The sequence below is a fragment of the Lissotriton helveticus genome, chromosome 3_1, assembly GCF_964261635.1.
Source record: "Lissotriton helveticus chromosome 3_1, aLisHel1.1, whole genome shotgun sequence".
Classification (NCBI taxonomy): domain Eukaryota; kingdom Metazoa; phylum Chordata; class Amphibia; order Caudata; family Salamandridae; genus Lissotriton; species Lissotriton helveticus.
In genome coordinates, this window is record NC_136061.1 from 750,157,979 (window position 1) to 750,230,067 (window position 72,089).

Consider the following 72,089-nt stretch of genomic DNA (forward strand, 5'->3'; position numbering starts at 1 on the left):
TGTTAGCATTCTACTTGGTTATTATATCAAGCTTTACTCACAGTGTGATCTTAGGCAGATTACTAGGATTTTAGAAATATGTGTGACACATCTGAATGCCTTGATGCAATGTTTAACATAGGTGCAAGCAGAAAATGCATGCAGAATAATAAAATTGGCACCCAGACAAGAATATGAAATGCCGTGAGAGATGTTTAAAGGTTTCTTTTAATGGAATAAATTGAGATAGAATATACAAAAAAAAGACAAGCATATTTACAAGCTGCGTGCGCAATCTTTGACATAGCTGTGTGTTTATAAGGTAGTCTTCTTTATATATTGCTCCTCTTTGTCTTATATTCCATATCAATTGATACCATTACTGAAATAGTTTATGCATCTCCCACACCATTTCATATGGTTTTCTATCTGCTATTCCTATCCCTCTCCATACATTCACTGCTTCCACCCATGCTAAAGGTTGCAGAAGGCGCTTCAAAAAAAGATCATATTTGCAAGTCCAATGAAACCATAACACAATTTCTAAATCAGCATTGAATCCAAGCATAAAAACAATTTATAAAGAAGTCTACCTTTTAAACACACAGCTATGTCTAACATTGCGCACGCAGCTTGTAAATATGCTTGTTTTTTTTTTGTATATTCTATCTCAATTTATACCATTAAAAGAAACCTTTAAACATCTCTCATGGCATTTCATATTCTTGTCTGGGTGCCAATTTTATTATTCTGTATGCATTTTCTGCTTGCACCCATGTGCAACTTTGCGCAAAAGTCTTGTAAATGTGCTCCTCTTTATCTTATATTCCATCTCAATTGATACCATTCCGGAAATACTTTATGCATCTCCCACACCATTTCATATGGTTTTCTATCTGCTATTCCTATCCCTCGCCATACATTCACTGCTTCCACCCATGCTAAAGGTTGCAGAAGGTGCTTCAAAATAAGAGCATATTTAAAAAGTCCAATGAAACCATAACACAATTTCTAAACCAGCATTGAATCCAAGGATAAAATGCAATTTATAAAGAAGACTACCTTATAAACACACAGCTAACATTATGGAAAAAGGTAAAAATATAAGTCCTTAATTCACACAGACACTCACTATGATACTTGTCAAAAATCTTTAAGCTCTCTATCTTTTTTAAAACAATCATTACTCACCTTTAAAAATGCTTTGGAAGTTATAGAACAGTGTCAGTCACACTCAACAGATTCTTTCTAATTTCAGACCCATATTCTTGTACATAGCCAATAAAAAATGTTCCCACACAAATTCAAAACCAAACTGCACATTTTAATTGGTTGTACATTTCAAGCCTTTGAAACTCACATAACATTCACCCATCCCCCCAGTGCTCATTTACCCTGTAACCATGGTAACTCCCTCTTAAACCAGCACACAGTTCACAAGTTCATCATAATATGTTGCAAAACAATCCTTCAAGGCTGTTTGATCTCTCAATCTACTAGCTAATGAAATGCAATGTTTCTTTAAATGACTTTTTCTCAACCATTGAAAAAAAGCATGCACCCTAATTTACTGTGGAGATTTTTAACAAAGCTCCAATCATTTATGGTTATTCAACTGCACTGATTCACAACCACTTTTTTTCATAATCAAACTGCCATTTCATTTCCACAACTGATCTGACTTGAAGCACATCTACCTTCACAATGACAAAAGTCTGGTTTGTGGGTCATAGCTATGTCCACTGGAGTCAAAAATACACAGTTAACAGAGGTATTTACAATCTTGATTTACCAAATGTGGACATTGTATGGATTGGACAGAGAGGATTGAGGAGTCACCAATTGATACCATTGGTAAAATCCTTTATGCATTTACCACACCCTGACCTTTTAATAGTTCACTGCAGTGGAAATGACTTAGGCACTTTGACTGGTGTAGGTCTGGAAATGCTTTTAAAGAACATCTTTGGGCAATTTGTGTCACTTTTTCCAAAAACTGCCTTGGTATTTTCTAATATATGCCAAAAGCAAAAATGGAACTGGTCCAACCAATTTTGTCCACAGATTGAGAAAGCAAGGAAACATGTGAATAAATCTGTTTCTGCTTACCTCAGAGACTATGGTATGGGTTCCATTTACCACAACAACTTGCGTTACAACATGCAAGACATCTATAGGAGAGATGGTGTGCATTTTACAGATGAGGGGAATAGAGTTTTCCTCTTGAATATAAATCTCTGCATTGGTACCTACTTGTAGGTACAAAAAACACCCACTTAACACAACAGCTCTTTTCAGAGCTAACTTACCTCTAAACTCTCTACGTTATTTTTTTACTGTATTTTTTTACACTATTTTTCCCCGTGGTGCGCTCAGGGTGCGCGTACCGGAGCGCGCACCTGGGAGAGCACCAAGCACTCACCCCGCGAAAATAAAAATAAAAAAGACGTTTTTTTGCCCTTCAGGGTCCTTCTAGGCCCCCCTCAGAAAACCTAGGGGGTCAGGGAATGTCTACCCTGCCCCCTTTTAATTATTTCCCCCTTTCTTTTTCACCTCTTGTGTCTCGATTCTACCGAGACAAAAGATGGCGGACTCTCCAGACTGTTTAGAAGGTTGGCAGACACCCGACAGCCAATCAGCTTTCCGCTCGCGCACTCCTGTAGCGCGCCCGGTGCGCTCCCCGGTACGCGCACCTGTGAGCGCTCGGAGCGTGCCTATATATATATATATGTGTTTTTGAAGTTAATTTTCAAAAAAACCACTGGAGCAATTTTCAGCAAACATAGCAAAGGCACATCTGCATACCAGTCCCTACAATTTTGCCAAGTTTGGCGTAATTCCGTTCAGCGGTTTGGGCTGTAGACTCGTCAGACCGTCCTATGGAAATTAACATGGGGAAAACACGTTTTGGGACCCCCCTTTTTTCTCAGCCCCCACTCCACGAATCCCCCGGAAACTTCCAGGGAAGGAGCGGAGCGGAGCTGGCCAAACTTTTGGAAAATTAGACGCAAATTCCTCAACCGGCACCAAAGTTATTCCCAATAGAATGTTGCAGATTTCCTATGGTAGCCAATCCTAACCAATGTTCCCTCTATTTTTTTTCCTCTGTGTGCGGCAGTGAAGAGTCTCTCTGCGCTGCAGCCATGGCTATGTGCGCCAGGAACCAGACCGCACATGTGTGCAGCGTCAAATATCCCTCCAAACTATTGTTTGAAAAACTGAAAAGATAGTGCATTTCCACACAAACAGCACCACGTTGAGGGTCTTATGGCAGATTTGTAATTTCGGATACACATAAGCTTATGTTTGTTTAAATCTGCTGAGTGAAGGTAACCATGGTTATGGAATGAGGCTGTGCCATCTAGAATGCCTAGGGATTTGGATACTGGCATCTGGCCAGCAGCTGATGGGAACAGTCCCTGTACTTAAGATGCAAAGGTATACCTTGTTTCACCCTTCTAAATGTATATGTGGGTTGATCAATGCAAGATTGCTGATAAAACACACCCTGGAAAGCAATATGATGTTGGAAACTAATGATTGGGATGCACTATTTTCAGCAGAAACATGGGCCTCGCGAGACTCCGCAATAGATTTTGGTTGGGCTTGTCCTCCGGGATATAAAGTTCTACATAGATGACAGGAGGCCAGGAAAAGGGGGTGAGAAGCACTAATTTTCAAAGCAAGTTGGAATATTACCATGTTATACCTAGATGAACTGGTATGGCCACAATTAATTGCCTTTATGTTAAAAGAAGGATCAAGTTGTATATTGTCTTGAATCTTATGTTACCAATCACCAGGTTTAGTGGGCTCTTAACTACAATCATAGAGTTTGGTTCACACATGCCCTTCAAACTTCTTCATTCTGGGGGACTTTAATATGTGTGTGGAAGTGAATCGTCACCATTTTTTAGAGAATTGCAAGGATCTTGTGAGATATTCGGGCTGCAACAACTAGTTCAAGGACCAACACATCAGGGAGGACAAACATTAGATCTTATTTTCACACCAGAAGATCTAATTTTGGTGAATGCTATTACCCCCTTGTGTTTAACTAAGCATGCATTGGTAGCTTTTCATATAAAGGGGAAATAACTCCAAACCTAGAATGGGGACTTTGCCAAGGCGAGAAGACGCAAACCGTGGCAGAAAGTATACCAAAACAAGAGAATGTTTTCACCCTGGTAATATGTTTTGATACCTTGAAGACAGTAGATGAGAACTATGACTCCATATACAGTAAGATCTTAGAGACACTAGATAAGGAAATACCCATCAAAAATAGCAAAACGCATCAAATGCCTCCGGCACCTTTGAACTGTTAAAAGTTTTGTTTAAAAACATGCAAATGTTAGAAAGGAAATGGTGCAAATTCTACCTAGAAGAGGATAAACAAATATTAAAGAACGCCATAAATTAATACAAAAAATATGTACACAAGGCAAAAGCGAAGTACTATAGTACAGTAATTCTAGAAGCAACAAATGTTAAAAAAAGACATTTGAATTCCTGCACGGACAGACAAATACAGAGTGTATCAGGCAAATGTTTAAACCTTCTCAAGCACTTTGTAAGGATCTAGCTATGTTCTATGAGGACAAGATTACAAAGATACTAGGGGACATTAATAATTCTCTCCCAATAATAGATCATGGTTTTAAAGAAGGCCTACTGAAAACTAGAAATAGTATTCCAACTTCGGATTAGTCAGTGCTGAATGGTCTCAGTACGGCTGATATTTCAATTAGTCACCCCAACAAGCTAGAGTGTTTTGACAGAATGACAGAAGAAACTTTAGAGCAATAGCAATATCTACCTAATTAGGCTCTCAGGTAGATCCATTACCACCTAGAATATGGAAGAACGTGGCTTAGGAGCTAATGTATGTATAAGAATGGCAGGTGGGATTAAAATGCATGAAAAATGGTTAGAAAATGTTTCAAACCTTGATTACTGTTGTGTAGTCTGTCTTCAGTGTGCACGCCTGAATGACCTCAACTCGCTGCCTGATCTGAACAGCACAACAAGGTCTTAAAAATACATAAAGGAAATAGAGAAAAATGGACCGCACACCACAAATTGTTTTACACACACCGAAAACTCTAACGGAAACAAGCATATTCAGGGCTCCAGGAATTATTAGCTGTTTATGTAATTAACTAGCTCTGTGCCCCAAATGAATGGGGAATCTCATTTGCTCACACGTTGCAGAATCGTCAGAAAAGTGCATTGAGTGCTTTAGGGAGGAGTAAAAAGGAAATAAGCATTGGTAAATCTAATAGGTCTGGCTTTAATGCGCTAATGCACGTAAACCGCATTGCCTCATTTATCCATGTGTTTGAGTAGTTTAATATATTAAAGCCAGGTAGATTGGCTTTGCCAGTGATTGTTGGTTCTGCACATCATTAGAGTAACTGATAATGTGAGCTTTGTTGCTATCCCTCTTTTTAACATACATTAGATTCTTGGCTTCTTTCTGACAATTAAGTGTGCACATTTGACAAATTGCTTAGTATTTTGTATGGTCTTGTTGCTGTGTAAAAACAAGAAAAACTGCTCTATTGTGTCTGTTGCTTGTCTGCTAAACAAGTACTGCTGTTTCTAACTAGTTCTTTAAAATGCAGATAGAGAGGATTTGGCTTTGTGAGAAGAGCATTTCTGTCTCACCTCACGCCATTGGCTGTTTCGTGCACCATTCACCCTCCTAGGAAGCACTACCATTGGAATCCGTGAGGGATTATTTCAAATTTGAAAAGTGCACTCAGTCATCACGCTGTTTGTCACATTACATTTTGTATCGCCTATATCCATTCTATACAGAAAGCAATGCTTCCTTGTTACTCCCCCCCCCCCCACACACACTGCCAATAGGCCTGGCTCTAATGTAATAAACATAATTTTTGCATGCAACACGTGAATATTTGTTCTTACATGTGTTGGCACATTACAGCCTGTCTCTTTGGCTTTACCAATGCTTGCTTCCTCTGAGGCTTTGTGTTTCTAAATGCTGTACTTCATCGTACTGACACTTGGAACACGCATTGGCATAGCCAATAGGCCTCGCCTTTGGGGCCTTAAACTTATTAGTCATTGCAGCACATCATCCCCCACTGGGCAAATTTCTGTAATGGAATTAGCGCTCATGTAAAGTGCTTTGATATCTTCATTTGCGCTATATAAAAATGCAACAAATAAATAAAAAGGAATGAAAGGATACGTTCTTTCAGGTTCTGGAGGTGGGAGGAATGAAAAGATGCACTCTGTAGAGTGACTGAATAAAGCATGTGTGGATGCCAGGGAGATCTGGCTGCGGTTGATTGGGAGGGGAGAGACGCAGTTGCGTGTGAGGGAAGCCTGGAGAGTTTGCAAACACTGAACATTGAAAATCGAGATCTTCGAAAAACGGGCCCTGGGGGTGGGGTTGGAGGTGTTTAAAACCTCGCCCCTCACGAAGCAGCTGGCTCATAAACGCGAAGCAGGACTTCACTGGCGCGAGCCCGCTTGTTATATAACTCAAAGAGTTTATCTCAAGACCAAGTAACTTTTGGGTGGGGGAACAAAGACCCAGTGATGTGAAAAGGCTGCAAACAAATGGTATATTAGTATGTAAATATCTTGTACGTTCCTCCCCAGCAGAATTATATTGTTTATAAATAAAACTGATTTCTACTATCTTATGTGGTAGCTTATGTTATTACATATAATTTTTCTCTCACCCAAAAATCAAAAGAAATCTTCCTCATTAGTAGTGACATCTCCCTGCTCCATGACATTAAATTGCTAACGAAACTGCTGCATGGCAGTGCCCATGTGGCCAGCGGCATACTCGATGTGCCCTCTCTGGAGGGGTGGATGTAATCTCCTCAATGAAGCCTTGTACAACTACATGCTATAAAGCACTATGTTATCAGATGTTAATTAAACAACGATTTGAAGCAGCACTTCCCGTTCACTCGCACCTTAAGCCGGGATGTAACTAGTCTCTGGCGATATAAAATAGAAGCAGACAGTAATATTGTTGTAATCTCTTTTGTAATGTTATACCTTAATGGTATGTTCCATCACCCCTTCCCCTGTTCATTGTTCTTCTCGCCCATGGAATGTTGGTTGGGCGCTCGTCTTAGAACGTTGTGTTTGAGGCTGGCGGTGCAGGGACCAGGACGTAATAAAACCAGCTCCTTCTACTTCATGCGTGTGGCTGTGTTTATACTTAATAATTGGCGACGAGGCTGCTCGGGGGGCAGGTCTGGTCTTCCCCCGTTGATACAGCACTGCCGTGAGCCAGGACACCGATCCTTGAAGGAAACCGTGAGTGACACTGTTGGGAAGCGAAATGATTTCCTCGACTGGCGCATTGTGATAGACTGCTAGTGAAACAGTGTGCGGTTACTTTATTTTACCGCATTGTGATAAATGGTTTACCTGAGGATTCCACTCAAAGACTTTATTGAAGGCGTAATCATAAGTTAAGTCTGCGCTCTATTGAAGTGTTTGGACAGCGCCTCGCTTCATGTGTTGTCAGCTGTGAAATATTAACGAGCATCGTCCGCAAGGCGAGATTTGTGACAGTGAGGTCGGCGATTTAGCCGAAGTCATCACGAAGATTTTTTTTTTTGTTATCCAGAGGTAATACTGTGCCATGTTCAAGTAAAGTTTCCTCTACTTCTTCGTGCACAATTCAGTGAAGTAGACTTACTGGAAGTGTAATTGAATGATATATGGGCGAAGTCTGTCAGCTGCTGTCAGCCGTGTGAGGCGCCTGGTGTTCTGTCATCTCCGTAGCAAGGCTGAGGAGGGCGCCAACGCTTTCCGATCTATAGAAGGCGAAGTCTGTCAGCTGCTGTCAGCCGTGTGAGGCGCCCGGTGATCTTTCATCTGCGTAGCAAGGCTGTGGAGAGCGCGATCGCCTTTTGATCCTTACAAGGCGTTCTGTGTGGACGTTGCGGCGCATGGGAGCAGAGAAAGCACCTGTTCAGGCGGAGTTAGTACTCTTCAGATGGAAGCCGTTTTAGCGCTGAAGTTGGCTGCACGCTGATAGGCACAGCTGTAGCCTATTGGTTCTAAGTTGAGGAAGGAAATATGTTGTCATCCACGCTGACAGGCACAGCTTAAATCCAAGAAGCCTGTCAGGATTTTTTTTCTCGTAATATCTTGCTGATAGGCACAGCATTCTTAAACTTTTAAACATAGGAGTCAGTTGCAAGTGAATGTTATTGCTGGGAGCTTGTATTGTATTCAGATGTAAATTAATCCTGACCATTTTCTTTTATTCTGATGTATTATCCTGGAGAAGTCAAGTCCTGAAAAGGGGGAAAAAGGGATTCATGTGTTATACTTTTCTGTTTACACAAATGTTATACAAATTGAGTTAGGGTATTATATGTAAATCGTTGTGGTTGGTATTTTTACAGTCACTGTACCTGCTCATATACTTACATTTGGCACTTATTCCAGGCTCATTAAATGGCGACAGCAATGTCAATGTCACAACCACCTCCATTCCTAAATGATGATGGTGAACCTCTCACTCCGTGGAAAAATTGGGAAAGGATTTTTGAGTCCTATCTAATAGCTATTGGGGGCAACAGGTTCTCATCTGTAAGGAAACTTCATATTTTGCTACATAATTTGGGAAAGCACGCTAGAGAGATTTATGATAATTTACCCGAAATTGTTAGCGAAAGCAGTGGTGGTGGAGTGGATGGTGATGCCCCACCTGATGTACATCAGGTTGCTTTGAGAAAACTAGATGCACAGTTTGGAAAGAAAATTAACGTAGTCTTGGAACGTCACAAATTCTTTTCAAGGTCTCAAGGGAAGTATGAGAGAGTAGTGAATTATATTGCAGTCCTTAGGGGATTGTCTTCCACTTGTGATTTTGGAAACATAACTGATTCTCTTATCAGAGACCAATTGGTTAGGTGCACATCAAATAAAAAAATACAAGAAAAATTACTAGCAGATGCTCCAGATTTGAAACAAGCTGTAGATATAGCAAAAAGCATTGAGCACACGGCATTCTGCATGAATGAGATGAAGGATGCTGCTGAAGTGAAACAAGTTTGCGAGGAAGAAATTCTTAAAGTGTCTAATAGGCATGACAAAAGCAAATATGTACAAAAAGGCAGTTCCTTTTCAAGGGATGAAACCCAAAAATTGAAATGTTTCCGTTGTGGCAATCCCAATCACCTAGCTAATAGTGTGAAGTGTCCAGCAAGGGGAGCAATGTGTAAGAAGTGCAACAAAAGAGGACATTTTACCAAGGTATGTCATGACATGAAAAAAGAGGTGACCCATGTTATATTGGATGAGGAGGAACCCAGAGGGGACATTGTATTCCAGGTTAATGAACTTCTTGAGAGTTCTGATTGTAATTACCCTGAGTGTGAGATTATGCTTGACAATGTGCCCTATAATGTATTTGCAGATTCTTGCTCACCTTACACACTCATAGATGAAACTATGTTTAAAACAAGGTCGGTTGACAAAGAGTATGATGTGTTACCACCAGACATCAACCCAGGAGGATACAATCGTGACACCATACCCCTAGTAGGAATGGTCATAATGCACATCAGATGGGGGGCGTGGCCTGGAGCCGAAGATGGTGGACGTGTAGCTCTAGCGCTCCGTCCGTAGCCCTAAACACTAGCAAGTGATCCTGGCTCCCCCACCTGCAGCCCACCTGAAACCTGCACAGGAGACCCCCGGGGGTGTCCGGCTGAGAGCGGAGCGGTGTTTATCTGCTCTGCCTGTCCAGTGAACGCGCTGCCGTAGCGGCTCCGGCTGCGGCCTACTGACTGCGGTGCAGCCCCGGACTCGAGTGAGTTGTCCTCCCGGCCTCCCCATAGCCATTGGCGCGGTCCGGTCGAGACTCAGCACCGGGACGCAGCGACGGATATCGGCGGCGGGCGACATACTCTGCGAAGCACCCTGCCCCCCATTGTGATTCGGCGGCCTCCCTCCCTGCTGCGGAGCCCTGCCCGGCCGCCCGGCTGTGTGAACTGCGGCGGCTTTCCCTGGCCAGTCTGCCTGCCCCCCGCTGGCCTGCATGGTGCGTGACCCTCTGGGTGCCTGAAACGCTGGTCGAGTCTGCGGGGCAGACGGTGCTGGACGCCTGACACCAGCGCTGCGGACCGGGCTCTCCCCGGATCTTACAAGACGCTGCAGACCTGCTACGCAGTGCCATCGGCGCCATTTTGTCTACGAGTCCGGGACGACCAGTGTCCCCGACTCTATGCAGTGACATCTCTTTGGCCCCTACACTTGCTGACCGGCGGATCTGGGACGGGGAATAGTCTCGAGGTAACACTCGGCTGGGGTCTGTGTGCCCAGCGGCAAGAGGCGGACAGCGGTCAGCAGGCCCGGAATACCCAGGCAGCCAGCCCCGACCTGCGATAAGGGTGAGCACTACTTGCATTGCGGACCTTCCACCACGCACTAGCCCTGATTTCTTCTGCGCTCCTTCTGGAGGCCGGCTCCTTTGACATTCGCGGAGGCCCGTTTCTCTCCCTCCGTCTGTCCTCTGGAGGATCGAGGTCACATACATCCAAAGGGCCCTCAAGCAGACACTGTCTCTCCCACTGCAGGCGCTACGGTCACGGATCCCAAGCATTCCCTGCCGAGACTGGGTCTACACGGCCGCCGCCCTTGACCACCACACCCTGAACCTGCGGTGTCCGCGGCCCAGTGCCAGGAGTAAGTACTTGAGTGGGCGACGGCGATCCGCTGTGCCCCTTCCAGCACCACCCTGCTTACGAGATCAATGGGCAAACACAGGGACAAGACCCATGCTCGGGGCGCCGCGGCGGATCTACAATCCACGGGGTCCGAGGACCCACTGGCCTCCTCCAATATGGACATCATTCCGCCGACCGGAAAAGGATCCCAAGACGCAAAGTTGGACCTTATCCTCAATGAGATCCGCGCGACTCGAGAAGCCCTGGAATCACGTATAGACAATATGGCGACTGGCCTATCGCTGTTGAGGGCGGACCACAATAAATTGGCGGGACGGGTAGCGGAGCAGAAAATAGCGCTGAATGACCTGGTGCCGCAACAAACAGAACATTCCACGAAGTTGGAGAGCGTGGAGAAGCAGCTCAAACATCTCTGGGACAGGGTGGACGAGGCCGAAGGACGAGCGTGCCGCAACAACGTCCGCATTTTGGGCATTCCGGAGAGAAGCAAGGGGAGGAACCCCACCCAATTTGTGGAGGACTGGTTGCGAACTCTGGTGGGCCACGAAGACCTCACTGCCATGTACAGCGTGGAACGGGCACATAGAATGCCTCCTCGACCCCCCAAACCAGGGGCGCCACCTCGCCCCCTGATCGCGCGCCTCCTCCACTACAGAGACCGAGACACTGTCTTACGTGCGGCCAGGGAGAAAGCACCGATACGATTTGAGGATACAAACATTTCAGTCTACCCTGATTTCACGCCCACTGTCCAACGCGCCAGATCCACATTCATGGGTGTGAAACGCAAATTAAGAGACAGGAATATGAAATATGCCCTACTGTTCCCTGCCCGGCTTAAAATCCTGCACGGTAATAAATCTCACTTCTTTGACTCACCGGAGGAGGCAGAGGAATGGATGGAGGTCACTCTAACGCCACCGCCCTCGCGGGACCCATTTGAGGATCGTCATGGAGGCGGACGCAGTGACCACGGAGACCCTCCGAATTGACAGCGCAACGCTCCCAGCCCGGGGCCCCGCTCCTCCCATGGATCTTTAACGGAAACACGTCCTCCTGGTGTTCGGATGGCAGACCACCCGTCGTCGACACAGCGGCAACAGCTCACAGAGGCGGCACTTGCAGCTCATGACGCGGAAGCACGCAGAGAAAGGCATACTGCCACCACCGACACTCATACAGAGGTGTCTGGATCAGTGGACAGCTTGCCGCTGTTCCCGAAAATTACAGCGCAAATTGCAGCGGAGTTCTGACCTGTTGAGCGTATGATCCCCTCCGGGTGGTAACGTATGACTGCACCTTCCCCCCCCTTTCTTTCGTCTATGGTGGGTTGCGTGGGGAACCCACTTTGTTAAGGGCTAACTAGCCTATGCAGAACGTTCAGTGACAGCCGACAGAGGCCTGTCACCCCCCGTTATGCACATAGACTTCTTTGACTTGTGCCCACGTTGGGCACCGTGGTTTGGCTCCCGGGCACGTTGGCTTGGGGACCTTGTTGTTCAGGGGTTATATGTTCTCACGACACTCTCACCTCATTGCTATGCAGTCTTGACTTGGGTACCCGGGTGTTTCACGGGGTTGCATCACACAGATGGTTATGGGGCCACTTAATAATTACCACCTATGCACCTGGAACGTGCGCGGCATGGGTGCAGTGCAGAAACGACATCGGATATTGGCCCAGCTCAATCGCAGGGGGACTCAGATTGCATGCCTGCAAGAGACTCATTTGAACGCTGCGGAAGCTGTGAAGCTGCGCAAAAAATGGAGGGGTCAACTATTTGCTACATCCTATTCTGCGTTTTCGAGGGGAGCAGCGATTTGGTTTCGTGGCTCTGTCCCCTTCCAGATGTTAGAACAATGTATCAATGATGAGGGTCGTTTTGTGTTTGTGCGGGGGCTGTTGGACGGGGAGGCTATTGTATTTGGATGTGTGTACTCGCCAAACTCGAATCAGTCGGAGTTCCTGGCAACAGTGACTGGGGTGCTAGCGGGGTGGGCTGATTATCGCTGGTTCATTGGGGGTGATTTCAATGCTGTGCTTGATGTTGCGTTGGATAGGTCACATCCCCCTTTGCAAGCGACTGAGAGTAGGAAACAGGCAGATGCACTTACCAGGTGGGCTGAGGGCTGGGACCTGACAGATGTATGGCGCAGCACACATTCGCAAGAGAGGGAATACACTTTTTTCTCCCCACCGCATCAGCTTCATACCAGAATTGACCACATTTTCTGCTCCCGCTCCATAGCAGATGCTATTGTCCAGGCCCAACATATGGGGAAAACTCTATCCGATCACAGCTCTGTGGAACTTGCCTGGCATTGGGGCCGGCGGCTGGCCCCCATCCCCACCTGGAGACTGTCTCCGGATCTCCTTGAAGACTCGGTATTTCGGGCCTCCCTGACCGATGCCATAGTAACTTACTTCTCCACTAACATGAACACGGCCAGCACCCGACAAGTGGAATGGGACGCATTTAAAGTCTGTCTGAGAGGGGCAGCAATGACCGCTGGAGTGGGCAGAAAACGGGAGGTTATTGCTCAACTAAGGGAGGTAGAGGGCTCATTAGCGTCACTCGAGAATGAGGCTGCAGGCACACATGCACCATTCACACCACTACAGGAGGCTCATATTAGGCACGCAGAGCTATTGGAAGACCTTAGGCTCATAGATTATAGAGAATACACGAGAAGGCAACATACACAGGCGGATAGAGCTGGTCCCCTTCTGGCTCGCCTCTTACGAGACTCCCCAGTGAACCACCCCATTTTGAAAATATTGGACCAGACAGGCAGCCCGACTACCACCCAGGTTGGGATTAACACAGCGTTCAAGGAATACTACACCACGCTGTACAGCCCCCCACAGCCAATCCCGGAGATTGCATTCGAGGCCTTCACGAGGGACTTAGTCCTGCCTCGACTCTATGACGGGCAAATAACAGACCTGAAGCGCACAATCACAATAGCTGAAATCAGGCAGGCAATACGTGCCCTCCCTAAGGGCAAGACCCCTGGAACGGATGGCCTACCTGCCGATTTTTATGCAACATACATAGACCTATTGGCCCCACGTCTACACGCTGTTTATATAGAAGCGATGCGGACAACTGCTCTACCACAATCGTCTATGCAGGCACTAATCACGTCCCTCTTGAAACCTACTAAAGAGGGGCTTCAGATGGCTGACTATAGACCCCTGTCCCTTCTCAATACTGACTCCAAGATATTGAGCAAGGTACTAGCATCGAGGCTTGTGCAATACGTGCCTCAGCTGGTCCACTCGGACCAGTGTGGTTTTGTTTCGGGCCGCAACACGGCCATGAACCTTAGGCGATTAGCCCAGCTCATGCTCGGGGACCGTGAGGACACGAGCTCCGAAGGCTGCATTTCACTTGATTTGAAGCAAGCGTTTGATTCCCTTAGATGGGACTATATGTTTACCACTTTGTCTAAATTTGGGATCCCGCCCGAATTCCTCGCTTGGGTCAGATTGCTATACACCTCCCCCACCGCTAGGGTGCGCACCTCCGGCCATATATCAGCATCTATAGCCATTGCACGAGGCACCAGACAGGGCTGTCCACTCTCCCCCCTCCTCTTCGTCCTTGCCCTTGAGCCTCTGCTCTGTAAACTCCGGCTGATGGCCCCCCGATATGGCATCATACGTCATGGGACAGCGCACATAGTGTCCGCATACGCGGATGATATCATCTTGTATCTCCGGGACCTGAGGAGCGACTTGTGCCCCATTGCCCGGGTCTTTGAAGACTTTAGGACGGTCTCAGGCCTGACCATCAGTGAATCCAAGTCATATGGGTTCGCATTTGCGACTACAGGTCTGGCTGTTCCCCTGCCGTTCGCCCCCCACGTGTTCCAGATGGCTGAAACCACCTTTAGATACCTGGGAATGCAGGTTTACAGGGAAGCCGACAAGATGATTGACGGTAATCTTGGGAGGGCCATCAGAGCACTGAAATCGCAAGTACAATTTTGGCTCACACTTCCACTCTCCATACCCGGCAGAGCGGCGATCTCCAAGATGGTGATGCTCCCCCGTCTACTCTACCACTTCACTAACTTGCCATACCTGATCCCAGCAGCGACGTTTAAGACCCTAGACACTTTACTCATCGAACTTGTTTGGGGGCAAGGCCGCAGGCGTGTAGGCCTGTCCAAGCTACAACTCCCCTCTGACGCCGGTGGTATGGGCCTGCCGGACTTTAGAGCTTATAACTACACTTGTCAGCTACAATGGCTGGCCTATTGGGTGGCGGGCCGCAACCTTCAGGAGCTCGATATGACGGTTAGGGAGCATGCTATGGGGAAAGTACATACGTTGCTTTTGCCCAGCTCGGTTATACCGAGGGAGGCCCCACCTCTTCTCAAACTAGCGATACTTTATTGGCGAAAGACATTGAAGTATACGTCCCCGGGGACGACTTATGCACCCACAATCCCGCTTTTGGGCATCCCTCTGGCCACTGGAACTCTAACGACGGACTCGCTGGAGCAATGGCATGATGCAGGAGTGTCGAATGTAGGTGACCTGTTTGCAGACGGGCACCTGTTGTCCTTTGAAGACTTTAGAACCTCCCATGGAATCCCTGGAGGCACCTTCCTCCTACACGCGGGCCTTCGCCGATATGTCGCACACAAGTGGTCCCCTGAGAGCAGAGAGCCACCTACAAACCCTCTCATCACAATGCACTATCTGATGGGCACAGGCGCCCACCTGACAAAGTGGCTCACTGCTAGTATTAAGGGGGGAAGGGCGTTCGATTTGTCATTACTGCGGGCAGCATGGGAAGGAGACGTAGGGAGGCCTCTGCGAGACGGAGAATGGAAACGCATCCTCCAGTTTCCCAAGAAAGTGGCCAGGAACCCCAAGTTTAGGTTTATTCAATTGATGCTACTACATAGGGCCTACCTGACCCCACACCGCATACATGTGATGTTCCCTGATGCGAAAAGCAATTGCCCCCGATGCGACACCGAAGACGCATCACTGACGCACATGCTCTGGCACTGCCCCAAACTAGGATATTACTGGGCCACGGTTCATGACTCGCTTACGAGAGCGGGCGCTCTGTCCAGATCTCCTACACTGGAATGCACATTATTAGGGTTGGGGCCCTCACAAAGCACCAGAACCGTGGCGGCACGTTTCTCGGACCTGGCCCTGTTGCTGGCGAAGCGTGCCATCACGATGAGATGGAAGTCACCCAAACCTCCCAATCCTGAACTGTGGAAGGCGGAGGTAGTGCGATGGGGTAAGGCAGAAGGGGAGGCTCTGCAGCGAGAGGAATACAGAGGCCTGAGGAAAACGCCAATCTCACTAGACTGGTTTGCCATCCTGGGTATGTTTGAAACTGGGGACGATGAGGAGGACGGGGATCCATATGCCTCGCCAAACGTAGGATGCATGGGTACTTAGCCAGACTGTCATGCACTGGTACTGACTGTGGTGCGCTCAGGTGCGGTGCGAGGTATCCCGAATCAAACCACTGTACTTGCCTCGTTCCACCTGTGTGTGCGAAAGGATGAAGCCTTGCGATGTAATGCCGTGGGTGGCCCGGTCTACTGATATTTCAGTTTTATATTGTTGTGAGAGTGTCGGGTGGGTTAGTTGAGGGTGGGGGGAGGGATGGCGTTGACCGGGGTTTATCTATCATATGACGGTTATTGTCATCCTCAACAAAATTGAAAACTCAAGATATCTATACATGTATATGCTCTAAGCGTACTTATGACTGTATTACCCTGTTTTTTGCTGAGATTGAAAATTTCTGTACCTGCTTTACCAACTATGCTAATAAACAGATTTAAAAAAAAAAAAAAAAAATAATAATGCACATCAGATTCAAGGATAGAGTCACTGTAGGAAAAGTGTATTTAACAAAGAAAGGGTCATGCTTACTGGGGTGGAGACATCAAAAAGACCTAGGCATCAAGTTAGATCCCAATGCCCTTGAACCAGTATACTTGGTAGAGCAACCAAGCATAGGTGCTGAAGTGTGTGAGGATTACCCTGAGGTATTTGCAAGTGAGTTAGGATTATTGAAAGGTTTCCTCCATAAGATAAAACTCAAGAAGCATTTCAAGCCTGCGGTACATAAAGCTAGATCAGTGCCGTTGGTGGTGAGAGACTCATTAAAAAATGAACTGGAGAAATTAGAATCAATTGGGGTAATTGAGAAAATTGAGAGCTCTGAGTGGCTCGCCCCCATTGTGGTAGCTTCAAAGGGAGGTGACAAAGGGATTCGCCTGTGTGTAGATCTCAGGGACCTCAATGCCAACATCTGGGTAGAGAGGCATCCTCTCCCCAGAATAAATGAGATGCTCAGTGTACTGAAAGGGGCGAAATTCTTCAGTGTTTTGGATCTCTCGGCAGCATACCACCAGGTTGCCCTACATCCAGAATCTAAAAGCCTTACTTCCTTCATTACGCCATTTGGGGCATACCAATATAACCGTATGCCGTTTGGATTGGCATCCGCGGCGGCGGTTTTCCAACGCATTATGCAGCACATCCTAGAGGGTCTTGGTAAAGTCCTGGACGATATACTAATCTATGGAGACACAGAGAGTGAGCACAACATGAACTTAAGAGAAGTTTTGAACAAGCTGAGTAAAGCAGGTTTTACTACCCAGAAGGACAAGTGCAAGATAGGGGTAAAGTCTGTAACTTACCTAGGGCACACCATTTCAGGAGAAGGAATCAAACCTAAAACCAGTCTGGTGGATGCAGTTATGTTAGCACCCGCTCCCTCAAATAAGGATGAGCTTAGATCCTTCCTGGGATTGGTGGAGTACATGACTAAGTTCATTGAAAGCTTTTCCAGTCACACAAGCAAAATGAGGGAACTCTTGAAAAAAGGTAGTAGTTTTGTGTGGAGTAGTGAGTGCCACAAGGAATTCATGTATGTAAGGTCAGCCATTGCCAAAGCACCTACCTTAGGCATGTTTGATCCCAATGGAAATACCACACTGACTACGGATGCAAGTAGCAAGGGCCTGGGGGCGTCCCTTACTCAAAGGATTGGTGGATGCGAGAGAGTGATTGCTTCGCTTCCAGGGCACTGAAGGGCCCAGAGTCTAATTACTCTACCATTGAAAGGGAAGCCCTAGCGTGTTATTTGGCAATAAATCACTTTAAATTCTTTCTATGGGGGATTCCCTTTACCCTGAGGACTGACCATAAGCCGCTAATTCCTTTATTCTCCACAAAGAACATTGAGAGAGCCACTCCACGCCTTGCAAAATGGATTTTGGCATTGCAAGGTTACAACTTCACCATGTGTTATGTGGCCGGTGAAAAAAACACCATAGCAGATTGCATGTCAAGGTTGCCGATACAGGGGGAGGACAATGTAAGTGGTCCACCAGAGGAAGCTATTCTCGTAATAGGACACCCGGCAATCAGTAAAGAGGAGTGGGAGAATGAATCCAAAAATGACCAGGTGTTAAAGGAATTGAGGAAGCTAATAGAGGAAGGGTGGCCTGAGCATAGTATTGAGTTAGCTGAAAATCTTAAACCATTTTGGGCAGTGAGAAATGAGTTGTCCAACATGAATGGTCAGGTATGGAGAGGGAATAAAGTTGTTCCTCCAGGTGGCATGAGAGACAGGATCATAGCGTTAGCACATGAAGGTCATCCTGGAAGAAGCATGACGAAGAGTAAGATCAGATAACATTATTGGTTCCCTAGGATGGATGGGTTAGTGGAGAGCATGGTAAAAGACTGCGAAGCATGTGGAAAATCTGACAAATCCAAAGTAATTCACAAGGCACCACTCATTCCGATAGGGGTACCAAGTAAACCATGGGACAAGTTGGGAATTGATATAATTGGTCCAATGAACTTACTTAACACCAACCAGAGGTTTATGTTTGTAATCGTAGATTACCACTCTCATTGGATCTGTACCAAATTTGTAGCTTCAATAACCACACAAGACTTGTTGGAATTTTTACAGGAAGTGTTCGCTACAGAAGGTATACCGAGCACCCTGGTAACAAATAATGGTGTTCAATTTACGTCGGATACAATGAAAAAGTTCTTGTCAGAGTTTGCCATCACACATATAAGAACACCTTTTTATTGTCCTAAAGCTAATGGTATGGTGGAAAGGGCAAATAGGATGTTGAAGTACTCTATTCAAATGGCTGTTACTATGCAGGAACCTGTAGAGGAAGCTATTAGAAAAACTCTATGGTCATATCATTCTTCTCCAAATGCTGTGACAGGAGTATCTCCGTTTGTATCACTCAAAGGGAGGAATCCTGGATCTAAGCTCAGCCCCAACTGGTTGAACGGTGGTAGTCCGGTGAGGGTGGACAGGGAGTCTGTGAAAGAAAAAGTGGAATTACACCAGATGGATTACAAAACCAGGTACGACCAGAAGTGGGGCACCACTGATAGGAAGTTTCAAGTTGGACAATGGGTAGTAGTCAAAAGACCTGTTATTGGACGTGCAAAAGTGTCCTCTTTCTCCAAACCAGCAAGAGTACAGAGAGTGAACAGTAATTCAGTGGTGCTGGAGGATGGAAGCACATGGAGCATAGACATTGTCAGTGCCTGCCCCGATGTGTGCGTTCCAATGGCTGTATGCGAAGGAAACCAGGATTTTAGTCTTCCGGACATTCAAGCGGCCAGAGAAACCAGGGTGCGCCAACCACCAAGTTGGCATAAGGACTATGTAACTTAGAGTTCCTTAAGTATATCTTTCATACCCAGGGGTCTGTGTTAGAACCATTGTAATTTCTCTTACAGAGGGAGATGTGTTGTAATCTCTTTTGTAATGTTATACCTTAATGGTATGTTCCATCACCCCTTCCCCTGTTCATTGTTCATCTCGCCCATGGAATGTTGGTTGGGCGCTCGTCTTAGAACGTTGTGTTTGAGGCTGGCGGTGCAGGGACCAGGACGTAATAAAACCAGCTCCTTCTACTTCATGCGTGTGGCTGTGTTTATACTTAATAAATATGTCTTCTGTTGAGGGTCACTCGGCACCTGATCGAGGCATGGGAGAGCTCTGGTAACACTCACACTAGGATTGATTCACCCTCAGGGGAGCGGGCACGTGTACCCAGAAGTAGATAGGGGACGTTCTTGCATCCTTACACACATGGACATGGGGGGTCCGTTCACTGCGCCCAGTTAAGTCTCAGCCTGTGGCCTCTGTCACATACTTGCGGGTGGAGCTAATAACAGTAATATCAGTCCAGCAGACTCTATGCTCCCTTGGGACAGATCTAAGGATATTCATAGCACTGAGGCAGAATACGACTACACCTGCATCCATTGTCTCCCGCCTGACCCCCTCCCTCTACCCGTGGCTTCAAGGCTAGAGCGACCGACTTTGAAGCTGCTCAAACATCCTGTGTCAAACACGGCGTGTGTATGCACATGTCGTGCTTGAGACTCTGTTTTACTTTTTTTTTTACAGTGCACAGCTGGGGACTTATTATGGGCCATTCAGTTAGTATTCAAGTTAATTGCAGCGCACACGGGCTGAATAAAAACTTAATGGCCCACAATAGCCCTGCAGCGGCGCACTGTAAGGAAAGGAATGAACAATTGCAAGGGCCCTTGCTCGTGAATGCAAGCCCCCAAAACCCAGAGCCATATGGGAGACACTTAACTGCCGCTCCCTCGTGTTCTTGTCATCTCCCGGAACCAGGAAAGGAATGTTTTTCGCGCCACTCGCGTTTTAATTGTGGGGGTGGGAACAGTCTCAGGATGTGCGCGCTAAATAATGCACACTGCGCGCTTGGGGTGACTTTGGTGCGCGCGTGCACATGCGCGCGGGTTCCTGGGAACAGTGATCCTAACTATAAATACCTACTGGCGACCGCCATATATATATATATATATATATAGTCACTGAAAAAACCATAGGTTTCACACTCGTTATAGTTAGGAATTAGCATTTAAAAAACCTTTCGAATTCACTGAAAAAACCATAGGTTTCACACCAGTTATAGTTAGCTGAACATTTTACTCATACAAAACCATTGAAATTCCCATGTTATAGTTAGTTGGACTCACTATAACTCGCGCACCCGCAATCCACTGCTGATGATGTCACATATTACATCATTCATGACATGGTCAGTGACATCACTGATGACATCACTGATGACATCTCAAATGACATCACTGATGACATCTCAAATGACATCACTGATGACATCATCCAGTGAATGTGTGTTTCTGAAAAGTAATATGTTTTATATATTGAAGAATGAGTGGATGTATGAGTGACAGGATGAAGGATTTAGTGGGGGCATGACTGTATGAGTGAGTGATTATATGTGTCTTATTGAATGCATTGGTTAGTGACTAATCTGTTTGAATGTGTGCATCAGTATGTCTGTTGTTGTGTAAGCTGCTGCATGTGTTGATCAGTAGCTATATGAGTGGCTATATGGGTTATTGATTGATTGCCCAAGTATTTGTATGTGAGGGTGAGTGTGTGTGGGGGTGGCTGGGAGGTGTGTGACTCTGTGCATAGATGTGTGAGCAGTTGATTCACTTGGTATATGGGTTCAAGAGTGCATGTGGAAAGACCTGTATGTGCGGTTGACTGTGTGCATGGGTGTGTTGGTGAGTGAAAGGATATCTCAGAGCTACATGTCCAAGTAAGTACATATGTAAAACACAGTGCATGTGAGAGTTGGCATATATAAATTACTATACATGAGAGCCTATGATTGCGTAAGTGACTGTATGGATCAATGTGTACTTCTATCAGTGATTGTAAAAGAGAGTAAGTATGTGTTAGTCTATGTTTGAATAAGTAAGGTTTTGTGTGTATAACTCTATAGATCAGGAAATGGGAGTGTGATTGATTCTTTGCATGACTGACTAGGTGTGTGAGTAACTCCATTAATGAGTAGCAGTGTGTGAGCGTCTGTATAGGTGTATGAGTGCATATAATAGTGTTGTATTGATGAGTGACTTTATGTATGAGTGATTGTATGGGTGATTGAGTGGATGTATGTGTAGACTTAGGAATCAGTGAGTGTGTATGTAGTAACTGGTATTGGTGTGTCAATGGTTTCTGGAATGGTAGTCTGTACAGTGGAGAAGTGTGGCTCACTGGTTAGAGGAGGCAGACCTGGAAGCAGAGGTCAGCCTGGGACCAGGGTTCAATTCCCGACACGGCGGGGTCTTGAGTCCTAAAATGTCCATGGACTCGACAATTCTCGCTCCGGTGCCTAATCGATTCACGGGTTCACACTCTGCGACTCTGGGCAATAGCTTGCTTAATCTCCACAACGGCCCCTCGCGGCGGGATGCCTGGCTTTCACCTTGCGGATACCCTGCCGGGGTTATTTCACAGGGGAATACCAGGACGGGTTCCCCAAGCAAGCGCTTAGAAACCGCTTGGTGATTTGCGCTATATAAATTCCTGTACATACACATATTTAACACTGGATGTATCAAAGGTTACATTAGAGTGTGAGGAGGTGCATCGTATTATCACATGAATGATCTCATAAGTGATGTCATCAGTGATGTCATTTGAGATGTCATCAGTGATGTCATCAGTGATGTCATTTGAGATGTCATCAGTGATGTCATCAGTGATGTCACTGACCATGTCATGAATGATGTAATATGTGACATCATCAGCAGTGGATTGCGGGTGTGCAAGTTATAGTGAGTCCAACTAACTATAACGTGGGAATTTCAATGGTTTTGTATGAGTAAAATGTTCAGGTAGCTATAACTGGTGTGAAACCTATGTTTTTTCAGTGAATTTGAAAGGTTTTTTAAATGCTAATTCCTAACTATAACGATTGTGAAACCTATGGTTTTTTCAGTGAATTTCATAGTTTTTTTGAAAGCAAATGCCTTTGCATATCGACTTTGTAACCTACGATTATTTTTTTTATTAGCTGTTTTTCACAACAATTAATTATATATATATATTTTTTTAAATTACTTGTTCAATGTATATATATATTTTTTTAATTTTCCTGGTGCGCTCAAGGTGCGCGCACTGGTAAGGTCTCCCGAGAGCGCACCGAGAGCGCTATTTTTGCGTTCGTAAAAAAAAATATGTATGAAAAGTAAATAATAATGCAAGACATTTAGTACCATACTTATAAAAGCAGTATTTTTGATTTACGAAATAAAAATGATTTTGCATTTCCGTAAAACTATCAAAACGTCCCTCAGGCACGCCGCGTAAGCACCCCCGGAAGCGCTCCGGTGCGCGCAGCGTAAGCGTGTCAAGTCATGTGACCCTAAAATAACTCTTTTCATTGGTTGCTAACAGTTTTTTTTACAAAGAATGAAATCCCCACCCATTTCCTTCACTTCTTCTTTCACTTTTGTGACTGCAAGATCTGTCTTTTTGCCCTTGGATCTTTGTTGGATTACCATGGCTGCCAGACCATCCAGCAGCGATGAAGACACAGAGGGATTTATTGATGAAGAGTTTCCTCAGCCCAGGATAAAAGAACACTTCATATGGAAGTTTTTTTCCATTCCAGATGATCAAAAAAAAGTAAATGCTCCAAAGGTGGAGTGCAGGATTTTTCACACTACCCTGTCACGGGGTGACCCCACCAGAAAATATTCATTCGGAAACTCCACCATGATTCGCCATGTCGAGAGGAGGCACCCCCAGAACTATGCCCAGGAGAGTGTCAGGGCTCTGGCACGAGAGGCTCCCAGGGATGGTGCCTCTACTTCAACCGGAGGACCAACGACATCAGTGAGGGGGCAATCACAGGAGCTGATCCCTAACATTCAGCCTGCTTTTAATAGAAGCATAATTAAATGCAGATATTGTGATCAGTTACTTTGCTATGGGGAACAAAGTGTTCTGCTCATGGTTCGAGCATTAGACAACCACCGCTGCGGTCCCCAGCTCTAATTTTTTTTATTTATTTTTTGCTCCTGTTGAGCAGTTTCCCATTCCCTGTTTTTGTGTTTGTTCAAAAAAAGAAAAAAAGAAGGAAAAAAAAGTTATTTTCAGAACTACCTCCAATTCTCATCAAAGAGCTGTATTCTTAAAAAAATGAAAAAGAGTAAGTGAAGAGGAGTGCAGTGAGAGAGGAGAGGAAAATGAGTGACAAAGCAAAAAAAGGGACGAGAGGGGAAGGGAAGTGAAGTAGGGGGACTGAAAGAAGGTGAGTGTGGGGAAGGAGAGTGAGGAGCAGGAGAGTGAACATGGGGAATGTGGATAAGTGAAGAAAATGTAGTAAAGGAACGGGGTGTGGAAGGGTAAGAAAAGAACAGGGATGTTTAAGAAAGAGTGGAGATACAGACTGGATAAAGACAAGTGAGTGTGAGACCAGGTAAGTAAGGCAGTGAAGAAACAGAGAAAATGAAAGAAAAAATAACAATAGAAGACTGAAGACCTCATTTATGCACCTGCCTCACAGCAGGCATAAGACTGACGCAGGCCCTTTCATATGGGCTTGGCCGCATGTGAAAAGATGCATTGCTGGAGTTGCGTCACTTTGAAAGAAGCTTTGAAAGAAGGTGAGTATAGGAGTATGGTTGAGTTATAGGGAGTGAGCGTGATAGAAGAGGAGTGAGAGACTAAAGGGACGGAGAGAATGAGGCTAACAGAGAGAGAATGAGGGAAGGAAAGTGTAGAACTAACAGGATAGAGAAGTAAGAGGAGTTAGTGAAGTGGATTAAGGAGAGTAGGGGAAGAGAAAAGAGTGAAGGAGCAAAAGAAGGGAAGAGAAAGGAAGGAAAGTAAAGGAGAAGGTTTTAAAGAAGGTGAGTGTGGGAGTATGGCTGAGATATAGGGAGTGAGTATGACAGAAGAGGAGTGAGAGACTAAGGGGATGGAGAGAATGAGGCTAACAGAAAGAGATTGAGGGAAGGGGAGTGTAGATGTAAGAGGACAGAGGAAGAAAGAGAAGGAGTAAGTGAAGTGTAGTAAAGAGAGTAAAGGAAGGGAAAAAATTAAAACAAAGAAGTAAGAGAAGAGAGAGGAAAGAAAGTAAAAGAGAAGGCCGGAAAGAAGGTGAGAGTAAAGTAAGAGAAGAGTGTGAAAAAAGAGAGTAAATGTGGGGATTCAGAATAAGTGAAGAAAGCGCAATAAGAGAACAGAGGTGTGAGAATATCAAAGAAGAGTAGTGAGGTTATGTAAAACAGTATAGAGAAAATAAATAGTGTACATTAAACTTACCTTATAAGTAATGTCAACTTAGTTTTATATTTTCATTTAAATTTATATCTGTGAAAGACAAAACAAAATAGGTTACAATATTTATAATATATATTTTACAATACAAGAGACAAAGTAGGAGATTAACAAGAGTAAATGAGGGTGAGTGAAGGGCAGGGAGGTTGATAAAAAAAGGAAAATAAAGAGAGGATAAAAGCAAGTGAGCTTGAGACACAGGAAGTGAAGGAGTGAGAATATAGAGGTAGTGAAGGAAAGAGTGACAGAAAAGAACTGAGTAAGAGAACAAAGAAAGGTAAGGAAGGGAGTGTGGATCAGTTTTAGGGAGTAAGCATAACGGAAGAGGAGTAAGACAGTGAGAGGATCCAGAGACTGAAGCTAAGAGACAGGCAGTGAGGGAAAGGGAGTGAGGATGTGAGAGGACAGAGGAAGTGAGAAAAGGAGTGAGTGAAGTGTAATAAGATGAGTGAGAGAAGGGGAATTATTGAGGGAACAAAGAAAAGAAACAAGGGGAAGGGCAGTGAAGTAGAGTGACTGACAGCTGGAAAATGGTGGATGGGAGAGAAGTAAAGGGCCTTGAAGGAGTGGTTAATGAGAATAAGTGAGGAAAATGGAATAAGGGAAGGGAGGTGAGGAAGAGTGAATAAAGGCCAGTGAGGGTCAGTTAAGAGAAGTGATAGAGGGTGGAAATAGATAAGTGAGCATAAGAGAATGGGATAATAATATATATTTAATAATACAAAATACAAAATAATTTCAACAACATGTTAAATGGTTTATTTTTGCAGTTCTCAGAATATATTGAATTTCACTTAAAACAGTGACTTCAACAGTACTCATCATATAACAGCGGGCACAAAAACCACAATCAAAATGATTGTGTTTAAAAAACCCATTGAATAATTTCTTAAATAATGTAAAATTTTAAAAACCATATCTAAATTCACTTTTGATCCATCCACTTTTCCACGAGGCCAAATAGTATATGGAAAGTCCTTTTGGATGGAAATTAGTCCAGAGTATTCTTAATGTCTCATTTACCCGACTTTCTGAAAGAAAAGCTCCAACATCTTTTGCATTATGAAACAATACTTTTACTTACACCTCTAGTTTACTTTTTATAAAAATTTCTATAATACTCAGAGCACACACTATATGATAAACATATACTATCTCTATGAGAACTACATGTTTTTTATTACCTTCATCACTCTCATTCAGAAAGTAATTTTGAAGAGCAAACTAAGTTATATTAACTGCTGCAATCTTCAAAGGCCAATTACCTCCCCTAAAATTTCGGTTGTAAGAACACTAGGTAAGAATTTAGTAAGTCAGAAGGCAAACGTTGTTTGAAAGTCAATTGAGTATCATTACAGACCTTCCAACCTTTTTCACATTTTAAATAACATGTGTAATGTCCTGATGTTGTTGAAGGACCATCATGGTAAATAATTGTTGCAGTTGTAAAGGTTCTTCCTGAAATTGATAATTGAGAAGCCACAACATTTTTAATTAATGTTGTCAATTTAGTTCCATCAGGTCTACATCGTTGGAACATTAAAATAACATACTGTCCATATCTTATTAAAAATAAAGTTGATAGCATTTCAGATTTATATTGACTACAGACCATGTTTTGATTTGCTGCTCTAACTAGATTATTAAAAGACACTGATTTGCAGTCTGGTAAAGTCAAATATATAGATCTTTCAGTGTCTACTGTAGTACTACTTGAAAAGGAGCAATTGTCACAGTCATGTTGCCATTTATAAGAAAGGCCAAAAAGATTTTCTACAACTACTCCTTCATCTTGCAAAACAACAAGCATATACATTAGAAATTCCTGACAATCTTGCTGTATATTCTGTGAAAATTGATTTAGACCAGAACATATGTCTAAAACGTTTCGAATTTCAGAAACACTTTGTATTTTCGTTCTATCAGTGCTACATTTCTCTAATACAGAATTTAATAAACAACAAAGTGTTTGATCATGATTTTCAGCAATCTGTTCTTTTACAGTTTGGAGAAAAAAAACAACATTAACCACTACATAAGCATAGCAGTTGACACCAGAACTATTTTCAAATTGAAATCCAACAACATCTTTAACTGAATCCATTTCCTTTCTGCTTACAATTACTGTTTCATCTACTTTTTTTCTTTTTGCCACAACTTCACTACAATTTTTCTCATTTCTTCTTTTTCGGCCTACCACACGCTTTTCAAAAAGAGGATATTGAGGTAAATTTGGAGCATACTCTCTTCTTAACCTATTATATTCTTTTACACAATTTAGATCTGCATTAATCTTTGTCTCATCAAAATCAATCAAGTACAATCCAGATAAGGTTCTGACTCGAGATAAAGCAACATATGCCATGCCCTCCTTGAACACAGAATTTCCAATATTCACCAAAGCACTATCAACACTTAAACCTTGAGATTTATGAATAGTTACTGCATATGCCAAAGAAACAGGAAACTGTTTTCTGCGGACATATAAATCTTTCACTAGCAAAAAGCGAGCAGAACAACGAGTGATTTGTTGTACTTCTTCAATACCATCACATTTAATTTTTATAATTTCAATTCCATCTCTATTTCGGTAATTCACAAAATCCACAACATGACCCATTGCTCCATTTACTAAACCTCTTTACACATGTAAATTATGTCGTAAAATTATACGACAATTTAAAGATGCATACAGAGTCTTTTCCATACCAGCAGTTTTAGATATTGTCTTCTCTAAAGAATCCAATTTTGTTTTCAACTTTTCTGACAAAACAATAGTGGCTCCTTCATGTTCTATTTTATCAATAGCTCCCAGTTTCACAATCTCTTGATTTTCCAACTTTAACATTTTGGGGTTGAAGATTGAACATTCTTTCAGAGTTGTCATCAAGCATATGACAGATTTGTTTTCAGAAATTTTCTTTAAAATATTCTCTGGGACAATATTTTCCTTTGGAAACAAATTGGAAATAATCGTCCATGTAAAGCTTCTTTACCATGCTCAGTTAGTTTTCCAATTCTTACATCTTGTAGAATATTTTTATAATCTTCATCCTTTGCCTGTCGCATATTTTGAAGTAGTTCTGCATATTTGAAATTTAGCCATATGTTAAAATTTCCAATGCTTCCTAAGCACTTCCTGGTATCTTCATGCGTAAGCATTTTAAACAATGGCTGTCCTTTCACTGGAGTTAGTTGCAGTAAATCTCCAAAAACAATGATGTGTTTGCCTCCAAATAACACATCATAGTCTGTTTTAAGAGTTTCTTGCATTCTTAAATGCACAAAAGCAAGCATTACATTTGATACCATGCTTACTTCATCAATGATAAGAAGTTTCATTTTCTTTAAGACTCTTGAAACTTCACAACAAGCTTCTCCAGATAGCTTGTGGTATTGTAATTTGTTATCATGCTCCACTGGCAGCATCAATAAGCGGTGTAAAGTAATCCCTTTATTGTTGTGTGCTGCCAACCCAGTTGAAGCAGTAACAACACAAGAGAGCGATGACTCCGTTGTTTTCTGCAAATATGTTGCAATCGCTTTAATCAGGAAACTTTTCCCAGTTCCTGCTTCTCCACTCACATACAGTCGAATAAGTACAAATGATGTACATGAGCACTCTTTCTTCTCATGAGATAAACCATGCTCAATTTGTTGTGTGACTTATATTTGTCTCTGCTCAACGTTTAGTTCTTTTTCCAAATCTTCTAAGTCAACTCCGTCCTCCTGAGCTTGTTCCATGGCTCTTTCAACTTCCTCCATGGCAGTGGCAGCTTCATTTTGTATAATTGGTCCTCCTAGTGGATCCTGACTCAATGAAGCAGAACTCTGACTGTCTTGAGAACTGTCTCTAGCAATCTCTGCTGCAATTGTAGCTTCTTGCTGTATTTCCTCGTTCAACATTTGCAGATAATTTGAAAAAACAGGACATTCTGTTGTATCCTTGGTTGCATTGAACGAATCTTCATAAGTAAGAAAATCTCCAAGTAGTTCCTCTTCTCTAGGCCAAGGCTTAAAGAGTTGTAAAAGAGCTAAGTAATAAAATTCCCTTTTGTCTGGAGAATCACAACTCAATTTTCGATGATTAATCAAATGGCCTTTTCTTTGTTTTACTAAACAGCCTTCACATCCAATTACAGCATATACACCTTTATTGATGTCTTCTGTGATGTTCTTTTTAAAGGTAGGTTTGCAGAACTTCATAGAGACAAGCGTTCTCAAGGTGAGTACTTCTATTTGGATAATATGTATCCAACATGTTTGTCTTCAGAATATCTGTACTGTCTGGTTCTTTCTCCGCCAAATACTCTATTTCTTGTACAGTTTTCAAAACTCGGTTTCGTGTTGCAGCAAGACCTAGACTCACCCAAATGATGGTTCTAGACTTGGCATATAGACTTGCTGATGACAACTGATCAGAACATTCATACGCTCCAATTTCTCGATGCGATAACATCTTCAGACTGTAACTGTATAATTTCTTGCTTAGTCTCTTTTCATGTGAAATTTCCTCCCACATTTCTTTCAGTTCTGTCTTTTCTGATGTTGTGATATAAGATGTCACAGATCGAGCCACAGCAATAGAGTTGTCAGCCATATATTGAATATCCATGTTAGCATTCCACATGGATAAAATGACTGGGTTGTAGTCATTTATGAATTTGGATTCCTCATTTCTACTTAGGTTGTATGTATTTTTGGGTGATTTTCTTGTCACAGTATGTCGCAGAGAAGACATAAAATTGTTGACTCTTCCTTTCGATGTTACTGGACGTGGAAATGCAAAACGACATTTTGTGTAGAACTTGTCCTTGGATTTGTATTTTCGACGACAGTATTTCCCACAGCGATGACTTTGAAAGCGTAAAACTTGCTGTCTTAAATTGTTTTCTTCTGTATTTTTCGGAACAGCACATGTAGAATACTCCTCAATGAAACTCATCACTTTCTCATCTGAATCTGTTCTAAATTTAGCTGCATCTTTAATCCATAGCAGCATATGTATATGAGGAGCACCTCTTGCTTGATACTCCTTTCTCCAAAAGAAATCCAACACCTCTCCAAGCGGAGGATTTTTTTTGTTTGTAATAAAAGTCATCATTGCTTCAAACCTATGATTGAAATACCTGCATACATTAACTGGATCCAAAGAGCACTGTTCTCCAGGTGTCTTGTATTCAATATTTTCAATGTTTTTATTTGCCTCTCGTAGAAATTCAAGTAAGTCTTTCCAAGCATACTCAGCACAGCTAAGAGTGAGGAACCATGTAGGAGTTCCTATGTTTCTTAGCATACATTTCAATTTCCCATGACAACGGTACCAATACTCGTTAGTACCACGCTGACATGCCATGAGATTAATTAGCTGAGATTCCAAAACACTGTCTTGCAGTTTGACTTTATCCATAAAATCCCTTGCCGAAACATTTCGTAGATGTGCTCCACTTTTCAGTATATGGTTTACTGCTTAGGAAAGTCCAGACAAGTCACTCTCAAACAGTAGATGGAACAAATATGGAATGCATTGACGAAACCTTGGATCTTCTGCATATAATCTTGAAGTCGGGTATTCAGATGCAGGAATTTGAACAGGTCGGTCGTCATATCGTCCACCTTTACCTGTTGGGAATAAGTGTGGAAAACAACGAGCTTCCAAACTTTCTTCCCATACACTAATGGGACTTCCTTCAGCTTTTTTCATCTGAAACAAGTCAATAGCATTCCCCATTACTTCTTTGGAATGCAATGGATGAACACTATAATGTTCGTAAATTTCTTCACTTCTAGAGACATCAACTTTTTCTATTTGTCCAGCAGAGACATCAGTGTCGTCTTGTGCAGTTGTTTCCTCATCTCCGACATACACATTTCTATAGTACTGATTATTTTTTACCAAATGCAACGTTGCCTTCTTGAATTTCCTAACATCCACTAATTCTTGCCAGATTTTCTTACTTTTTGTCGGAACACCATTAACTAGAATAACCAGAGGTTCCTCTTTTACTTTTTCGACACCAATTGCATCAATATTTTTCTTAAAATCTAGAGGCAAATACACAACTCTTCCTTTTAATCCTCTCTGTAAATCTGAAGGAGGCAATTTCCCTGTCTTAGGCTCCATGCGAACAATAGCCTGAAAGGTATCCACTCATTTAATCAGAATAGACTCATAGGTATTTAAATCCATCAATTCAGAAGGAATGTCTACCAACTCCATATTATTATGAACAGCTCTAGCAGGCATTCAGTTTTCATTTAATTTATTATAGCAATATGTACAAATACGTTGATCAGAGCCCAGATCAAAACAATTTTCAACCATCAAATAAGTTTCAAAATCCTTTCACTCATTATTATTTATCTTTTCGCTTTTTACATATAAATCAACTAATCTAGTCTGATGCTTATAATGATTCCGTCGACAACAAACAAGAAAAATTAGGCCTTTCACTTTAAACTTTATAATTTCATTTTCAAGTTTTTCTGTACTTAAAATGTCTACATTCTCTTCTACATTACCTTCTATTACTGTATCAATTTCTGCACTAACCTCTTTTTCACCACAGTAACAAAACTCAATTTCATCACAAATGTTTTTGACATCTAATTCAGTTTCATGCAAAAGAGCACTGTTTAACTATTTTAGTTTAAGTGCTGGACTTTTTGCATAGTACAACCTTCTCACTAATTTCCTCACTTTATTATGATGCACTGCTAACATCCTAAAATGGTGAAAAACACTCTGACATACTTTTCTTGAAAGACAAGCCAGTGAATGCCCTTGCAAACCTGTTTTTTCTCTCACTCTACAAGGATCTAACTCTTGTAAAATTTTCATTTTTTGTTTTACACTTTTCTTAGTATATGTCCGTAAAAAACTGCGAAACAAATCAATTGATTCCTGTCACACACTACAAATACTACTACAATTCCATGTATATACTGGAGCCTTAGGACATCTCCCTAAAACTTCATCAGCTAACACCTCTTCTGTATTTCTAGGCACAATCTCTTCTTTTTCAACCCGACAACCATCCTTCACCTCATATGCTCGACCACTGGTGTCAACTGCATGCACCAAATCATTATCTTGAAAGTAACTTTCTTCATTAAAAAATTGCTCAGAGCTTGAACTATGCCTCCATTCTCCAGAAAAAACATCACAGAAATTAGTTCTATTAATTACTCTACTCCACTTACATTTTGATTTGAACACACTGATTATCTTATCAAGTGTACAAATTCTATTCATTACTAAACAAAACAATTTATTTTTCACTTTAAATGCTTCATCCACAATCTTAACTATGTTTTTTTTTCTTGTAAAAAGCTGACTTTTTTTTATACCTTTTTAAATTTTTTAATACATTTGTCACTATTCTGTTGTAAAACATTCATCTACGTATTTCAGAAAACTGCTTGCTTCTTCTTTTGGTATGCAAAATGGCATGTCCTTGTACAGATCTAACATTTTTAGAAGGACATCCTGTTTTCTTCGAAATTACAGGTATTTCATTGCTGTTTCTTAAAAAAAAAAATCTTGCCATTTCAATAACTTCCTCCAAAAATTTTTAGTTTGCTTACCAGGAGCATTTTTCTTTTTCTCTGAAGATTTTATTTTGGTTGGTTGTTGATTTTCTTTTCCCTTAGTCCTCAATTTTCTTTTATGATTTTTTTCTCTTCTTTCTTTAGAAGGCATCCTTTAGTTTGTTTGTATAGATGATTATAATCTGTAGTAAAGAAAAAATAACATATTATAGACCACTACAAACATATTACACATCAATTACAATAAGTAAATAATATAAACACTAGTATACAACAAAAGGCTCATTTACATTAAACGTGCTTTCTTTTCTGACAAAACGATTAACTAATTAACTAATTATTTTTATGTCTTGTTTATATATAGGTGGTCTGTTTTTGGCCTGTACATACTTTGAAATAATATAAGCAAACACACACATACTGCTTGCAGAGAAAGAGATGGAAGATTACATGTAATATGCTGGACATGTGCCTAACATCACACCAAATCTATTGCATTTTCAATGCTTGTTTACTTTGGCTCCATCAAGAAGGCATTCAGATGTGACACACATTTGCCATAAAATCTAAATATTACCACTCTAGTTGCTCATTATATCAAGCTTCAGTCACAGTGTGATCTTAGGCACATTAATAGGATTTTAAATATAATGTACCATGTGTGTCCCTGCCAACAGTATGTGTGACTCTGTCTAAGATTACAATGATGGGTGAATCAAGCTTCACTTACAGTGTGATCTTAGGCAGATTAGTAGGATTTTAAATATAAAGGGCGAGATCTATTGCATTTTCAGATCTTGTTTACTTTGGTTCCATCAAGAAAGGAATTCAGATATGTCATACATTTGCCATAAATACTGAATGTTAGCATTATACTTGGTTATTATATCAAGCTTCACTCACAGTGTGATCTTAGGCAGATTAATAGAATTTTAGAAATATGTGTGACACATCTGAATGCCTTCTTGATGCAATGTTTCACAGAGGTGCAAACAGAAAATGCATGCACAATAATAAAATTGGCACCCACACAAGAATATGAAATGCCGTGAGAGATGGTTAAAGGTTTCTTTTAATGGCATAAATTGAGATAGAATATACAAAAAAAGACAAGCATATTTACAAGCTGCGTGCGCAATCTTTGACATAGCTGTGTTTTTATATGGTAGTCTTCTTTATAAATTGTTTTTTATCCTTGGATTCAATGCTGGTTTAGAAATTGTGTTATGGTTTCATTGGACGTTTGAATATGCTCCTTTTTTTGAAGCGTCTTCTGCAACCTTTAGCATGGGTGGAAGCAGTGAATGTATGGAGAGGAATAGGAATAGCAGATAGAAAACTATATGAAATGGTGCGGGAGATGCATAAAGTATTTCAGTAATGGGATTAATTGAGATGGAATATAAGATAAAGAGGAGCATATTTACAAGACTCTTGCGCAATTTATAAAGAAATCTAGCTTCACTTACAGTGTAATCTTAGGCGGATTAATAGGATTTTACATATAATGCACCATGTCTGTCTCTGCCAACAGTATGTGTGACACTGAGGGCGAGATCTATTGCATTTTTTATCTTTTTTAATTTTTTAATCAATAAATTTGCCATTAAAAGAAACATTTAAACATATCTCTGGACCAGCATTACAAGCTGCGTGCGCAATCTTTGACATAGCTGTGTGTTTATAAGCAAGATTTCTTTAAAATTGCGCAAGAGTCTTGTAAATATGCTCCTCTTTATCTTATATTCCATCTCAAATGATACCATTACTGAAATACTTTATGCATCTCCCACACCATTTCATATGGTTTTCTATCTGCTATTCCTATCCCTCTCCATACATTCACTGCTTCCACCCATGCTAAAGGTTGCAGAAGGCGCTTCAAAAAAGAGCATATTCACAAGTCCAATGAAACCATAACCCAATTTCTAAACCAGCATCGAATCCAAGCATAAAAAACAATTTATAAAGAAGTCTACCTTTTAAACACACAGCTATGTCAAAGATTGCGCACGCAGCTTGTAAATATGCTTGTCTTTTTTTGTATATTCTATCTCAATTTATGCCATTAAAAGAAACCTTTAAACATCTCTCACGGCATTTTATATTCTTGTCTGGGTGCCAATTTTATTATTCTGCATGCATTTTCAACTTGCACCCATGTGAAACTTTGCGCAAAAGTCTTGTAAATATGCTCCTCTTTATCTTATATTCCATCTCAATTTATACCATTACTGAAATACTTTATGCATCTCCCACACCATTTCATTTGGTTTTCTATCTGCTATTCCTATCCCTCTCCATACATTCACTGCTTCCACCCATACTAAAGGTTGCAGAAGGCGCTTCAAAAAAAGGAGCATATTCACAAGTCCAATGAAACCATAACACAATTTCTAAACCAGCATTGAATCCAAGCATAAAAAACAATTTATAAAGAAGTCTACCTTTTAAACACACAGCTATGTCAAAGATTGCGCACGCAGCTTGTAAATATGCTTGTCTTTTTTTGTATATTCTATCTCAATTTATGCCATTAAAAGAAACCTTTAAACATCTCTCACGGCATTTTATATTCTTGTCTGGGTGCCAATTTTATTATTCTGTATGCATTTTCTGCTTGCACCCATGTGAAACTTTGCGCAAAAGTCTTGTAAATATGCTCCTCTTTATCCTATATTCCATCTCAATTGATACCATTACTGAAATACTTTATGCATCTTCCACACCATTTCATATGGTTTTCTATCTGCTATTCCTATCCCTCTCCATACATTCACTGCTTCCACCCATGCTAAAGGTTGCAGAAGGCGCTTCAAAAAAAGAGCATATTCACAAGTCCAATTAAACCATAGCACAATTTCTAAACCAACATCGAATCCAAGCATAAAAAACAATTTATAAAGGAGTCTACCTTTTAAACACACAGCTATGTCAAAGATTGCGCACGCAGCTTGTAAATATGCTTGTCTTTTTTTGTATATTCTATCTCAATTTATACCATTAAAAGAAACCTTTAAACATCTCTCACGGCATTTCATATTCTTGTCTGGGTGCCAATTTTATTATTCTGTATGCATTTTCTGCTTGCAAACATGTGAAACTTTGCACAAAAGTCTTGTAAATATGCTCCTCTTTATCTTATATTCCATCTCAATTGATACCATTACTGAAATACTTTATGCATCTCCCACACCATTTCATATGGTTTTCTATCTGCTATTCCTATCCCTCTCCATACATTCACTGCTTCCACCAATGCTAAAGGTTGCAGAAGGCGCTTCAAAAAAAGAGCATATTCACAAGTCCAATGAAACCATAACACAATTTCTAAACCAGCATCGAATCCAAGCATAAAAAACAGTTTATAAAGTCTACCTTATAAACACACAGGTAACATTATGGAAAAAGGTAAAAATATAATTCCTTAATTCACACAGACACTCACTATGATACTTGTCAAAAATCTTTAAGCTCTCTATCTTTTTTAAAACAATCATGACTCACCTTTAAAAATGCTTTGGAAGATATAGAACAGTGTCAGTCACACTCAACAGATTTTCTTAAGCAGAATCTCTGAATAATGCTACCTTCACTGGAGCCTTTCAATAATGGCACAGATTCTTTCTCATTTCAGACCCATATTCTTGTACATAGCCAATAAAAATTGTTCCCACATAAATTCAAAACCAAACTGCACATTTTAATTGGTTGTACATTTCAAGCATTTGAAACTCACATAACATTCACCCATCCCCCCAGTGCTCATTTACCCTGTAACCATGGTAACTCCCTCTTAAACCAGCACACAGTTCACAAGTTCATCATAATATGTTGCAAAACAATCCTTCAAGGCTGTTTGACCTCTCAATCTACTAGCTAATGAAATGCAATGTTTCTTTAAATGACTTTTTGTAAACCATTGAAATGACTTCCTACAAGAAAAAAAGCATGCACCCTAATTTTCAGTGGAGATTTTTGACAAAGCTCCAATCATTTATGGTTATTCAACTGCACTGGTTCACATCCACTTTTTTTCATAATCAAACTGCCATTTCATTTCCACAACTCATCTGACTTGAAGCACATCTACCTTCACAATGACAAAAGTCTGGTTTGTGGGGCATAGCTATGTCCACTGGAGTCAAAAATACGCAGTTAACAGAGGTATTTTCAATCTTGATTTACCAAATGTGGACATTGTATGGATTGGACAGAGAGGATTGAGGAGTCACCAATTGATACCATTGGTAAAATCCTTTATGCATTTACCACACCCTGACCTTTTAATAGTGAACTGTGGTGGAAATGACTCAGGCACTTTGACTGGTGTAGGTTTGGAAATGCTTTTAAAGGACATCTTTGGGCAATTGATGTCACTTTTTCCACAAACTGCCTTGGTATTTTCTAATATATGCCAAAGGCAAAAATGGAACTGGTCCAACCAATTTTGTCCACAGATTGAGAAAGCAAGGAAACATGTGAATAAATCTGTTTCTGCTTACCTCAGAGACTATGGTACCACAACAACTTGTGTTACAACATGCAGAACATCTATAGGAGAGATGGTGTGCATTTTACAGATGAGGGGAATAGAGTTTTCCTCTTGAATATAAGACTCTGCATTGGTACCTACTTGTAGGTACAAAAAACACCCACTTAACACAAGAGCTCTTTTCAGAGCTAACTTACCACTAAACACTCTACATAACTTTTTTACTCTATTTTTTTACACTATTTTTCCCCGTGGTGCACCCAGCGCTCACCCCGTGAAATTTTTTTAAAAAAAAAGTTTGTTTGCCCTTCAGGGTCCTTCTAGGCCCCCCTCAGAAAACCTAGGGGGTCAGGGAATGTCTACCCTGCCCCCTTTTAATTATTTCCCACTTTCTTTTTCACCTCTTGTGTCTCGATTCTACCGATACACAAGATGGCGGACTCTCCGGACTGTTTAGAATGTTGACAGACACCCAACAGCCAATCAGCTTTCCGCTCGCGCACTCCCATAGCGCGCCGGGTGCGCTCCCCGGTACGCGCACCTGTGAGCGCTCGGAGGGCGCCTATAGATATATATGTGTTTTTGAAGTACATTTTCAAAAAAAACACTGGAGCAATTTTCAGCAAACATAGCAAAGGCCCATCTGCATACCAGTCCCTACAATTTTGCAAAGGTTGGCGTAATTCCGTTCAGCGGTTCGGGCTGTAGACTCGTCAGACCGTCCAATGGAAATTAACATGGGGAAAACATGTTTTGGGACCCCCATTTTTTCTCAGCCCCCACGCCACAAATCCCCTTCAAACTTCCAGGGAAGGAGCGGAGCGGAGCTGGCCAAAATGTTTGAAAATTATATGCAAATTCCTCAACCGGCACCAAAGTTATTCCCAATAAAATGTAACGGATTTCCTATGGTAGCCAATCCTAACTATAACTACCTACTGGCGACCGCCAGTAGGTAATATATATATATCTCTCTCTCTCTCTCTCTATATATATATATATATATATATATATATATATATATATATATATATATATATATATCTGACGTACTCGTTACCTCACAAAGAAGAACTCAGAGGCCAGAGGGGGTTCAGGGCAAACAGCTCAATTATTTCACAGGTTCCCAGTGGCGGCGGATGCATATCGGTTCATTTAGCCTTCCTCAGCGCTCAATCCCTGTGGCATGTCCTCCCAAATGGCTCCTTCCTGCCGAAATACCTTGCAGTGCCTGGGTCTCCTCCCCCTTAAGTAGTCGACACACCCATTGCAGTTCGTCGAAAATGTAGAACCACAACTCCCAGAGTGCACTGTGGCGGTGGGTCCGGGCGGGTGGCGTGGAGGAGTGAGTCTAACTGTTGGTTCGCGCTGGCAAGCAGGTAGGTGTGATAGGCGCGCAGTCATGGAGCCGGAGAAAGTCCACGGCCGTTTCCCTTGGTCCCTCGTACCGCTACAGCCAGAAGTAACACACTAACGATCCGCTGGGCAGGGGCAGTCAATGCGGACTGGGTTCCCAAAAAGGTAAAATACCTATGACTCCCCAATGGTGTTGTGTGTGTTCAGGCGGTCACCGGAGCTCTTGATCCCTCGAAAAACGTAATGCTGCAAGCAGCGTGATGTCCAACTTTGCTCCAGGACACTTGAGTGTAGCAGGGCCATCTGTTCTGCGTTGTTGGCAGGCGCAGGATACATGACGTACTCGTTACCTCACAAAGAAGAACTCAGAGGCCAGAGAGGGTTCAGGGCAAACAGCTCGTTTATTTCACAGGTTCCCAGTGGCGGCGAATGCATTTCGGCTCATTTAGCCTTCCTCAGCGCCCAATCACTGTGGCATGTCCTCCCAAATGGCTCCTTCCTGCCGAAATACCTTGCAGCGCCTGGGTCTCCTCCCCCTTAAGTAGTCGACACACCCATTGCAGTTCGTGGAAAATGTAGAACCACAACTCCCAGAGTGCACTGTGGCGGTCAGTCCGGGCGGGTGGCGTGGAGGAGTGAGTCTAACTGTCGGTTCACGCTGGCAAGCAGGTAGGTGTGGTAGACGCGCAGTCAAGGAGCCGGAGAAAGTCCACGGCTGTTTTCCTTGGTCCCTCGTACCGCTACAGCCAGAAGTAACACACTAACGATATATATATATATATATATATATATATATATAAATATATATTTCCAAACACCAGGTTGCCCCATTGGAATGCCACACACGAAGGGGTATCACGCACAAATGCCACCAGTAGCAGCACACCAGCTTGTTGCACTCCACTCCAGTCAGGCCATACGCGTTTCGGGCGACCTCCCACCCTTGTTCACTGGCTACACATCGGAAACAGAGGCTCTGTGTTAGCACGTGTTTTATTCAACAATGAAAAAGACCCGCCCCATTGGGCGGTGGCAAGAGAGTATGCTGGTATATGCAGTTCATTGCCCCACTTGTATCGTGCAAAAACCCCAGTGGGTGCCTTGATCTGTCCGAAGTGTCAAAATGTCTTTACCCAAGTGGGCGGATTGAAGTAACAACATTGCCACTCTGCTGCCAATATATGCCGACGGCTCAGGCCCCCCTCGTTCTTCTCACCGCTCTCAACTCGGAGCAGTGCAGATCCGCTGAAATATGCGGCGGGGCATTCCGCGACCAGACTAGCCGCATTTAATTCCAAACACCAGGTTGCCCCATTGGAATGCCACACACGAAGGAGTATCACGCACAAATGCCACCGGTAGCAGCACACCAGCTTGTTGCACTCCACTCCAGTCAGGCCATACGCGTTTCGGGCGACCTCCCGCCCTTGTTCACTGGCTACACATGGGAAACAGAGGCTCAGTGTTAGCACGTGTTTTATTCAACAATGAAAAGACCCGCCCCATTGGGCGGTGGCAAGAGAGCATGCTGGTATATGCAGTTCATTGCCCCACTTGTATCGTGCAAAAACCCCAAGGGGTGCCTTGATCTGTCCGAAGTGTCAAAATGTCTTTACCCAAGTGGGCGGATTAAAGTAACAACAGTGCCACTCTGCTGCCAATATATGCCGATGGCTCAGGCCCCCCTCGTTCTTCTCACCGCTCTCAACTCCGAGCAGTGCAGATCCGCTGAAATATGCGGCGGGGCATTCCGCGACCAGACTAGCCGCATTTCATTCCAAACACCAGGTTGCCCCATTGGAATGCCACACACGAAGGGGTATCACGCACAAATGCCACCGGTAGCAGCACACCAGCTTGTTGCACTCCACTCCAGTCAGGCCATATGCGTTTTGGGCGAACTCCCGCCCTTGTTTACTGGCTACACATCGGAAACAGAGGCTCAGTGTTAGCACGTGTTTTATTCAACAATGAAAAGACCCGCCCCATTGGGCGGTGGCAAGAGAGCATGCTGGTATATGCAGTTCGTTGCCCCACTTGTATCGTGCAAAAACCCCAGTGGGTGCCTTGATCTGTCCGAAGTGTCAAAATGCCTTTCCCCAAGTGGGCGGATTGAAGTAACAACAGTGCTACTCTGCTGTCAATATATGCCGACGGCTCAGGCCCCCCTCGTTCTTCTCACCGCTCTCAACTCCGAGCAGTGCAGATCCACTGAAATATGCGGCGAGGCATTCCGCGACCAGACTAGCCGCATTTAATTCCAAACACCAGGTTGCCCCATTGGAATGCCACACATGAAGGGGTATCACGCACAAATATATATATATTTTTCACAAAACGATGCTCCTTCTGACTGCCACGGCCCCGAGGGAGGTGGCACATACGCCGGCGGAGCACGCGGGCAATTTCTTCACAAAAAATAATCCCAGTATCATGCGCTCTCAGTAAGGACAGACTCCACGACAATCCATAGTCCGCATGGGTGTTTTAACTGCATAGCCTTGTTCACGTGAAATAAGTGCACAAACACAATGACTGATAAAGTTACAGAGAATGAATGAACATAGAAAGGGGACACAATGTCCTGCTATAGTCCTAGTAGCGTTCCTAAAGGCGGCAGACATTTTGGAATGGTTCATGCCTGTGGCAAATAAATCAAGTTCTACAGAATGCCAATCAAAATTGAGTCAGAGTCAATAAAAAATGAAATGAAAGAGCATGGCGGCGTACGTATAACCCGGACGACAAAGTAAAATACAGGGATGCTATTCGTTTTTACCACAAACATATTGTGGATGGAAAAAAAGTTTATTTTGAGCGCAGAATCGAGGAAGCTGAAAACACGAGCAAAGAGATTTTTAGGATAGTAAAAGAGTTTATCTCTCCTTCCTCGAGCACGCCTATCCATTCCCATACCGAAGCTTGGATTAGCCAGCTTAGTGATTTTCTCATTAATAAAATTAAATCCATTCAAGATTCTTTCCCTGACGCTGGCCTTATTCCAGCTGCCAGCCATCTGACCACTTTACCATCTTCATTGGAAAAGAATGGTCCTTTCCTTTCTGTTTTCCCTCCTATTTCTCTTGCTAGCTCCCTTGACCTCCTGTCTCGACTTCAATCGGGCTCACCACTTGACCCTTGCCCAGCAAAATGCCTGGGGAGAGTAGCGCCTGCAGTCAATACCTTGCTCAATCCGCTGCTGAACTCTTCCCTGACTTCGGGAGAGGTTCCTCCGGCATGGAAGCATGCCTTGATTCTGCCGCTGCTTAAGAAACCTTCGTTAGATCCCCTTGTTCAAGCTAATTACAGACCAATCTCCCTCCTCCCTTCTCTGGCCAAGGTGATTGAGAAGCATGTGCATCTCTCTATTTCCAGTTTCATCGAGAGTAATAATATCTTGCATGACTCTCAATCGGGTTTTCGTGCGAACTTCAGCACGGAGACTGCTCTTTTGGAGGTCACCGATGCCATAAGAGAGATTCTGGTCTCAGGGGGGAAAGCCATCTTGGTCATGTTGGATTTGTCGGCGGCTTTCGACACCGTTCCCCACGACGGTCTCCTTTTAAGACTCTGGGAGATCGGTTTTCGGGGGACGGTGTGGAATTGGTTTAAGTCATTCTTGACCGACCGCCGTTAAATGGTCTGGGCACCTCCGTTTTCCGCCGAAATGCCGCCGCTGGAGGTTGGGGTTCCTCAAGGGTCTATCCTGAGCCCCACTCTTTTTAACATCTATATGGCCCCTCTGGCGGCGGTGGCGGAATCTTTTGGTGCCCGGATCATATCCTATGCTGATGACACCCAGCTCCTTTTTACGTGCAACAAGGGTGAGGGTTTCGATGGCGGCCGGATCAGGGAATGCCTGGGCGCTGTCTTTGACTGGTTTCAGAGGAACAGTCTTAAATGCAACTCCGATAAATCGGAGCTGCTTTTTTTCGGGTGTCCGCCTGATCCCAGTTGGAAGACACGGTGGCCTCGGGATATGTTTCCGCCTGACGCTGCCTCGTCAAAAGCCAAAATTCTCGGTGTCCTGTGCGATGTTGAGCTTTCCTTCAGACCCCAGATTATAGGGCTGACAGGGAAATGTTTCGGCATCCTGAAAATGTTGCGGAAATTTCTTCCATTACTGTCTCTGCAACATAAAAAAACTATTGTTCAGGCATTGATAGGTACGCGTCTTGATTACGCGAATGCCCTTTACCTTGGCCTTCCCAAATATCTGCTGGCACGTCTGCAGATCGTGCAGAATTCTGCTGCCAGAGCCATTTTTGGCCTACAGCGCAGGGCCAAGGCCACGGAGCTGCTCAGGAGACTGCATTGGCTCCAAGTCTCTAAGAGAATTACTTTTAAGGTTTTGACCCTTGCTTTTAAGGCCCTCCACTCGATTGGCCCAAAGTATATTGGGAAGGGTCTGGCTTTCTATACCCCCAGGAGGACTCTTAGATCGGCTTTGCTGGCCAAGGCCAATGTTCCTACTGTCAGACGTGCTCGCATCGGAGGCCGCTCCTTCCGACACCTGGCACCGCGCTGCAGGAATGAGCTTCCTGTTTCATTAAGGAAAGCCAACAGTCTGTTCTCTTTCAGAAAGGAACTGAAGAACTGGCTTTTCTCCCAGTAATACTTCTTTGGCCTGCGGTTGTGCGGTATGTTGTGTACTCTTCCTTTTAGCTCTCTTTGCCAAAGCGCCGGGACACTCCGAGGAGTAGCCGTGCGCTATAGAAGAGACTTTATAACATAACATAACATAACATAACATAAAACATACAAACATAAATGTGTAATGTAGTTAGAACCATGCACAGGTTGAAATTCAAGTGTCACTATCACTTGGTAAAAACAATGTGTAGCAAACTCCGAGAAAGTGGCGTTCACGTGTGAATTAATATAGCGGAATTGCAATAACCAAAGGTATTATTGAGTGGGCAAAAAATGAGTATGCCTACACAGTGCTAAATTCCAGTCTGGTTGTGTATCACTATACTCCATTCATACTGTACCCATCAGTCGACAGTGGTAAGTGATGGTGAGGAGGAAAAGGGTAGGTTGCACGTGAGGGGTGTGGGCCGGTGTGGCACCGCACCCAAACCGACGGACCACGCACGCAACCTGGGCTTCATCCTGGACTCCTCCCTCTCCATGACCAGACAAGTCAACGCCGTCTCCTCGTCATGCTTCAACATCCTGCGCATGCTACGTAAGATCTTCCGGTGGATCCCCACCGAGACGAGGAAGACGGTCACCCAAGCCCTCGTCACCAGCCGACTGGACTACGGCAACGCCCTCTACGCCGGAACCACGGCCAAACTCCAGAAGAGACTCCAGCGGATCCAGAACGCCTCGGCGAGACTCATCCTCGACATCCCCCGACGCAGCCACATCACCGGACACCTGAGAGATCTGCACTGGCTCCCGGTCAACAAAAGAATCACCTTCCGGCTCCTCACCCACGCGCACAAAGCCCTACACGACCAAGGCCCGAGCTACCTCAACAACCGGATCAACTTCTACACTCCCAAGCGCCTCCTCAGATCAACCAACCACGCCCTCGCCGCCGTCCCCCGCATCCGAAGAGCGACAACAGGAGGAAGATCCTTCTCCTACCTGGCCGCCAAGACCTGGAACTCACTTCCGACCAATCTGCGCCTGACCCAAGACCACCTCTCCTTCAGGAAGAAGCTCAAGACCTGGCTGTTCGAGCAGTAGCGGCACCCCCCCCTCCCAGCGCCTTGAGACCCTACGGGTGAGTAGTGCGCTCTACAAATGACCTGATTGATTGATTGATTGATTGATTGATTGATTGTCTTGGCCCCTTCCTTTTTTTCTGTGAAGAAAGCAAAAAGAAAGAAAACAATAAGTGTCACAAAAAACACAATACAGTATAAAGTTAAAAACAATGCAGTATTTTCTTTTCTGATGCACATCATTGAATGGAAAGAGGGGATGAGACTGCACTAGACCAGCAATGCTCTAGTATACGCTTTTTGGCCATGTGGGTGGTACTGCCAATATACGAGAGTTTGCACGGACACTTGATCACATAGATAAAGAAAGTGGAGCTACAGGTGAGAAATTGGCTGATTTCTTTGTTGGTTCCATTGCAAGTGGCCTGGCTGCAAAATGTGCTGTTTCTACAAGCCTTACAGTGGCCGCAGGGAAAAAAAACCCTGAGACCATGTTACTGCCTTTTGGGATATATATATATATATATACATATATATATATATATATATATATATATATATATATATATATATATATATATATGTATATATATATATATATACTACTATTATAAAGAGAGAACAGAAACCTTTTGGCAAGGTAAACTCGGGAACCACAGCGCCAATCCACACACCCAATACATTGTTGTAATCCTCAGGGTGTGTAGATGGACATAGGCTGCATAAAATAAAAAATAAACATAAATTAAAAAATTAAAGTTTAAAAACAAAGTAGTCCCCTAAAACTAGCGCCGGCCGCAGCGCTGACCGCGACCTACACCTGCGTAATGACGACAGGCGGGGATGAGCGGTCACGAGCAGCGACGCGCTGCGAGGAGTATCGTGCGGCAAAGAGTGGCGCGGCGGCTCAGGTAAGGCGAGGCGGGAGGCGGGAGGCAGGAGGCGGGCGGCGGGAGGTGGTCCGGGCAATGTCGGGGCGGGCGGCGGTCCGGGCAATGTCGGGGTGGGCGGGGGCCCGGGAGTGGGGACTAAGTCCGAGCGCGGATGAGGTAAGGCAGAGGCGGGAGGCGGGAGGCGGGCGGGAGGCAGGCGGGCGGGCAATGTCGGGTCGGGTCAAGCGGGCGGGCGGGCGGTCGCCTAAACACATGCTCAAAATGCAGCCCCCCGCCCCCTTCTGCCCCCGGGCAACGCCGGGCGGGCTGCTAGTATATATATATATATATATATTACCTACTGGCGGTCGCCAGTAGGTATATATAGTTAGGATTTTTTCTCTATGGGATTTTTGAAAATTCTATGTCTAATAACTTTGGCGTTTGTGGACGGAATTGGCTGAAATTTTCAGGAAAATGGCACATTTTGTTTCTGAGCAGCCCCTGAAAATTTTGGGGGGGTTCGTGAAGGGGGGGCCGAGAAAAAAGGGGGGTCCCAAAACACGTTTTTCCCATGTTAATTTCCATAGGGCGGTTGGCCTCACTTTTAGCCCGAACGGCTGAATGGATTTGCACGAAACTTGGCAAAATTGTAGGGACTGGTAGCCCGATGTGCCTTTTGTAGGTCTCAATATATGTGCTCCAGTGGATTTTGAGAAATTAACGTTTAAAAAAAGATATATATCTGTAACAGCGGACCGGGCAGCGGCCCAGGACGCGTACTTTTCGCGCAACGGAGCTTTGTGAAGCGAAGCTGATTGGTTCTCCGGCGTCTGTCAACATTCCAAACAGTCCGTAGCGGCCGCCATCTTGTCTCTCGGTAGGATCGAGAGACAAGAGGAGGCGAAAGCGAAGGGGCAAATGACCATAAGGGGGAATAGTAGATCCTCGCTGACCCCCTAGGTTTGATGTGGAGGTTTTAAAAGGGCCCCGCGGGGCAAAAAAAAAAAAAATAATAATAATCGAACGGCTGAATGGATTTGCACGAAACTTGGCAAAATTGTAGGGACTGGTAGCCCGATGTGCCTTTGCTAGGTCTCAATATATGTGCTCCAGTGGATTTTGAGAAATTAACGTTCAAAAAAAGATATATATCTGTAACAGCGCTCCGCTTCGCGTACTTTTCGCGTTACGGAGGTTTGCGAAGCTGATTGGTTTTTCGGCGTCTGTAAACATTCCAAACAGTCCGTAGCGGCCGCCATCTTGTCTCTCGGTAGGATCGAGAGACAAGAGGAGGCCAAAGCGAAGGGGCAAATGACCATAAGGGGGCATAGTAGATCGTCCCTGACCCCCTAGGTTTGATGTGGAGGCTTTGAAGGGGTCTCGCAGGGCAAAAAAAAATATACCTATTTTTTAGTTTTTTTGCGTGGAGTGCGCCCGGTTCGCGAACCGGGAAGCGTTCTGGGGAGCGTACTTTCTTGAAAATTAGTGAAAAAAGTTAGAGTAAAATAATAATTGTGAGTGATCAGATGTAGGGTAGCTCTGAGAAGAGCTTTTGGGTTTATGGTACATTTAGGTACTTATAAGTAGGTACCAATGCACATTCTTAAATTCAGAGTGAAAACTCTGTTGCCCTCATCTGAGAAGTGAACTCCATCTCCTCTGTAGATATCTTGCATGTAGTAACGCAAGTTATTGTTGTACAGGGAGCCCATTCCATGGTCTCTCATGTAAGCTGAAACAGATTTGTTTACATGCTTCCTCGACTTCTCAATTTGTGGACAAAATTGGTTCGACCACCTCCATTTCTGTCTTTGGCATATATTTGAATATACCAAGGCAGTCTGAGGAAAAAGTGCCATCAATTGCTCAAAGGTGTCCTTTAAAAGCATTTCCAGACCTACCCCAGTCAAAGTGCCCAAATCATTACCTCCACAGTGCACAATTAACAGGTCAGGTTTTGGCAAATGCATAAAGGTTTTCACCAATGGTATCAATTGGTGACATTTTAATCCTCTGTGGCCAAACCACTTAATTTCCACATCTTGTAAATTGAGGTTAGGTAAATTCCTGTTTTCAGCGTACCTTTGAGCCCAATATATGTAACTATGTCCAACAATCCAGACAGAAAACATGGTGAGAGAAGGTTCTGCTGCAGTCAGATGAAGTGTGGCAATGAAATGGCAGTTGAAAAAATGAGAGTGTAAAATGAAAAAAACTGAGGAGTTTCTGTGTTAATGAAGCAGTAAGAGTGATTGGTGGATTTTGATTGCTGAAAACAGAAAGTTAGTGTGCATGGATGAGTTCGTTGAAAGATGTATTTTGAGTGGCGAAGAAAAAATCATTAAATGAAAGAATGCTCTGGATATGCAGGTGCACTGAGAGTTCAGAGTTCAATTGCAACATTGTTGTGTGAGAGGTCTTGCAAGAGGTGGTTGCTATGCAGAAAAAGCAGAGAGGGGGCAGAGGGGGGAAGGGTTTTGCTTTGAAAAAAAGTGAGGAAAGGGTTTTGATTGGGTGACATGAGAGATATGTGTGAGGAATTACAGCATTTCTGTGCTTTTGATAGCTGCAGACTCTGGAGTGCATACCTTTTGCTCTGCTGAAGACAAATTGGTGTGTTTCTGAGACTGTTTTGAAACTCAAAGTATTTGCTAAGGTGAGAAAAGATTTCTTTAATTTAGATAGAAAATAGTGTGCTTTAAGGAGAAAATTATGAAGAAAGTTGTGTTTTTCAAATGTTGCTTTGTCTCAAGTGTTTCACAAATAGATTTTGTTTCTTTGAGAAATTGTAATTGGAGAAAATGTGAAGTATTAGTACTGACAGGGCTTTTATGTGCATAGGAGCTGTGGAGTGTTTTCAAATTATGACTTGTAAATCGTTTTTGAGAAAAAGCAATGGTTTTAATATTGATGAGAAGGACATAATGGTGTCTGCTTCTTTATAAGGTAATTGAGAGTCTCTGATGTTATTTTTCCCATTTCAATGTAAGAAGTTTGTCTGTGGAGCAAATTGCTTGTAAATATGCTCCCACCTGTGCATGGCAAATTTAGATTTTGAATGTTTCCGTTACATAGGCATGTTAAAGGTGACTGAAACATGCTGCAAAGGCAATCAAAAAATGCTTTTATGTGTCTTAAGGACATTTTAAGTAATTTCCCCATGTGCAGTGTTTTCAAATTATGAGTTGAAAATCGTTTTTGAGGTAAAGGAATGTTTTCAAAATGTATGTGCGCCATATGACCCCAAATTTCTTTTTCAGGGGTGCAGCAGGGTGTTCTTGAGACACCCCTGCACCGTCGGAAAAATTCGTAATTTGCGATGAGGTAATTGCTAATCGCAAATTGCACCTTCATTCCTATGGGCCTCCTGCTGCATGGAAATGAATGGGTAATTTGTAATTAGCAAATAGGTCATCGCAAACTAGGAATGGTAAAGAATCGCTATTTATTCCTTAAAGTTCGCTATTTAGGAAATGCAAAAAACTTTGATGATACATATGGCGGTTTATCTCTAACAAGATAAGAAGCATAGGGATAGATTTATGATGACTGGCGCATCACCAGGGATGTGTTAGTCATTCTGTGCCGCTGTTCCGTCACCTATGGTGTGCTGCATTTACAATGCGGCGCATCATGGGGCAAAAACAGCACAGATGCGTGACGTATTTGTGCCGTAAAGTTGGCGCATTGCTGGAGTTGTATCGCAAGTGTGATGAAGCTCCAGTAAGGTTGAGGGGTGCCCCTGTCGCAGGGTTTCTGTTCTGACACAGAACTGTGGACAGAGGATTGGAACCTCGGCGAATTAGGGTGTCCCAAAACTCACCTTAGTAATCAAAACCCCTTAGCAAGCTAGGTACAGTGTCACATTGGATATAACAAACTCTCAATGTTTAGACAATCCAGAATATGAACTTATAGTACCTCAGGATACGTGGAACTCATGAACAGTCGGTCGTTATATATTTCTTAGAAACGAGAACATGGAGTTAAGAAGAACACATGTGTATTTGAAATGTTTATTTACTAATGCCGTCTTCTCAGGCGTAGTATCTTAGATTATACAAGTACACATATTATCAGTAGCAAAATTACCAGCATAGTCAATAGTACATAAAAAGCGAATGGTGACAGTATGTTAACATGCTGTAAATGAATAAGAGTTAGCAACACTTATAAGCAGCCGCGGGCCGTGGAGGGAGTTACGGTGGGCAGGGAGGCGGGGAGGGGGAGGGGCAGGGTGGAGAGGGCTCCACCCTGCCCCTCCCCCTCCCCGCATCCCTGCCCCACCGTAACTCCCTCCACGGCCCGCGGCTGCTTATATCTCACCCTCCCTAATACACATAATATATTATTTGCTAAGAAGGTCTCTTTGTGTTGGTTTAGGGCGTGCCGATACTTTAGTGTCTTAGATTTGAAGGAATCACATCAGCATAGAAAAGATAATCCATATGCCGTGCTTAATATCGCCAACGGCATTGTGCCATAATATTCTAGCATGCGATTGCGGAACAGTGTCAGCAGCTGCAGGGCGGGAGCTTGCACAGGAGGGACATCCATATTTAAAAATGTAAAAAAGCACAAGAGCGTCCGCTGGTAATGCAAGTAAAAATGGGAATCCACGAAGCAGAGTGGAAAAAATAGAATGTAAGAAAGCAGGGATGACTCCAAAGATTTTCTCAAATTAAGTCACGAGACCACTGGTAACAATTTTAAAAAAGTGCGCCAGGCCCTTTGTGGAGGACGCGTTAGAGATAGTCCGAACCATCTTGCTGAAATGGAAAGGCGAATCTGTATTTAAAAGGGTCTGCACCTCTGTACGGGTGTTCGCTGTGTGAAGCACGAAAGTTTCACGGGCCGAACTCAAGGCCACCTCTCTCTGAGACAAAATAGCTCTTATTCTTGCCATGCCGTTGAAATGTGCTGCCAAGGTTGGTATTTGTGGCCAGATTGAAAACTCCCTATGTTCATGTGTGGGAGGAAATAGAACATTTCTGCAGCAAATAACCCGTTTATTTACTGTTACGATAAAATGAATACTTTTAATTAACCCAGAACAATCTTCATTATTGAGCATCAAATAACTACCATTTTCCAAGAACTTGAACGTGGGGATGATAGCAGGAACTGGTGTGCCTTGCAACACGCAAGCCATATTTGGTCGGTGTTTGTTGCATGAACCGTGTAACTGTATGTGCCTACACATTAGTGAATGATCTGGCGTCTCAGTGCATTCCTCTCCATTCAGATAAAGTTCTTGATCATCTTTGAAAATCTGTATGTGTATGGAAGCGACCAGACTTCATGAAGAAAACCACTACCTAAAGGTTAATAACGACCTATTGGTATATATTTCATACAATTTGAAAACTTATATAAAGCAAAAGGCAGCGTTATTAAACCGTGGATAAGGCACGTTGCCAAAGCAGTCAACCTTTTGGATTTATACTGGAAATGTTAAAGGAAGAATTACGGAGTAGGGCCTGTAAATCTTTAATAGACAACGAGTAAAATTACTCCAACCATCATATTCCTCTAACTCCGGGATAGTAGGGGTGTTTAATTTTTTAGAAGTAGCCAATCCAAAGCATTTGGTCTGGGAAATTGTTTCATTCACAAACCACATATGTTTTGGGATGAGACATGCACGGTGGAAAGCCTCAGTGCCTTGTACCTGCCAGGTTCGTGAACCCCAAACTGATGTAGATCCTGGATATTTTTACTCTGTATTACGTTAGCATGGTCTCATTACTGGTTTAAACGCCATTTTTCCTTTTTTGTAACTTCTGCACACGACACTTAGTTGTTGCTTTAGCTTTCAGCCTACCTGCGTCAAGATCTATGCCTGCTTCAAGCAGGCGCAGGGTTTTGATGTAGCTTTGTCCTATCTGATTGTAAATGCGGCACACCGTGGGTGGCAGAGCAGCGGTGCACGTTAACTGGTGCATCCCTGGGGATGTGCTAGTTAATATAAATCTGCCCCTTTACATTTAATTATGTGCAGGGGACACAGAGTAGGTGAGGTTTATCCAAGGTTAAGAAGAGATGAGTCCTGTTCAGTGAAAAATTGGAGATAGGCTTCAGTATATTATATACTTAAGTAGTGTGTTAAGTTTTTGATGACTGTTATTAATTTACTGTTGGGTAATAGTGGTTAATAACATTTTTTATTATATTTTACCACAGATTCAACTGCAGATTATTTCAAGATTTTAGGATGCCTAGCAAAGAAAGAGTAAGAAAGGCTGCAAAACGTCAAAGACAGCAGGACCATGGAATAATGCAGCAGTCCTCTAACAAAAAGATTTGTCAAGTCACCAAGAAAGCACCGGGTAAGAGTCGAAAAACAGTCATAAGAAATATGTGTAGTAAAAAAAATATTACTACAGAAAATGTTTCAGTCCAGAAAAGGAGAAAGAATTCAAATGGTAAGGAAAGGCCAATGAGAAATGTTACTGCTAAAGTAAGAGATAACTCTATGCATGAAAGTAGAAGGAAACAACAGTTTAGGGATATTCGTAAACGAATGTTCCGCAACAGGATAATTGGGAATTTGTTAAAAAATATTAAGAAAGGTCAGCAGAAAGTGGTTTTTTATAAGAGAAAAAAAATAGTTGAGAAAGTTATTGATCAGGCATTTCAAATTAAACGTAAGTTATTTATTTTGACAATCAATAGAATTAGGAAGCTAAACAAGGTAATTTATGATTTCAAAAGAAATAGTAGATGGAAGAGAATAGTTAATCGTAGTAATTTTTGTGAAGTTTTTTCTGGAGAATGGATGCATAGTTCAAGCTCTGAGGCATTTTTTAATGAGGAGAGTTATTTCCAGGATAATGATTTGGTGCATGCAGTTGACACCAGTGGTCGAGCTTATGAAGTGAAAGATGGTTGTCCAGTTGAAAAAGAAAAACTTGTGAGAACAGAGATAGAAGAGGTGTTAGGTAATGAGGTTTTAGGGAGACGTCCTAAGGGTCCTGTGTACACCTGGAAGTGTAGTAGTATTTGCAGTGTACGACAGGATTCCATCAATTTGCTTTGTGATTTTATACGGTCATTTAGTAAGAAAAGTTTGAAGCAGAAAATGAAGTTGTTGCAAGAATTAGATCCTTGCAGAGTGAGAGAAGTGATAGGTTTGCATGGTCATTCACTGGCTTGTCTTTCCAGGAGAGTATGCCAGAGTGTTTTTCATCATTTCAGGATGCTAGCAGTGCATCATAATAAAGTGAGGAAATTAGTTAGAATGTTGTATTATGCTAAGAGTCCAGCAATTATGCTTAAACAATTATGCGCTGCTCTTTTGCATGGTTCTGAAATAGATGTGAAGAATATATGTGAAGAAATTGAGTTTTGTTACTTTGGAAGTAAAGAGGAGAATGTTGAAATTGACCAAGAAGAAGAGAGTAATGTGGAAGATAGTGTACAGGTTTCCAGTACAGATAATTTCCAGAGGGAAATTGCGACGTTTGAGGTGAAATCAAGTGAGAGGCCAAATTTCACTTGTGTGTGTTGTCGACGCACTTATTATAAGAATCAGACTAAGTTAGTGGATTTATATGGAAAAAGTGAAAGGGAAAATAATAGTGAATGGAAGGATTTTACAACATACTTGATGGTAGAAAATTGTTTTGATTTGGGATTGGATCAACGTGTGTGTACTTATTGTTGTAACAAATTAAATCAAAACCAGATGCCTGCTAGAGCAGTTCATAATAATCTGGAATTGGTTGAGATTCCTTCTGAATTGAAGGATTTAAATACTTATGAATCTATTTTGATTCAAAGTATCCATCCCTTTCAGGCTATTGTAAGAATGGAGCCAAAGACAGGGAAATTGCCTCCATCAGATTTACAGAGAGGATTAAAGGGAAGAGTTGTTTATTTGCCTCTAGATTTGAAGAAAAACATTAACACAATTGGAGTAGAAAAAGTGGAAGAGGAACCTCTTGTTATCTTAGTTAATGGGGTTCCGACAAAGAATAAGAAAATATGGCAAGATTTAGTAGATGTTAGGAAAGTCAAAAGGGCAACATTGTATTTGAAAGAATATAATAAATACTATAAAAATGTATATGTTGCAGAAGAGGAAGTAAGTGAGGAAGAGGATAGCGATTTGTGTGCTGGTCAAATTGAGAAAGTAGAACCCTGTACTAGTGAAGAAATATATGAACATTATAGTGTTCATCCTTTGCATTCCAAGGAAGTCATGGGGAATGCTATTGAGTTGTTTCAAATGAAACAAGCGAAAGGGAGTCCCATTAGTGTTTGGGAGGAAAGTTTGGAAGCTCGGTGTTTCCCACAGCTTTTTCCAACAGGTCAGGGAGGAAGATATGATGAGCGACCTCATCAAATTCCTGCTTCTGAATACCGGACTTTGCGATTGTATGCAGGAGATCCTAGGTTTCGACAATGCATTCCTTATTTGTTTCATCTCCTGTTTGAAAGCGATCTGTCTGGACTGTCATATGCAGTGAACCACATCTTGAAAAGTGGTATACACATGCAAAACATCTCGGCAAGTGACTTTATGGATAAAGTCAATGTCCAAGACAGTATTTTGGATTCTCACCTGATTAATCTCATGGCGTGTCAGCGTGGTACTAATGAGTACTGGTACCGTCGTCATGGTGATTTAAAATGTATGCTGAGGAACTTAGGAACTCCCACATGGTTCCTCACTCTGAGCTGTGCCGAGTATGGCTGGGAAGACTTACTTGAATTTCTACGAGAGGCAAATGGAAACATCGAAAACATCGAATTCAAGACACCCGGAGAACTGTGCTCTTTGGATCCAGTCAATGTATGTAGGTACTTCAATCATAGATTTGAAGGTATGATGTCTTTCATCATGAATAAGAAGAATCCACCTCTTGGAGAGGTGTTGGATTTCTTCTGGAGGAAGGAGTACCAAGCAAGAGGTGCTCCTCATATACATATGTTGCTGTGGATCAAGGATGCACCTAAATTTGGAACGGATGCAGACGACTCAGTGATGAGTTTCATAGAACAGTATTCAACGTGTGCTGTTCCAAACGCAAAGGAGAAAAAAAGCCTAAGAGAAAAAGTTCTACGTTTCCAAAGCCATCGATGTGGAAAGTACTGTCGTCGTAAATTCCGGAACAAAGACAAGTTCTACACCAAATGTCGTTTCGGCTTTCCACGATCGGTGATTTCTAAAGGAAGAGTGAACAGTTTGATGTCTTCGCTGCGACATAATGTGATGAAGAAATCACCTAAAAACACATACAATTTGAAGAGGAACGAAGAGTCTAAGTACATTAACGACTACAACCCGGTGATTTTGTCCATGTGGAATGCTAACATGGATATACAGTTTGTGGCTGATAACTGTATGGCTGTGGCTCGGTATGTGACATCTTACATCACCAAAAAAGAGAAGACAGAATTGAAGGATATGTGGGAGGACATTTCCCATGAAAAGAGCCTCAGCAAGAAGTTGTACAGTTTCAGTCTGAAGATGTTGTCGCATCGAGAAATCGGAGCTTACGAATGTTCTGACCGGTTGTCTTCAGCAAGTCTCTATGCCAAGTCCAGGAGTATCGTTTGGGCGAGTGTTGGTCTTGCTGCAACGCGTAATCGAGTTCTGAAACCTGTGCGGGAAATTGAGTATTTGGCGGAAAAGGAGCCAAACAGTACCGACATTTTGAAGAGCAACATGTTGGATACATATTATCCAAATCGAAGCAGTCACCTCGAGAATGTTTGTCTGTATGAGGTTCTGCAAAATTACATATTCAAGAGGAACATCAAAGAAGATACTGAGAAAGGAGTGTATGCTGTAATAGGAAGTGAGGGATGTCTGGTCAAGCAAAGAAAATGCCACTTGATAAACCATCGAAAATTGAGTGGCGAATCTCCTGAAAAAAAGGAGTTTTTCTATTTAGCACTTTTGCAACTTTTTAAGCCTTGGCGTGCAGAAGAGGAACTGCTTGGAGATTTCCTTTGTTACGAAGACTCATTCAATGCTGCCAAGGAGACCATAGAATGTCCTGCTTTTCCCAAATATGTAGAAATGTTGAATGTGGAAATTGAGCAGGAAGCAACGATTGCAGCCGAGATTGCCAGAGACAGTTCTCAGGATAGTCAGAGTTCTGCTTCATTGAGTCAGGATCCACTAGGAGGACCTCTTATCGAAAATGAAGCTGCCACTGCTATGAATGAAGTGGAAAGAGCCATGGCACATGCTCAGGAGGATGCGGTTAACTTAGAAGAGTTGGAAAGACAACTCAACGTTGAGCAGAGGAAAATATATGATGAACTTACCATGCAAATTGATCATGGATTAAGTCATGACAAGAAAGAGTGCTCATGTACGTCGTTGAAGCCTGTCCGACTGTACGTGAGTGGAGAAGCGGGAACTGGAAAAAGTTTCCTTATTAAAGCAATTTCATGTTATTTGCAGGAAAGGACAGAGTCATCGCTGTCTTGTGTTGTCACCGCTCCAACTGGACTGGCAGCACATAACATTAAAGGGATTACTTTACATCGTTTACTGATGCTGCCAGTGGAGCATGACAACAAATTAGAATATCACAAGCTATCTGGAGATGCTTGTTTTGAAGTTTCAAGAGTCTTGAGGAAAATGAAACTTCTTATCATTGACGAAGTAAGCATGGTTTCCAATGTCATGCTTGCCTTTGTGCATTTGAGAATGCAAGAAGTTCTCAAAACAGAGTATGATGTGTTATTTGGTGGCAAACACATCATTGTTTTCGGAGATCTTCTGCAGCTGACACCAGTGAAAGGGCAACCTGTGTTCAAAATGCTCACGCATGAAGATACCAGGAAGTGCTTAGGGAGTATTGGCAACGTCAATATATGGTTAAACTTCAATTATGCTGAACTGCATGAAAATATGCGTCAGGCAAAGGATGAAGTTTACAAGACTATTCTACAAGATGTTAGAATTGGAAAAGTGACCGAGCATGGGAAAGAAGCTTTACATGCACGATTACTGACAAATTTATATCCAGACGAAGATGTTGTGCCTGAGAATATTTTTCAGAAAGTTACTGAGAAAAAATCTGGAATATGTTTGATGCCAACTCTTGCAGAATGTGCCAAATTCAACAACAAAATGTTGCATTTAGAAAAGCAAGAGATTGTGAAATTGGAAGCTATTGACAGAGTAGAGCATATGGGATCAACAATTATTTTGTCTGAGAATCTGAAAACAAAATTGGATTCATTAGAGAAGAGTATATCTAAAACTGCGGGTTTTGAAAAGACTCTGAATGTGTGCTTGAACTGCCGTATAATTTTAAGAAGGAATTTACATGTTGAAAGAGGTCTGGTAAATGGATCAATGGGTAATGTTGTTGATTTTGTGAAATACAGAAATAGAGATGGAATTGAATTTTTAAAAATTAAATTTGATGGCATTGAGGAAGTACAGCTAATTGCTCGTTGTTCTGCTAGATTTTTGCTTGTAAAAGACTTATATGTTCGTCGTAAGCAGTTTCCTGTTTGCTTGGCATATGCGGTGACAATCCATAAATCGCAAGGTTTAAGTGTAGACTGTGCATTGGTGAATATTGGCAGTTCTGTGTTCAAGGAGGGTATGGCATATGTGGCATTGTCACGAGTTAGGACTTTATCGGGATTGTACTTGATTGAGTGTGATGTCACAAACATTTGTGCGGATCTAGATTGTGTTAAGGAATACAATAGGTTGAGAAGAGAGTATGTGCCACATTTGCCTCAGTATCCTTTGTTTGAGAAACGTGTGGTAGGCCGGAAACGAAGAAATGTGACCAATACTGGGGAGGTTGTAGCAAAAAGACGAAAAGTCGATGAACCTGAAATTATAAGCAGAAACAAAAAGGATTCTGTTGAAGATGTTGTTGGTTTTCAATTTGAAAACAGTTCTGGTGTCAACTGCTATGCTAATGTAGTGATTAATGTTTTGTTTTCTCTACAAAATGTAAAAGAAGAGATTGTGGTCAATTCTGATCAAAGATTTTGCAGTTTGTTAAATTCTGTGTTAGAGAAATGTAGCACTGATAGAACAAACATAGAAAGTGTGTCTGAAATTCGAAATCTGTTAGACAGATGTTCAGGCCAAACACAATTCTCTCAAAATAGTCAGCAAGATTGTCAGGAGTTTTTAATGTATATGCTTGATGTATTGTATGCTGAAGGTGTAGATGTAGATCATCTGTTTGGGCTTTCTTATCAATGGCAGCATGACTGCGAGAACTGTAGGGTATCAAGTAGTACTAGTGTAGACTCAGAAAGATTTATATATTTAACTTTGCCAGACAGTAAATCAGTCTCTTTTAATAAGCGAGTAAAAGCAGCTGATCACAATATGGAGTGTAGGCAATGTAAATCTGAAATGATGTCCACATTATTTATACGAACATATGGCCAGTATGTCATTTTAATGTTCCAACGATGTAGGCCTGATGGAACAAAATTGACAACTTTAATTAAAAATTTTGTGGCTTCACAGTTGTCAATATCAGGAAGGACTTTTGTAACTGTAGCAATTATATATCATGATGGTTCTTCAATAACATCAGGACATTATACAGCTTATTTAAAGTGTAGAAATGGCTGGTCATTCTGCAATGATTCTGTTTTAATTTTCAAAAAAAAATTGCCATATGACCTTAAAAACTCTTACCTGGTGTTTTTAAAACCAAAATTTTAGGGAAAGAATCTCGGGATGTGCTCTGAGGAATTTCAAGAAGTTCTCATGGCTCCTACACTATTTGGCCTTGAAGATAAGTGTAGTACAGAGACATAACTTTTTACCATTACACTGGACGTTATTGAGAAATATGTGCACTTTGAATGAGTTCAGAAAAACTATTTCTTTTTATAAGCTAATTGAAGCAGCGAATCAAAACATGGAGTAGAGGGAATGTAAGTCTGCAATGCTGTCTACTGTTTTACATTGCTTTGTGATTAAAAGTGATGTAGAGAATTAAATAATTGTACTAGTCATAAAGGTAGTGTAAGTCTGCTTCATAGTAAGCAGTATCAGTGTGATAGGAAATGTAGAACATGATTGAGCAAGAAGGGGAAGATATTACTAGTCCAGGATTGTGTAAATGATCTTCAACATTTTAATTCTGAAAGTTGTGGAAATGCGAAAAGACGGGATTGGCTAACAAGAAATCCAAGAGTTATACATGGCTCTGACAAGATTTGGCCTTGTGGAATCTTGTGGTAGAGAGCAGGAAGTCATTTATTGTATGTAACATGTTTTTGAAAACGATGGAGGTTTTCTTTCAGAAAGTGGCGGGTTGAAAGTAATAACAGCACAACAGAGTGTAAGCTGTTCATAGGACATCCTTGGCCGTCATGGAAAGTAAGTTAACTTTAAGGAGTTCTGAATTCTGATTTCTAATGTTGTATGGGTTTTTTAAACACAATCATTTTGATTGTGGTTTTTTTCCCCGCTGTTATATGATGAATACCTTCAAGTCACTGTTTTAGTGAAATTTGATACATTCTGAGAACAGCAAAAATAAACCATTTAACATGTATAATTAATTCTGTTCTGTTTGCATTTATGATGTACATGTAGAACTGTGTAGGAGGCATGGAGAAGGTGAGGCTTCTGTAAGTGTCAAAGTTGTTGCATACAGTGCTCATATTCTACGTAGTCTTTTATATTTCATTACTTTCACTGTTTCTGACTGATCTAAAACATTTTTTTTAAAAAGAACAGTAAGTATAAGGGAAGGAAACAGACAGTTATGTTAAAAGAAACACAGCTATAGGGAATAAACTAGGGATACTGTTACCCGCAATCCTCTGCTGGTGATGTCACTGAGCATGTCATGAATGATGTAATATGTGACATCATCAGCAGTGGATTACGGGTAATAGTATCTCTAGTTTACTCCCTTATAGCTGTCTTTCTTTTAACATAAGTGTCTGTTTCCTTCCCTTATACTTACTGTTCTTTTTTAAAAAAAAAAATTTGGGGTTCGCTTCCGGTTCGCGTACCGGGGGAGCGAACTGGGAAGCGAACTAAGAGAAATAGAGGTTGGCACAGTTGCAAATATTGTACCAATTTTTTAATAACGGGGAGGTAGTTCTGAAAAGAACTTTTTTTTAAATTGTTTTTGTTGTTTTATATTTTTTTTATTATTTTTCTGAACATTTTTTTACTTTTTTTGAATTTTTCTGAACAGTTTTATATTTTTTTTGTTTTTTTTTCGGAGGGGGCAACGAAAACGATTCATTGTAAAGGGCTCAACAGGAGCAAGAAAACAAAAAAAAAAGAATTTATTGTTTGGGGAGTTTCGGACAAACATGAGCATGATTGTCAATAGCTCTGTTGATCAGAGTGATGCTACTTTCTGCGTAGCAAATGAATCCACTGCAATGTACGCAGACTTGTTTTACTTCACGAAATCTCGTTTGTATATTTGGCACCATCTCCCTGCCCTCTGGTCCCGTTACTTCCGGTACAACAGATCTTCTGGCCATAATAGGGAGAATATCTAGGTCGTCCTGTTCCTCTTCTTCCTCTTCTTGCTGAATTATAACTTTAGCAGGTGGTCCACTCTTCCTTGGATGTGGTGGAGGTGGTGGGGAAGCACCAGCTGAAGCTAGTAAAGAAGCCATTGCTCACTGGTAACAAAGGGTCTTTCTCTCACAATGATGAAAGTCAGAGTGAGGAAAGAAGGAGGGATTTTCACCATTTGGGAAAAAAAATAGTTCTCAACCAATGAAAAGTGTTCATTTTAGATCATATGACCTAGTCTTACATCATTAGGAAACCGAAAGTGAAATGAACCAATGAAAAGTGTTATTACCAAGTCACATGACCTGCTGTGTGTATGTTACGCGCTTTGCAGGGCCTCCCGGTTTGCTTCCAGAAACCTGTGCTTTGCGACTCGGTAAGCGTACGAGTTCGCTAACGTAGCACGTCATATGACGTATCACGCGACAACGCGAAACGTCATGCGGACGGGAGGCGTCACGATGTTGTTTTCTAACGCGGCAGTTGCGGTAAAGAAACGTTTACCGGCTCGCGGTCTATTTTGCGGCATCAAGGTCAGCTAACGGGAAGCTTCCCGATTCGCGAAGCGGGAACGAAGAAAAAAAAATATAAAAAAAAAAAGTTATTAATAAACATATAAAATATATTTTTGGATTTAAAGAAGAATACATTTTACAGCTACAGATATTAGCTGTTAAAAAACCAATGAAATTCACTGAAAAAACCATAGGTTATAGACCATATATAGTTAGGAATTAGCATTTACAAAACCTTGAAAATTCACTGAAAAAAACATAGGTTATAGACCATATATAGTTAGGAATTAGCATTTAAAAAACCTTATTTTACTCACACAAAACCATTGAAATTCCATATATAGTTAGTTGCACTAACTATATATCGCGCACCCGCAATCCACTGCTGATCATGTCACATATTACATCATTCATGACATGGTCAGTGACATCACTGATGACATCACTGATGACATCTCAAATGACATCACTGATGACATCTCACTTGACATCAATGATCACATCACTGATGATATCATTCATGTGATAATACAATGCATCTCCTCACACTCTAATATAACCTCCGTTACACCCAGTGTTAAATAGAGAGTATCATTTTTGAAACCATTGACACACCAATACTAGTTACTACATACGCACTCACTGATTCCTATGTCTACACACACATTCACTCATACAATCATTCATACATACAATCACTCATCTTTACAACACTATCATATGCACTCATACACCTATACAGACACTCACACTCTGCCACTCATCCATGGAGTTACTCACACACCTAGTCAGTCCTGAAAAGAATCAATCACACTTCCATTTTCTCATCTATACAGTTAAACACAGAACACCTTACATTTTTGAAACATATACTAACACATAGTTACTCTCTTATAGAATCACTGATACAAGTACACATTGATCTGCACAGAGTCACACACCTCCCAGCCAGCCATACACACACTCAGTCTCCCATACAAATACTTGTGCAACCAATCAATAACCCATATAGCTACTTATATAGCTACTGATTAACACGTGCAGCAGCTTGCACAACAACAGACATACTGATGCACACTTTTAGACAGTTTAGTCACTAACCCGTGCATTCAGTAAGACGCATTTAATCACTCACTCATACAGTCAATCACGCACCTACTAAAACCTTTATTCAGACACTTATACATCCACTCATTCTTCAATATGTAAAACATATTTAAACTTTACAGAAACACATAATCACTGGATGTTGTCATCAGTGATGTCATCAGTGATGTCACTGACCATGTCATGAATGATGTAATATGTGACATGATCAGCAGTGGATTGCGGGTGCGCGATATATAGTTAGTGCAACTAACTATATATGGAATTTCAATGGTTTTGTGTGAGTAAAATAAGGTTTTTTAAATGCTAATTCCTAACTATATATGGTCTATAACCTATGGTTTTTTCAGTGAATTTTCAAGGTTTTGTAAATGCTAATTCCTAACTATATATGGTCTATAACCTATGGTTTTTTCAGTGAATATATATATATATATCGTGGCAAATTCTGTTTCTTCGGCGATTCCACACCAAACAGAAAGAAGGACCCCCAGCAGCAGGTAAGTTTTCAGTGGGAAGATTTATTTGCTCTCACAAAATGGTATTCCAGGCATGATGCGTTTCGGTTATCCAGTAACCTTGATCACATAGCGACACTGCAGTTTGTTACAATCTTAAATACTCATTTTTTCAAACATTTCAGTCATGTGATGACAAACAGTGAAGAAATACTTCTGTTGACACTATGCCTTCATATATCAATAGCGACCAGTTAAAACCTTTGGATAGGTTCTAATTTATAACGTTGTGTACAGATTACTGCATAAATGCATTATCTCACGATTTTCAACCTTGCACAATAAATAATTTAAACATATATAGATGCATGTATAGAGACTCAATTCTCATTATCATTATCTTTGCGTCATTGCGTTTAGATGATAATAACAGCATAAATGCCAAAAGTTAATATGTGCATTCTGATGCATAGATTATGTAGACATCTCATATTAAAAACTTTGTAGAAATATTCAATATGGAGTTAAAACATCTTGGCATGAATGCCTATAAAACAAATATGTGCAAAATTACGCTTTTTAGTGCAAATCGTGTTTCTGTGCAAATGCTGCAACTAATTGAATTTGTACCAAACAAATCATTTCAATCAGAACCGTTTTCTCCATCTAAACTGTAATAATTATATTCTGTGAGCTGGCACTGGGTTACATGGTATTGAAAATCCAAGCCTGGATATCCAAAAACCACCCCCCCTAAAAGCTCATAAGATATTAAAACTCATTGAGTCAACAGAAAGTGCATAGTGCTGTGCAAATGAAAAAAATAAGTGAATTTAAAAAAAAAGATTTTTTTGAACGTAGATGCTAATCAATGACATTCTTTTACATGAAATTTTTAAGACCTTCTCAGATTAAGTTGTGATTCCTGTTTTCATTAAGATTTACTACAGAAACCTATGCATGTCCTCCGTGGTGTTTAAACCATTAGGAGACTTGCTGTTAAGATTAAGTATATATTTAGTCTCCAGCTGTCTTAACAAGTTCTCTCTGTCCCCACCTCTTCTCGGGGTTGGTACTGCATCAATGACATAATATGATAGACACTTAATATTCTTGTCATGTCTCGCCTTAAAGTGTCTAGCCACCGGGTAGGTGGAGTCACTGTTGATGATTGCTCTGATGTGCTGCAATATTCTCACGTGCACCGGCTTAATCGTGCTGCCGACGTACCTTAGGCCGCAGGTGCACGTGAGAATATATGCAGCAAATTCTGTACTGCAGTCATAATTCCCCTTTATTTTTAATTCATTCTTGCTGAAGGGTGTGCTGTATTTGCTGGTATTAACACCAATGGTACATGCTCGACATGTGGAGCATTTGAAGAATCCTTGTTTAACTGGCATCCATGTGGGAGCAGCTGCCCCTGCCCCCCAGTGGTTGTGTCAGTTGAACAGCCATGTTCTTGCATCTCCTGAATGTTACCTGTGGCTTATTAGGGAGGTCTTCCTTCAAGATGCTATCTGTCAGCACAATTGGCCAATTTTTATTTAATATGGCTCTTTTTTTGCGCTCCTGCCTGCTAAATGTAGTTATCAATCTTGGCGCATCTGTATCTTTATCTGATTCTACTCCCCCTGCAGATCTTCTACGTGTAGGCAATAACTCAGCTCTTGATTTAATGTCAGCTCTACTAATGGCTCTGCCGAGTGTGTCTTCTGTGTATCCCCTGGCACGTAGTCTTACTATGCTCTCATCTCTGCACTTTTCATATTCTTCAGGAGAACTACAGATTTGCTTGAGTCGCAGTAACTCGCCATAGGGTATGCTTGCTATTAAATGCTTGGGATGTGCACTAGACGCATGGAGAATTGCATTCCCTGCTGTGGGTTTCCTATATGCTGTTGTCGCCAGTTTGTTGTTAGTTACTACTACCTGAACATCAAGAAACTCAATTTTACTAGTACTCTGATGCGAGGTAAAGAATAGATTGTAGTCATTCACATTAATTTTTTCTACAAAATCCATGGCACTTAGGGTATCTCCTCTCCAGATAACAAAGACGTCGTCTATAAAACACAGCCACAAACAAATCCTATTTTCCATCTCATATTGATGTTGGCCCATGAGGACCTGCCTCTCCCAGAACCCTATGTGCAAGCACGCATAGCTCGGGGAAAAGCAGGCCCCCATGGCCACTCCTCTCTTCTGTCTGTAGTATTCCTTACAAAAGGCAAAGTAATTATTTTCAAGACACCATTTGATTAGTGACATTATCATTTTGTTATGTGACACATATTCAGCCGGACGAGTTTTAAGAAAATATTCCACTCCTTTCAAACCTTGTTCGTGATTAATGCTAGTATATAAGGAGTCTATAGCTAGAGTCAACAACAACATGTCCTCTGTCCCCTCAAAATTGTCAATCCGAGATAAAAAGTCTCCAGTGTCTTTTAAGTATGACGGCAACTCTTTTACCAGTTCTTGTAAAAAATGGTCTAAATACTGGCCGATGTGCTCTGTCATGCTCTTGATGGCTGATATTATGGGCCTGCCAGGTATTGGGACTTTTTCTTTGTGCAACTTGGGTAGCAAGTATAGAAACTGCATCACAGGGTTTGCATTATGCAGGAATTTAAATTCCTCAGTTGTTATTAAGCCATCTGTTTTCCATTTTAGTAGTTCTTTTTTGATGTTTTCCTTTGCCTTGTGATATGTTTTTAGTGTTGTCTTCTCATAACAATCACCATTTTCCAGTTGCCGCTTGGCTTCAGCCTCATAGTCTGTTTTGCTCCACAGCACGATATTCCCGCCCTTGTCCGATTTTTTTATTATGACATTCGGGTTTTTCCTAATTCTTTCCATCAGATTGTTGTATTGGACTTGATGCTGGTTTGAATTATATTTCTCACGATTGGTTTGGCAATGGAGTTTTTTTATTTCGCGGCTGAGGTAAGGCAGAGGCGGGAGGCGGGGTGGGCGGGAGGCAGGCGGGCGGGCAATGTCGGGTCGGGTCGGGCGGGCGGGCGGTCGACTAAACACATGCTCAAAATGCAGCCCCCAGCCCCCTTCTGCCCCCTGGCAACGCCGGGGCGGGCTGCTAGTATATATATATATATATATATATATCCATATATATATATATATATATATATATATATATATATATATATATATATATATATATATATATATATATATATATATATATATATATATATCCAACCAAAAGAGTTGCCCCAGATGGAAGAGACACACAGGTAGGTAAATTTTCGCCAATTTATTGGAAGCTGCAGTTTGATTTGACAGGTACTGGTCATCCCTTCATTTGAACTGCCAGGCGCATTTCGGGTTGTATCCCTTCATCATTGGCATTGCTTGCAAAAAACAGACAGTCAACAGTGCACCTGGTTTATATTCATGAATCCCGCCTCAGTGGGCGTGGCCCGCAGAGCCTTGTGGATGTCGTGGTGCCGAAGGTTTTGCTCGAGTGAGCCTGTCAATGTTTATCGCCTCTCTAGTTCACATAAAATTCCCAAGTGGGTTGGTGCACAGTCCTGTTGCAAAAGAGGCTGCTTTCTAGTGCTGTCCAAATGCGATGCTACCTCCCGCTACGTCAGTAACACATATCAGTGTCACCGCGGGACCGCAGGATGTGGCTGGGCTCTTCCGCGGCCAGGCATGCCACTACATATCCAACCAAAAGAGTTGCCCCAGATAGAAGGGACACACAGGTAGGTACATTTTCGCCAATTCATTGGAAGCTGCAGTCGGATTTGACAGATACTGGTCATCCCTTCATTTGAACTGCCAGACGCGTTTCGGGTTGTATCCCTTCATCAATGGCATTGCTTGCAAAAAACAGAAATGAAACGGTGCACCTGGTTTATATTCATGACTCCCACCTCAGTGGGCGTGGCCCGCAGAGCCTTCTGGATGTCGTGGTTCCAAAGGTTTTGCTCGAGTGAGCCTGTCAATGTTTATCGCCTCTCTAGTTCACATAAAATTCCCAAGTGGGTTGGTGCAGAGTCCTTTTGCAAAAGAGGCTGCTTTCTCGTGCTGTCCAAATGCGACGCTACCTCCCGCTACGTCAGTAATACATATCAGTGTCACCGTGGGACCACAGGCTGCGGCAGGGCTCTTCCGCGGCCAGGCATGCCGCTACATATCCAACCAAAAGAGTTGCCCCAGATGGAAGATACACACAGGTAGGTCAGTTTTCGCCAAGTTATTGGAAGCTGCAGTCGGATTTGACAGGTACTGGTCATCCCTTCATTTGAGCTGCCAGACGCGTTTCGGGTTGTATCCCTTCATCAATGGCATTGCTTGCAAAAAAGAGACAGTCAACAGTGCACCTGGTTTATATTCATGACTCCCGCCTCAATGGTCGTGGCCCGCAGAGTCTTCTGGATGTCGTGGTGCTGAAGGTTTTGTTCGAGTGAGCCTGTCAATGTTTTTCAGTGAATTTGAATGTTTTTTTAATGTTATTTTCTAACAATTACATAGGGGAACGGACACTCGCTCAATTATCTCAACTTTGTCCAGCTCCTTGCAGACAAAGACACTATGGGGTCGATTCCGATTCAGGAAAAAAATTGTCCGTACGATTCGTATCTGGAGCCCTCTCCGTACGAATCGTGAACATGCCGTACGAACCGACAAGTACGATCCGGACCGGGGGATGAGGACGCGATTCGTACGGTCCACGTCAAGTAAGGGCGGTTTGTACGGAAATGCACACATTCACATACACACCAAACGGTGCGTACACCCCATGATCGCAGGGGTACAGTGCGTACCCCTGTGATCATGGGGTGTACGCGCCATACCCCGCGATCGCAGGGTGTACGCACCCTACACCCAGCGAATATGGGGTACGGTGCGTACACCCTGCGATTGCGGGGTACGGTGCATTCACCCCATGATCGCAGGGGTACGCACCGTACCCCTGCGATCATGGGGGGTACGCACCGTACCGTACCCGGGAGGGGGGGCGTTCCATACCTGTTTCGAGGCGAACTCTGCTTCTCTGGACATTACGTCCAATATTGCTAGGCCTCAGTTTAAATTGTGCCAAAACGCTGTCTGCAACTAGGCCCAAACCCCCCTTTTCCACCATGGATTTGTTTCAAACCACTTGCAATCAAAATTAGACCTTCCCAGCAGTGCTCCCAGACCCCTTAACCCACCCCCAAACATCTAGAACCCCCCAAGCAGCCCCCCAAAAACATGCAATACTGCTGTCCCCAAAACATGGGAAATCGCAAATCGCGCCTTGACAAAAAAGTACTGTTTTCAGCACTTCCACTACTTCGATCCTCTTGAAACTTACCAGGACGCTTGTTCCAGTGATTCCCAAAAATCTCAGCAAGGAAGAACAAAATTGATCCACTGTAAGGTGTACGACTAGTTCACCTAAACACACGCGCCCGCAAAACACCAATAAAGGCCACAATTCGGCCAATTCTGAAAAAACGCTAAACCCCCCTAAAACCTTGCCAACATCATTATGAACGAGCCTGCATCGGGCCCTGAGCCCTAGACTCCGGGAACCCTACCAAATTATTAATTAAACCCAAAAACCCTAGTAAACCGCACTGTGTCAAAGAGCCTGCCATGCTACACCAGGTTGCTTCACTCAGTGGTGCCTGCCTTGACCGTCTGCATGGCCCTGCAGCAAGCATGGGCCAAAAATCCATTCCGTTCGTGAAATTTACTGTTTTTAGGCGGTAAATTCACAATCCGAAAATCTCGCGAAATTGCAGAAAATTCGCAAACTCTTGAGCATAACAGATTTTTGGCTCATGCTTGTGGCAGGGCCATGCAGACGGTCAAGGTAGGCACCACTGAGTGAAGCAACCTGATGTAGCATACCTAGGCTCTTAGACACAGACAGACAAAGCATACCTAATTGTATGCAGCAAGCCACATAGCCCCAATTTTACATGAACTGCTGTACTCTGTAATCTGCGTGGCATAACAACACTACACTGCCTCGACCACTCCATACCATGACTAGACAGACATGTAGTTCTGCTGTAGTAGTTGTTGTAGACTGGTTTACCTGTTTGACACTCACAAATTGTCCATAGTTCTTCCCTAAACCGATGCTGATGATCCATCCATCCCAGTGAGTGACTGTAAAAAAAGATATAATATTTAATCAATCATCATGGTATATTGGCAAACAGTAAGTCCAAGGACATTTTGCATATTAGAAAATGCAACGTAGTGGCCCCTGCAGTTGAAGTACAACTTTAATTAAACAAGTTAAAAAAAAAGCAGAGTAGACTTGAGTTACATTTAGTGTGTAAAAGATTAAATAATAACAGAAGACATATCATTCATTTCATGCACAACAAACAAACAGCAATTGCTTTCATCAGAGCCAGACAGACATTGATGTCCACTGCATGCCATCTTCTTCTCATTATTCATTACCTGTTCCACTTTTTGTCAGCATCTTATTCTGAAAGTGCGGGACCACAGGGCAGCCTCTCTTGTCAATTTCAGAAGTAACTGTCAGCAATCCGCAAGCATGTAGTCAGTAATTCCAGTCCCACTTGAGGGGACTCGTCTACGAATACGAAGACAAAGTTTCTTTATTCTGCATAATCCAGCCTTCTGCCTTGAGGGAAATGGATAGGGGGAGTCTGGAGGAGGAGGATAGAGGAGAATGATTGAGTTGTGAACTTGTGAACCTCAGGAATGCAGACCGCAGCACCTTAAAATCAGTAAGGAAAGAAGATGAAGACAGTGCTGCTGATGGACTTGTTGTGATTAGGTGATTAGAGTTTTGTTGTGGTAAACGTTGCAAAACAAAGAAAGACACACAGGAATAAAAGTGAAAAGTTGAGCTCGTCCTCAAACTCTATGAATTGAGACGTGAGTAGGTCAGCTAACAGAGAAGAACTTACGTCACCTAAGTCGGTGTCCTCTTCTTCCTGCGTGCATTCACGTATTTTGTAATCTGGTGGTATGAAGTGCTGATTCATCTTGATCAGAGTTAACCTCTCCACATTTTTGGGTGAGAGGTAGGTCCTTTTTGAAGTTACAATGGCACAAGCAGCACTGAAAACACGTTCAGAAGACACGCTTGCGAGTGGGCATGACAAATAATTTAGAGCCAGGTTGGTGATCAGTCGCCAATGAGGCCTTTTCCGATACCAATACAGCAATGGGTTCTGATTAACAAAGACCTCTGTTGGGTCATCCAGATAGGCCTGCACCTTCGACTCAAGGTTCTCCAGGGTTGCTCCACTTTGCGTACCATCTGTGGCCTTTGCATCACTGGAACGAGCAAACCCTTGATGAGTTAGCCAATCCGCTTCCAACATTATTATGGCTGGGCCTGGTGCAGGTGAGGATGATGATACGGTTGCTGGTGTCGTTAACGGCTGTGAGGGAAAGTGACTCCCTTCGGCCACAGATTCAGAAGTGGAACTTGACGCCAGATGGCCTGCTGATTCAGTTGTACTTCCGCCGGCTCCTTCAATTTTCTGCCGCTCTTTTTCGAACCGAGTGGCTGACACAGCTAGCCAATGTTTGTACTTTGAAACATCTGCTTCATTAAAAGGAATGAATGCTTTGCTGGCCACGGCCTTTTTGTACCGTGAATCCAGAATAGTGGCACAAATGTAATGTTGTTCTGTATGTATGTTTTTAAGCCTTTCACTGGCAACTAGGTGACTTAATAACCTCTCCGCCAACTGATATGCGTCTTGCTTTTCAGCATCATCTCGGAACGTTGAAGACACCGCTTTCAGTTGGTGCTCTAGCATGCGCAACAATGGGATAGCTTTGCCCAAAGAACAGTCCTCCCTGATGACTTCATGCGTGAAGACCTCAAAAGGACGAAGCATGTCTGTCAGGCTTGCAACTAGCTTCCATTCCTCCAACTCTAGCCTCATGTCTTTCATAGTAGAACCCAGTTTATAGACATACTCATTGATTACCCCCCACTGCTCAGACAGACGTTCAAGCATGTAAAAGGTTGAGTTCCAACATGTTGCCACCTCCTGGATGAGTCCTTTGACTGGCAGTCTACGTTCATGTTGAATGCTCCTCAGCTGCTTCCGGGCCTTAAAAGAATGGCTGAAATGTGTGCAGATTCTTCGGCAGGTGGTCAGTAACTTGCTGACTGTGTTTTCTTTTTTCAAGAAATCTTGCACCATGATGTTAATACTGTGCGCTAAATACGGCACTCTGAAGTAGTTACCATCATGCATGGCCTTAACTATATTACTGCCATTATCCGTGGACACATAACCAGTTATGCGATTTCTTGGATGCAGCCATTCATAGACCTTCCTATCAAACTCCTCTAAAAGGTTAGGTGCAGTATGAGTTTTCTCCATGGCAAACATGGCTACTGTTGCACGTTTCCGAGTAGCTTGAAAAACAGTGTCCGTGTCAACACCTGCTTTTAACTTGTCTATAACCCCTGCAAAAGAGACCCAGTGTGCAATGATGCACATGTAATCAAGGGCTTGGCAACTGTTCCACATGTCTTTTGTCAGGTGGATAGTATGAACAGCACTCTTTTAAATAGCTGCGCCAATCACCTCCAGCACATCTTAATGTAGTGCTGGAACAGCAACCCTGGCAAAATAGGACCGGCTAGGAACCTTCCATTTAGGGCAGACTGTTGCCACAAATTCTAGAAAACCCACCCCTTCCACGAAAGAAAAAGGGAGAAGGTCCAGCGCTAGCATTTTAGCCAGCTTTGCGTGGTTGCGTTCAAATGGTGCATCGGACCAAAACATTCTGCTAATGGTGGTCTGGATGATGATGCAGACTTCTTGAAACCAGTTAGGCTCATTGATGTACTTTTTCGCATTGGTGTCTCTCCCAGACTCTTAGTGTGCCTCATACATGTTGCAGGGGTAGAGGGTGTGGGCGCTACCACTGCAGTGCTGCTGCCAGGGGTACTGGGTGTACCAGAAAAAATGTCTGTCGCTTCTTCACTTCCCCCCTGCACGATCAGCCCCTCGTCATCATCAGATGCAATATCAATGGATACATTTGGATTTGTTTTTCTTTTGGCTTCCTGGATCTTCCTTAGGTGCGCCTCCCACTCGATAGTGTGGTGTTTTTTGAGATGACCTCTCTGGCCTCCGGTACCATAGTTGGTACCAAGCTTACCCCAACTGAATGATGTTTTACAAATCGAACAAACGACCATGTTTTCCGCGTTTTGTCTAACACTAAAAAAGTCCCAAACTGGGGACTGGAGATGTCTGCTAGTGGTGAAGGTGCTACTTCCAGTTTCAATGCCAGATGAAGTGGAGGATGAGCTTGGCTGAATTCAACTCTGTTGTTCACTTAGAGCCCCACAACTTGAGGTAATGGAGGTCTAGCTGGATGGAGGTCCCTGCCGGCACTTCGGACGAGAAAATATGGAAGCTGTAGTTCGCGTTGGTGTTGTAGTTAACTGCGTTGGTGGTGGTACCAGTGCCACACCGCTCACATCCCGCTCAGCAGCCATTCTGTATAGGTTCAAAAGGTCTGTCTGCTGCATGCCCCCTGGGGCTGGAGTGACGACTGTGATGACTGGGTCGTCGTCAGACTGTTCATCAGCAGCAGAAGACACCACTTCTTGTTCGTCGTCATCACCCATAAGTGGAAGCCTTGCTGGAACCTTCCTTTTAGGCTTAGCTACCTTGTCGGCTCATGGCGTGCCTCCCCCTTAGACTGCATTTGTGGGTTCCAATCAAGATCAAGATCATCAGAAGGAAGGGTGCTTGAAGAAGAACTTGTAGTAGCCCTCCTTGACCTTTTTCTTGCTGGGGATTTGGAAGACAATGGATCATCCTCAGGAGGAGTGGCTTCCTCGGATGATACCTCCGCTTGAATCTCGATTTCCTGATGTGCCCCTAATTCTGGAGGAACAAGCATTGTGGGCAGTTGTGCCGCTACATGCGCCTCTACTTGCGCCTCTCCATGCGCCTCTCCTTGCGCCTCTCCTTGCGCATGTTCTTGCGCCTCTCCTTGCGCCTCTCCTTGCGCATCTCCTTGCCCATGTACTTGTGCTTGTACTAGTTGCACCTGTGGTTGTCGTTGCGGCTGTGGTTATTGAACACTCGTCAGCCGAGTTACACCCTGCCTTGATTGTATGCTACTTTCTTGCGATGAGCCAACATCACTGGTCGATGGTGATTGAACAACCAAAGTGGCTGCCTCTGCAGCACTCATGGACTTGGACCCAACTTGGTGTGGTGGCACTGAGCCCAATGAAGCGGAGGTGCCGCTCCCAGCTTGGTCCCCGGCGGACCCCGCTGCAGCAGGTGTTGTTTTTTTCCCCCAAAATAAGTGTCTGTGGGCACACCAGTCTCCTTGATAAGTGGCACCACTTGCTTCTTCTGCTCCTTCTTACTGGTAGAGGCAACTTTCTTTGTAGAGGAGCTACGGCCACCTTTCTTTGGGCCCATCTTCTTCAGATGGCAGAACAGCAGGCAGCAGGGCGCAGTTGCACGAGTTGCAGAGTTGTCTGTGGCCACACGTGACGTTGTGCTGCACACACTGCTGCAGGACTTCTTCCTGGCACTGTTGGTTCTCTTGTGCACCTAAAAGCAAAGGAAGCCAGAGGAACATCAGTTAAACACCCCAAAAAGTCGAAAAACACACAAAAATCAACACAATCCAATGTCATCCATGCCCTCAATGATGTTTAAATTCAAGAGGCCCCAC